Here is a 72,089-nt window from a genome sequence, read left to right as displayed (position 1 = left end):
CACGGTGAACTGACTTTTTATTAATCGAAATGTCGCGGTAAGCAAGAGTCGCCACCGACTTTTATTTTATCCAATTTAAGGAAAGGCTAAAAGAACAGAAAAGACCTTTTAAAAGATTTTGAGTTCGGGGGGTAAGTTATGCAAAGGGAAGGTGTAAGGCACCCTTTGCATCCATGGTTTTCCATGGGCTCTTAATTGCTTTGCTCGTTTTGAAACCAAAAGTTTAGAAATGTATAGAAGATGAAGAAACAAGGACTTTAGCTCGTAAATGAGCGTAGCCTTGAAAGTGTTTAGAAAAGAAAAAGTTGATAAAAGACATTTTAGCCAGAGCAAGGCAATTAGGGGCAATTACCTTATAATTTGAAAAAAAGAGTTCTTTTAGCCTTTCAGGGTGAAAGGGTCTATCCATGCCATAAAGGGCAGGAAGCCTTTCATTTGGAGTTAAATGGGTCATCGAAATATCCTTCGCCATAAGACTGACCCATACCATAGAGAGGCAGGTAGTCTAAGGGAAAGACCAGAACAGCCTTATTCGTAGGCAACCAGAGGATACCCCAGCCTTTTCCGTAGGCAACTTTCGAGGGTCGAGGTCATATAGTGTATCGAAGGCAGCATCATTAGGGTCGTATGACCTTTATTTATCGAGGCAACATGGCTGAGGTATCCTCGTATTCGAGGGACATGGCTATTCTGCAAAAAAACACAAGGCAACAGGCAACAAGGCAACAGGCAACAAGGCAACAGAGAGGTTACCCCAAAAGTGTGCGTGGGTGCAACAATCACGTGATTAATTCAGATATTTATCTTGTAAAAATTAAGTGATTCTAAATTCAATTAAGACTTGCACTCCCTAGGATTACTAACCACGCAGTAACATAACAAATACGGGGAAGGGAGATTGCAACCAGCGGAGGAGAGGGGAATTGAAACCCGCGGGATAATAAGCAATAATTAAAACATAAAACATTAGAGTTTAGGGTTTTAGGGTTACCGATACGCGTAGCTTTGGCAATTGACAAACCCTGAAAAATTGGAAAAGAAAGAATAAACAGAGGGGGTGAGTGCATTATCGGTTCAGAAGCAATCATAGTTAACCCTAATCAATAAAATAATAATAAAAGAAAAAGGGTAAAAGAAACTTAGCTTCGATTGACGAAGGTTGATAGTCGGAGGTAGCCTGAAGCATTGACTCTAACCATCTGAGAATTGACAGAAGAATAAAATACATTGAGTGTATGGCTAATTCAACGACAATTAAGGCTAACTCTAATTTGGAGGGAAAAAACAAAAATAAAATAGAATGAATATTTAAAATAAATATGAAATAGGACTTAGCTGTTAATTTAACGTGGCGCGTAGTCGGAGTGTATTTGAAGCAACTCTGAAAATTTGACACAAAGGAGAGAACTGGAAATGCAGACCCTAACAATAAACCCCTAAGGTTTGTTTATTAAGAAAACTTGTTGTGACCTGAATGCTAGAATCATGTGTAGTCGAATCCAATGCTCACGATGGTATTACCTCGCAAAACACGAAAATGTTAATACAGATATAATAAAGAAATATTAGCAAATGCTATTATGAAAGACATTTAAAAAAATATTAAATTATAAAGAAAGCACTAAAATATTTTGGTATTTTCTTAATGAAAGAAAAAAAACTAAATTCTAATATTTTTGTGATTTTTTTATCTTTGATAAGCAAATAAAGAAAAAGGTATCATTATTATTTTTTGTGTTTTTAAATATTTCTATTGTTTTTTAGTATTCTCTTTATAACTTAAAAAGGACACATGTTATCTTTCTTTGTTTATCAATGATAAATTATCTAAATAAATGGGGATCCTAATTAAAACTATACTAAGAGTGCTATAACACTAACCAAACAATCATTAACTAAAATTAAAGAAAAAAACTAAACCAAATGAATAAGAATAATGAATAAAAAGAAAAAGATACGTTCAGCAAAAACAAATAGATGGGGTGGTCTTACCCATATCCCATTAACGCTACATCCACACAAGTTACGACAAGTGGCAATAAATAAATAAAAGAGAAAAAAAAATATAAACCAACCATCCATTATGCCTACACGATCCAAACACACAAACCTCATCTTCTTCTCTTCTTCATCTATTCACCCATTTTCCAATCCAATAAAACTCAAATTTCATACAAACAACAACCAAATCTCAAACAAAAAACAAACAACCAAATGAGTTAATCAAAAGCAAGAAGTGGAAGACGAATCGAAAGAGCATTACCGCTGGAATTGATACGTTGCGATTAACCGGCGGTCGGCATCTTCGTCCCTTCTCCAATGAAATCTACGGCGCACCTTCCTCTTCCCTTCTCTTTCTCTAATCGATCTCCCTTCCTCCCTACCATGGCTTTCTCTGCAAAATCCACTCAAATCGAGCATTGAATCACAAACGAAATCGACAAGTAGGAAATTATTACCGATCGTCCTTAGAAGCTTGCGAATATTGTGTCGGTATTGTTGATGTCCGGCAAGGATTCCGACGAGGCCTGATCCGACGGCGGCAGCGACGAACATCAGTCAGTGTGGTTCCGGCGTGGGCTGATTGTTGTGGTAATCTCGCGGTTGCGCGCACACGGCAGTCCCGTCGGTCTTGTTGTGGGTTGCTGTTGAGCAGCGCAGCGACGGTTTGTGGTTGTGCTCTCGATGCCGCTTTTGTTCTGCAAACTTAAACTTAAGAAAAAAACAATATAATTTTGTTAATTGTTAGCGTTAGATTTATGAAATTATGATGATTCGTTTGGAATTCTTTGAAAGTGATTTACAAAAGTGAATGAATTTGTGTGAAACAATTATGCAGGGACTGATATTGTGTTAGGTGAAAGAGATTTGTGAGCATCTGTTGCATTATGATGATGATTCCGTATCGGTGTTGCGCAACAGCATTGAGGATAGGCCTTTGGTTCTGCGTGAGGCTGGATGGCGATTGTGTTGCCGGATCGGAGGAAGGCGGCGCGTCGACTCTTCGTTGTTAGAGGCAGACTCGCGGGTTGCTGAATCGAGCGGTTTCGTGGAGGCGGCACGGTGTTGGTTGGCTGCTTCAATGTTGATCCTCTTCCCGTTCTTCCTCTTTAATCTCTCCCTGTATTCAAAATAAATAACCAAACAGATTGTTTCAATTCATATGTCAGTGGTTCAATAATTTGTATAAACTTCTTAAATTTGCTGTTAATTTGATTGCAGGCTTGAGTGACTAGTAATGATACAATGGTTGTGTAACCATGGTTGTTTGGCAGAGGGTTAGAAAATAGGGTGCAATTGTTGGTGAGTATGTACGTGAGAAAAATTTAGGATTAGTGGTTAGTCTTATATAGAAAAGAACATTAGGTTAAATAAAAATGGAAAATATAATTTATAATTAAAATTTTATCAAGATGAAAATCAATGATTAATTTGCTTCAAATCTTTCTAGAAATAAAATAATCAAATCAAAAATACAATAAAATTAATTTGTTAGAAAAGCTAAATGAAACCTACCTTATATATTTTTTTGTGATTTTTGGATTTAAAATGCATAAAAAGTTGAGAAAAGTAAAAAATAAATATTTTCTAAAATACTTAATTAAAAAATACGAAAATAAAAATTAAATGATTAAAAAAACTTATTTTTGTGCTTTTCTTTTTTTTTTTAATATAAAATAAAAATAATAATAAACTTAAAACTAAAGTTTAGAAACGGATAAAAGGAAAAATGTCAGAAGTGAGATTTGAACCCGGGACCCCGTACTTGCAAACCTTACACTCTTACCAAATGCGCCATGTCATCTAATCGAAATAAAATGACATTTGTGATTATATGAGGGCAAATTTTGGGGTATGACACAGCGCAAATTCAGACAAGTCACAAAAGTGATCAGCATCAATCTGTAGGGGCAGTTATGATCTCCGCATCTGCACCTCAAAAAGATCAACAGCCAAAATATACGCATCGACCAGATGCACCAAGAAGAACTTTCACCAAAATCAACATGCCAATCTCTCAGGCGTTGCAGCACTTGCTTAAAGCGGATCTGATCACATTAAGGGGTCCTCCGAAGAATGTCAATACTTCTTCTCTGAATTATCGCCCTGATGCAACATGTGCCTATCATTCAAACTGTCCAGGACATGACGCAGATCACTGCTGGGCCCTGAAAAATAAAATCCAAGACATGATAGATGCTGGAGAAATTGAGTTCGATCCTCCAGAAACTCCAAATGTCATCACAGCACCTATGCCAAAGCATGACAAAACTGTCAACGCTATCCTGGACACTGTTTACATCTATGATGTGAACGAATTATCAACTCCACTCTGCAAAGTCAAAGGAAAGTTAATCCGAGCTGGTTACTTTCCAGGGTGTGACCCCGACTGCTTTTACTGCTCTTGCCTGCCCAATGGTTGTGAAAATCTGAGGATGGGAATTCAAAAATGGATGGATCGCCGTATCATTATGTTTGAGAGGCTCCCTTCTATGGACGTACTGTGCGAAGTCTTTGCAAACGGGATAAGAATAGAGGATGCCTCAGTGATCTCCAGCTTACCATTCAAAATCTCTGCCAAGGCTCCATTCAAAGTGGCATCAGTAGTCATTGCTAGACCAACTCCATTTCCATACTCCTCAGACAAAGCTGTCCCATGGGGATATGACACTAATGTTTACATTCATGGAGTTAAGCAGGATCCCTCGACTAAAGAGGACGCAACACTAACTACTTCAGCTGTAAGTAACATTGCAGGCACTAGCAAGATCACGAGAAGTGGAAGAATCTTTTCACCAGAAATTTCTCCAAATGTTGCTGCTAGTCCAGTTCGAGTCCCAGTTCCTAATCAAAATGTCAACGCTCGAGGCAAAGAGCCACTGATCGAACCAGTTCAAAATCCGGTAGAGATCACTGCTGAGGATCCATCAAAGCAAGAGATGGACGAAATATTGAAAATCATCTGCAAAAGTGATTACAATATTGTCGAACAACTGGGGCATACTGCTTCAAAAATCTCAATGTTATCTCTGCTAAAATATTCAGAAGCTCATGCTAAAGCTCTAATGAAGTTCCTTCAAGCTGCGCATGTGCCTCAAGAAATCCCAATCGACCAATTTGAGAATTGTGTCGCCAGTCTTACAGTGCCCAATGGTCTTGGTTTCTCTGATGTGGATCTAACTCCTGCTGGAAGAAATCACAACAAGGCCCTGCACATCTCTATCGAATGCAACGGCACCACTCTGTCTCATGTGCTAATAGACAATGGTTCCTCTCTAAACGTGTTACCAAAGGTAATACTGGAAAAACTTGACTTCAAAGGAGTTGTGCTACAACCAAGTAATGTGGTTGTAAGAGCCTTCGATGGGTCAACAAGAACGGTGTACGGAGAAGTTAAGCTCCCAATCAGAGTGGGCTCTCAAACTTTCGATGTTATCTTTTCCGTAATAGACGTTCTTCCAACATACTCCTGTTTACTAGGACGCCCTTGGATACATGGGGCAAACGCTGTAACTTCTACCCTGCATCAGAAGTTAAAATACCCAGTAAAAGGAAAGGTTGTCACAGTCTATGGCGAAGAAGAATATATGGTCAGTCACTTGAGCAACGACAAGTACGTTGAGATGGAGGGCGAATCCATCGAAACTCCGTATCAAGCTTTTGAGGTTGTATCTCCAGATATCTCTACCACCAAGCATATTCCTGCTACTCCAGCTACAACTATGGCTTCTCTCAAAGATGCCAAAGCCATGATTGAACAGGGTGATCGCACAGTATGGGGACAACTCCCTGATATACCCTACAAGTCCGACAAGCTAGGTCTGGGCTATAATGGTGAAAATCAAAAGAATGATCAAAATCCTCGCTCTGAAGGGTTAATATCACACTTCGCCAGCCAAGAAGTAAACGCCATTGATGATGAAGGGACATACTTGAACCACATCATTCAGCCATATCCAGACGAAATTCCACCCATTACCATGGGAATGTGGGATGCTGTGGGAGGACCAAATGACGGTTACAACTACCAGTATATCACACCTCAGAATTCTTACATTGCTCTGGAAGATCTTACTCCAACAGAAGAGGGTAATCAAAATGACGGAAGTATCACGAGTCCCGTCACTCAGCAATATCAAAATCCACCTAAAGAAGTATGGGACACGCTAGGAGAACCCAGCGGCAAATACGACTATATGGTGAAATATTCCGCTCCTCCGAGCTTTTCAACTCCCATCAAAGACATTGTCCCGACTGGATGGGACGAACAGTACGACGACAACTTCGCTCTTGAAGAAGCCAGGAAGATGCCAAACAACGAAGGTTATTTTCTGTCACAGTACACTCCTTATCAGGATGCACAAGTCTCTATTCAAAACATCATTCCTACTGCATGGGACGGCCTTATCGAGCATCTCGCTCAGCCAATAGAGGGACCTCCACCTGGATTCTCATATCCAACAAATCATCCAACTTACCTACGCATTTTCCCACTAGCGGAATCAATGCTACGGAAGACGAAAAGAACAACTGCAACTGGAACAGCTGGGTGCTCCCTGCTAACAACTGTGGATTGAACAACTGGAAAGCAGAGGATGTGATCTCCTTTGATCAGGAGTAAATGCCATTTCCTGTTTTCTTTGTGTATATTGTGCAAAGATAAAAGTGGTTCCTGAACAATCGAACCATGAGCTTGAAAGCCGTGTGCCTTAGCACAACGGTCCTTCTATAAAAAGGGTTTGTCATATCATGATTATGTGCATTCAATAAAATCATGGGATGCTTGCATGTTCAAAATTTTGTGATCCTTTTTCTTTCTTTATTCGCTTTCAAATAGCTATGTTTTTCTCTTCATACACACTCACATATCTACCCTGCAGATTCACATACACGCTGGATCCAGTCAATAACGACTCTGCTATTGCCCGTCATGACTTTGAAAATCCGATCTACCAAACTGAGGACGAAAGTGAGGAAGATTGTGAAGTGCCAAGAGAAATTGCAAGACTTCTAGAACAAGAAGAAAAAGCCATACAGCCTCATGAGGAGCCGATTGAGGTCATCAACTTGGGCAGTGACGAAGGAAAGAAAGAGGTCAGAATTGGGGCTGACTTAGAAAACAGTGTCAAGCAAAGACTGATTCAATTGTTGCAAGACTACGCCGAGATATTCGCCTGGTCTTATCAAGATATGCCTGGCCTTGACACGGACATTGTAGTTCATCGCCTGCCAATCAAAGAAGGAAGCACTCCGGTCAAACAGAGACTGCGAAGGAGTAAGCCTGATATGTCAAAAAAGATCAAAGACGAGGTTGAAAAACAATTCAATGCCGGATTCCTAAAAGTTGTAAGTTATCCTCCTTGGATAGCTAACATCGTGCCTGTACCCAAAAAAGACGGGAAAGTCAGAATGTGTGTAGACTACAGAGATCTGAACCGGGCAAGCCCTAAAGATGATTTCCCTTTACCGCACATCGATGTACTAGTTGACAATACCGCACAATGCAAGGTATTCTCCTTTATGGACGGATTCTCAGGGTACAATCAAATCAAGATGGCACCCGAAGACATGGAAAAAACAACCTTCACAACTCCCTGGGGAACCTTTTGTTACAAAGTAATGCCCTTTGGTCTGAAAAACGCCGGAGCTACCTACCAACGAGCAATGGTAACACTATTTCATGATATGATTCATCAGGAAATAGAAGTGTATGTCGATGACATGATCGCAAAATCCAACACCGAAGAAGAACATTTGAGTCATTTACACAAGCTGTTTGACAGACTCAAGAAATACAGATTGCGACTGAACCCGAACAAGTGTACCTTTGGAGTAAGATCCGGTAAACTCTTAGGTTTCATCGTCAGCAGTAAAGGTATTGAGGTTGATCCTGCCAAGGTCAAAGCCATTCAAGAAATGCCTATACCCCGTACCGAGAAACAAGTCAGAGGATTCTTGGGACGTCTAAACTACATAGCCAGATTCATTGCCCATATGACTCCTACTTGTGTGCCAATCTTCAAATTACTGAAGAAAGATCAAGTGGAAAGATGGAATGACAAATGCCAGTTAGCCTTTGATAAAATCAAAGAATACCTTCAAAAACCGCCAATCTTGTTACCTCCTGTGGAAGGCAGACCTCTGATAATGTACCTAACTGTGTTAGAAGATTCAATGGGGTGTGTACTCGGACAACACGACGATTCCGGTCGAAAGGAGCACGCAATCTACTATCTTAGCAAAAAGTTTATCGATTGTGAAACAAGATACTCACTACTCGAAAAAACTTGCTGTGCCTTAGCATGGGCGGCTCGCCGACTAAGACAGTATATGCTAAATCACACCACTTTCCTGATCTCCAAGATGGATCCAATCAAATACGTGTTCGAAAAACCTGCTCTCTCTGGAAGGATTGCAAGATGGCAAATGATCCTAACAGAATATGACATTCAATACACTTCGCAAAAAGCAATCAAAGGAAGTGTGGTAGCTGATCATTTAGCTCATCAAGCAGTAGATGATTATCAGGCATTGAACTTTGACTTCCCAGACGAAGACATTATGCTAGTCAATGACTACAAACAACCAGGATCCCGATGGACTATGGTTTTTGACGGAGCTTCTAATGCGCTCGGCAATGGCATCGGAGCTGTGATCATTTCCCCCACAGGAGGTCATACACCCTTCACCGCCAGATTGTGTTTCAATTGCACCAACAATATAGCCGAATACGAAGCATGCATTCTGGGTCTCAAAGCTGCAATTGATCTAAAAATCAAATTCCTTGAAGTCTACGGAGACTCGGCCTTGGTAATCTACCAAGTCAAAGGGGAATGGGACACAAAGCACCCAAATCTAATTCCATACAAAGAACATGTGTTGAGTTTGATTCCTTACTTCGAGGAGATCACTTTCGAACACATCCCACGCGAAGAAAATCAACTAGCTGATGCCTTAGCTACCATGTCATCCATGTTCAAAGTCAATTGGGACGACGAAGCTCCTATGATCACCATTTACAGGCAAGACGAACCAGCCTATTGCAATGAGATCGATACCAAACAAATGGAAGACAAATCATGGTTCCATGAAATACAAAGGTATCTCGAAACCCAGGAGTACCCTGAAGGGGCATCTATTAACGACAGAAAGTTTCTAAGGAGATTTGCCTCCAAATTCTTCCTAAGCAATGGAACTTTGTACAAGCGCAACCATGACTCGACTTTACTTCGTTGCGTAAACAAGAAGGAAGCAGAACAAATCATGGAAGACATACACAATGGTACCTTCGGTACTCATTCCAACGGACATACAATGGCTAAAAAGATCTTGAGAGCAGGTTACTACTGGTCTACCATGGAGACAGATTGCCATCATCATTCCAAAACTTGTCACAAATGCCAGATATATGCCGACAAAGTGCATGTACCTCCAGTTCCATTAAACGTTCTGACGGCTCCTTGGCCTTTCGCAATGTGGGGTATTGATATGATTGGAGAAATCAAACCTACTGCTTCCAACGGACATCGCTTTATCCTGGTCGCTATTGACTACTTCACAAAGTGGGTAGAGGCAGCTTCATATGCTTCTGTCACCAAGAATGTGGTAGCCAGGTTTATCAAGCACAATCTCATTTGTCGGTACGGCATCCCCGAAAGGATCATCACTGACAATGGCACGAATCTAAACAACAAAATGATTACTGAACTCTGCACGCAGTTCCAGATCAAACATCATAATTCTTCTCCATATCGACCAAAGATGAACGGCGCCGTCGAAGCCGCCAACAAAAACATCAAGAAAATCATACAAAAGATGACAGTAACCTACAAAGACTGGCATGAGATGTTACCTTTTGCTCTTCATGGTTATCGCACATCTGCGCGTACTTCAACAGGGGCAACTCCATTCTCGTTAGTCTACGGTATGGAAGCAGTTCTCCCAATCGAAATCCAGATTCCTTCCTTAAGGATCATGAAAGAAGCCGATCTAGACGAAGACGATTGGATTCAAACTCGATTCGACCAAATACACTTGATCGATGAGAAAAGACTTGCAGCTATCTGTCATGGCCAGCTATACCAAAAGCGCATGATCAAAGCATTCAACAAGAAAGTCAAAAGTCAAGCATACCAAACTGGTGGCTTGGTTATCAAACGCATCATCTTACCACAAGGTGATCCCAGAGGCAAATGGACCCCCACCTACGAGGGACCATTCATAATCAAGAAAATATTCTCCGGCGGTGCCATGTTGCTTACCACCATGGATGGCGAGGATTTCCCACACCCTGTGAACGCAGACATAGTCAAAAAGTACTTTGCTTAAAAAAAAAAAAAATATACAGCTCGCTAAGTTGAAAACCTGAAAGGGCAACTTAGGCAAAAATGAGCGTCTCGGTGGATTGAAAACCCGAAAGGGCGATCCAGGCAAAAATTAGAGACAAAACAAATACAATCCCGGTAGGCTGAAAACCTGAAAGGGCAGCCTAGGCAAAAATTAGGGAATAAAGCATACAACTATGTCCCGCTCAGCTGCCTACTCACCGACAAGGTTCAACACCTCAAAGACACCGATCAGTCCAATCACTTTCTTCCAACAAGTGAGGGATGAGATGCTCGAAGACAGATTGGCAATAGCAGAATTGAAACTTGACTGGATCGTTTCACATAGCTATTTCTTTTCATAAATACTTTTCAAAACTTTCTGACAATTTCCTACTTCTAGGATTGTTGTCTCCCTATACTAATCCGCCTATCACGGCACCTTTTCAAAAATCAATGCAGCTTATAACTAACATTTTCATTTTTTCTGTTTTGAATACGCGAGCATCCCAATGATATTTTGAGTGAACATATGCATTTGAATATGATTGATGTTTACCAGGAAAAACAGGAATAGCATTCCGGACATGTCCCGATTATTTGGACATTATCCTAAACCAGCATCAGAAGGAAGTTTCCCCAATGGAGACACATTCCTCAACAAATCCCTCAAAAAGATTTTTCTTGCGAAAGAAGTCTTATTCCCCAGCAGGGTTGTTCCAGATTACTATCTTCAGAAGGTGTGATCCCCGCACCCGGACTTGGTCAGATAGTGCATCGGAGGATTATGCATCTTCCTCATTCCCATTTGAAAGGGCATCAGAGCTTCCAGTTACCTTTGGTTCCCCAAGCAGTAGTCAAAGATCCTTCAATAGAACATCATGGTTCTCAAAGAATTTCCCCAACCCAGGGTACTCAAGCGAGACAGAAGATCATCAACAACCACGATGCCTTCACTTCCAAATGGCTAGCAGGGATTTATTTTCCCAATCACAATGCCTTCATTTCTTGACGACTAAGCTGGGATTTATTTTCCCAATCAGGAGCTTGACACGCTCTAAGCTGCATAAACCATGCATCACATTCATATTCACATTCACAATCATGCATCATACGCCTATTCATACACAACATAACTTGCATATTTCTCCTCTAAGCTCGAGGATCTCATATCATACATGCATCATAGACATCGCATATTATTAACTTGATTTTTCAGGTAGACAGATGTCTTCAGCAAAGATGTTCTCACTCACATGCAGTGTTCATCCTGAATCTTATTCAGACAAGCGGTCCTTTCAGATACAATCAAACCAAAGATTCACTCTGAAGAACTCTCATTCTCAACTCATTTATCATCTAACATTGCTAGTCTAAGGCGATACCTCCGACGGTTCCAGAACGATCTAGCATTTCAGATCTAAGGCGAAACCTCCGACGGTTCCAGAACGATCTAACATTGCTAGTCTAAGGCGATACCTCAGACGGTTCCAGAACGATCTAGCATTTCAGATCTAAGGCGATACCTCCGACGGTTCCAAAACGATCTAGCATTTCAGATCTAAGGCGAAACCTCAGACGGTTCCAGAACGATCTAGCATTTCAGATCTAAGGCGAAACCTCAGACGGTTCCAGAACGATCTAACATTGCAGATCTAAAGTGATACCTCAAACGGTTCCACAATGATCAACTTTCAAATCCTTCATCAAGATATAATCAACAGATTCACTCTGATGAACAAACCATCAACACATTGTCCAGGTGGCATCCGAAAGCCCATCTCAGGTAATGTTTCAATCTGCCAACAACATTTCACAGACAACATTCAAATGCAACTTCCAACATCTCTGCTGATCAAGGTAAGTGCAAATTTTCAGGGCATCTATTTATTCAATCATCTTCTACCCTCAGATTTCAGACAATCTCTTCAGGTTTAAGAAGATTGAATAGGGGCAACTGTTATACCCCAAAATTTGCCCACTTCTTTTTTCAGGAAAGTTTCAATATGAAAACTAAGAGTCTCATATAAACATGGATTTTTCAAAATATCCTGACATATGAAGAACTTGGTTTTCAGAATTTTTCTTACACAGTAACTTGGCTTACAGTGGAATTTATTCTTACGCAAACGCCAAATACTGTTCTTTACCTCACAAATACTATTTATTTATTTTACAGATAAATAGTACTAACACAGTTCATGCAGGGTTAAATCTTTTTGCAGGCGCAAAAGCAGGAAACTCACACTGTACTGGTAACAATTGTTTTTGTTTTCCCACTAACTTTTGTGCTATATTCCATTATTTTCAAAATCTTTTCAAATCTATCCTTTCAAATTCAAATCTCAACTTTATTCTATCCATCTCTCTTTTCCCAACAATACCTTACACTTTCTTTCAAATCTCACTACCACTCAAATTTCCTTTTGTACGGAATCACATCATTCCCCAACGTCTCTATCATCTTTCCATTCTATAAATACCTCTCATTCTTCCCACAAATCTCACATCAAATTCTAAATCATCTTTCAAATTTCTACTTCATCATCCATTTTCTTTCTTCTTTCCTAGCAAGAATGGCAAAATGGATAGAGACACTGTTTCTTACAGTCATCACCATTGCTACGGTGATCATGACTTTCTTCTGCCTGCATAGTCCTGAGGAGTGTGGACCTGCAATGGTTATGCTCCCAATCATCTACATGTTATTGATCATAGCATGGTTCATCAACCGTCATTTTTAAAGTTTGCCGTGTTTCTTATTTTCTTAAACGTACCGTCTATTCGTCGTACTGTTCAATAGTATGTAATATTTATACTGTCAGTATTAAATATTGTACTATTTGTCATAATATTGCTTAATTACTAAGATAATATTTTGTGTGTTTCTGCCAGTCAAATATTTCTATTTCTGTGCAGTAAACAATTTTCAGGTTATTATCGGTAATTTTGCCCGCATACTGTAAATATCTGTTATTATGTTTCTGTTTCTAACAAGTCATGTAAATAAATTTTTCATGCTTCACATATAACAAAAACAAAAATAAAAACAAAAAAAAAGAAAATTAACTTTGACTGTTGATTTTTCACTTTAACTGCTGCTTCAGTACACGAACAGTCGGTTGACAGACAAACTGCAGACGGTACAATTCACAGTGATTTGTACAATCAATCAAATCAATCATTCACAATTCAAATTTCCAAGATTTTTGTGTTAGAAGTCTTCTGAATATCACATGATTAGCAGAAACTCAACACTGCACAAAAATCAGGTACGCTTAACTGCCTCCTACACAAACAGTCCCTAATCAGGGTTTTTCTTGTTTTAACAGGAGCAACAAGTTTTGAGAGCTCAAATGGATTTCATATACATCCATACATCTCAAAGTACCATCATACAAATTTTCAAACTTCAATTCACTCAGACGCACCGTCAGCAGCTCAAACAGTCAACAGACGACCCGTTTGACCAAAAAAGTCAACTGACAGTCAAAAATGAAATTTTTTGTCAAAGTCCATATTTTGTCAAAGGATTCAACATTTGATCATTGGATGATCATAATTCATCAAGGAAAGATCAAAAATCAACAAAACCCTAAGATTCAAAATTAGGGTTTTTGCCTGAAAAGTCAACTCAACTTTGACTGATCATAACTCTCTCATCCTTCATCCAAAAAATTCAAACCAAAGCTTGTTTTGAAGGAAATTCAATTATCTTTCAAATGCCATTGATCCCATGGTCATTGGATTCACCATTTGAAAAATATGACCAAAGACATTACAGGTCATTTTCAAAGTCAACAAAAAGACACTTTTTTCAAATGGACACACAAGGAGAACCAAAAATCATTTTGATATGAGACCAAAGACATTGGTTAGAGGACTCTTTGAGGTTTCCAAAAAGTGCAAGATCTCCTTCATATGACAAAAATTGAAGGATTTACACCTTGTTGAAGTTGGCTAAATTTTGGGAAAATGCATGAAATCAACATTGCTCAAAAATGTTTTTTTTCCAAATGAGTCCAAGTTTTTGTGGTCCAAACATCTTTGCCATGTTACTATGGGCCTCCCACGACCAAGACAAAGCCCACATCTATATTATCCATTTTTGACATAATTTTATCTTATTTTAAGATTAAAATTAAAGGAAATTGCATGGATAATTGATGGCTTGATCTCCAAGTATGACACACCTCCAAAGTCTTCATTTTTCTGCAGAAAATTGATGCCCAAGGCAAGAGCATTGAATGGAGTCAAGGATTGGTCAAAAATTCAAGGTTTTTAATATTTTAAAAAACCAAACTTTCAACAAAGGCAACAAGGCTTCTTGCTTCACTTCCAAGCAGCCTTTGGGCTATAAAAGGAGTAGCATACTTCAGCAACAAGAGGACACACGAATTAGAACAAGAGCATAGCCATCTTTATCATAAAATTCTCTCAAAATTCCATAACTTTGTAATTTTCAAATTCTACTTTCTAATCACTATCAATACAAATAAAGCTTTCCAATCATCTTCTCAAACATCATAGAGTAAGATTGAACTCTTAACACAGGCCCATGAGAGTCGTATAAAGCATATAATGTTCTTCATGTACATATGCACTTAACTTTCATTTTCTTACTTGCAACTAATTTCCATGTAAACTAACCATATTAACATGTCTATAAGGTCTTATATGAGTGATCTGGGCTTTAACATGAGAGTTCCCACGTGAGAATAACCTTATACCATTAACACATGCATATGAGTGTTCATACTTGAATCTCTTCGAACCCACGGCTACAGGCCTCAAATTGCAAAACTAATACCACCATCGTGTTCAGGAGGTGATTTTAAGGGGATCTGGGTCACTTTCATTCATTGCTAACGCTTGTTTTTTGCAGGTTCATAAGTTGCCAAAAACTGCATTTTTTATCGTCCAAATAGGGGAGGTTAAAAACCCCCGCTATTTGAATCAAAAAACTACACTTCTGGAGGTTGAAGACGACCACGCGTCCAAGCGTGGTTCGTCAGCTCCAGCTTTGACCCTTTGACTGCATGCGTGGCCCTTTCCATGTTTCTCATTCGCTGGTCAACCAGCGTGGGCCCTAGTCAGAGAATTTGAATTCTCCTTGAATTCAGTGTGTGCTCCCTACCATCATATCATGCGCCATGAAATCTGAACCACATGATTCAATTTCCAGTTCAATCCAACGCATCACAACATGCAGCACACCATGGAACCTCAGCTCCTCACCACACAGGATTAGTATCCTTTCATATTTTCTATTTTTATTTTATTTTTATTGCAAAATTATTTAAAAATAGTTTTAAAATCAAAAAAAATTCACAAAAAATATTTTAGACTTCTAAAAATATATATTATTTTCTGAAATAAAAATATTTTATTTTTCTTCAAAATTTCAATATTTTTCATAATTAATTAGTATGTATTTATATATTTGCTTATTAATTATTTTAATTAGTCAAAAAATCATAAAAAAATTGTTCTTTGTGTTAAATATTGTTTATATATCATAAACTAATTTTGTACATATTTAGGATAATTTTATCATTAAGTTGTAATTATTGGTGTAGTTATTTGCATAATTATGTTTTTAATTAACTTAAAATATCCAAAAACAAATTTCAAAAATTCCAAAAAATTAGTTTTGTTCTAAAATCAATTAACAAACATTTTGTACATATTTTTAAACTTATTTGCTAGGTTTAATCATATTTCCATCTTTTCTTTATTTTAAATTAATTAATAATGCATTAATTATATTTAAAATAAATCACAAAAAATACAAAAATATGCCTTTTATTTCTTGCAATTTAAAATTCCTAGATAAATGTATAGGATGTCAAATTCATGTAAATAGGCTAGTTTACATTTCCCGCACAATCGATGTAATAGCGTAGATTTACTTTCTGCACTTTACATTTCCGCATTTTAATTTCCAGCACCCATATAAACTGCGTGTATGTCAAAGATAAAACTGAACCGTCAGATCACTAACTTCAAAGATAAATATCTGAATTCAATCACAATCACATTTGCACCTCCTAGGGTAACCCCTTTTCACTCTTTTCAAAATCAAAGTTACATTTCTACTGTTTCGAGTACAAAATCGAACCTTTTGTTTATATCCGACGAATGGATAGATTTTTAAAGGGAACAAGGATAAAGACCTCCTAACTCAGGGTAGACCTCCTAGTTTGCTTGCTCAAAATCAAAACAAACAAAATTCTCATATACTGTTGTTTTTCAAAATAAACTTTCCAAAAGACAATATTTTGTATACATCCAGACACGGATCATTACAAAATTAACGTTCTTTTCAAAACATCTGTCGAAAGATAAACAAGCATTTGTATATATCCGCACAAGGATCATTACAAATTCTATTTGCAAAGGTATTTCAAAAACACAGGTAAAGCATTCCGAATCAATTGAAAAGTAAAGCAAATGAGCTAAGCAAACTAAAGAGCCCATGGATAACCATGGATACAAAGGGTGCTAACACCTTCCCTTTGTATAACCTACCCCCTTACCCAGAATCTCTCAAAGGTCTTTTTTCTGTTTCTTTTATAAACCTTTCCTTCATTGGATAAAATAAAAGGTCGGTGGCGACTCTGTAAACTTTTTCAAAAGTGACGCGAAAGCGTCCGATCGACAAAAAAGGAGTCAGTTCACGTATCCCACCCACGGAGGGGTATGGCCCGAAAGGACGGTCCACAGATGGGACTGGCGGAAAAATGAGGAGAACGAAATTAGTTGTCAGGTGCATTAGGTACAAGCAATTAGGGCACAACGAATCAACTTGTAAGGTGACACCAAAAACTCAAGCTTCTCAACACCCTACTCAAGCTTCTCAACAGGCATCTCAAGCTTTTCAACATGTTGTTCAACCTTCTCAAAAGGTACTCAAACACCAAGAATTATAGGAACATAAGGAGCTTAATATACTCAAACACCAAGAACTAGAGGAACTCGAGGAAGTCAAGGTACTCATGCACCAAGAACTAGAGGAAGTCAAGGTAGTCAAGGTACTCAAGAACAGAGAACTAGAGGAACACAAGATACTCAGGGAACTCAAGGAAGACATGCTTCACATGCTAGTCAACAATCAACACTAGAAAAGCCAAAGAATTTGGGTGTTATGAGGGCTTCAACACTATTTGTACCACTTAGAGCTACAACTAGATTAAGTGCAATTGGATGACCAACTAACTTTTCACTCAAATCATGGTTATGTAAACCATATATCACATTAAAATTCCATTTGCTATTTGTCAACCGATAATCACGCTACTTAAAAGAACACTCACTTTTTTTGAACCAGTTTCATCTCGTTTGAAATTCCATAGAGAAGGTATATATTTCCCACTTCTTTCACATGTCAATGTCACAAATGCACCTCTTTTATCCGAACCATTATCGGACCTTCCGATTACAACACCAAACCCTACTTTGAATGCCTCTGTACGAATCCATTGAAGCATGTGATCACAAAATTCAAACTCTTTTTCTTTTTAAAATTGATTGCTAATTATCTACCTCTTTCACAACTACACGTGAGACATCCATAGACACAATAAGTTTAGAGAAAACATTGAGATGTAACATTTCAAATGAAAACAAAAATATAAAATACTCAACAAAATCTAAAATAGAAAATAGATGGCTGAAAAATGAGAACAAACAACTTCCGATAATACATCTCTGGATGAGTCCATAGAGAATTCAGGGATATATTTCTAGATATGACGTAACTTTTTTCAGCTTAAAAGCATGATTAATGTGAGTGAACTTTTTCTTGAAATGAATGAACTTTTTCTTGAAATCTAACTTCTTTTGCTCCTTTTGATTTGGTGAAATACAATAAATTTTGGAGTGAAAAAAATCTTAATTGAAAATAAGGTTAATAGTAATTCACCCCCCTGTAATGTTAGCAAATTTTGTTTTTCCCCCCTCCCTACCTTTTGGCAACGGTGGGGGGGGGGGGGGGGGGGTGTAAACCGAAACACTATTAACCCTTGAAAATAAAAGAGCTGTTGGAAAGGATTAATTGAAAAAAATGGATAAAGGGTCTGGTCATGCAAGGGTTCCTATAAATTTATATATTTCATCATACCTCTTCAATCTTGAATCCCCTAAATATGTATACCCAAAGTTTTCCCACAGTCAAAATAATAATGTCATAGAGATGCAAATGTGCAAGAGGACATAACATCCCCGTGTTACACATCAATACATACCAGATGTATCAGAATTGAAGAAAACGAGAAAAGAACCACAAAAAGGAAAAGAACAAAGCATCTTTAAAAGAAACAAAACAGAACTCATACCTTTTTAGCTACAAAATCAAACAAATAAACCACTAAAACCCTAACTACAAATTCAAAACCATAAATTTATAGGAGCCCTAACTACAAAATCAAAATCCTAAGTTTATAATAAAACCAAACAGAACCCATACCTCGTTAGCTTCATAACTCAGCAGTAAAACTCGATCCAGTCTATATCCTGAAAAACAAACCACAAAATCATCAAATAAACCACTAAAACCCTAACTACAAATTCAAAACCATAACTTTCTAACCGATTCACACAGTTTGAAACCCTAAAATCTCAATCCATCTGATTCGCACACCATAAATCGATTCAGACACCATTATTGTTTCGGATAACAAAAGAGAAAGAAGGGAGAAGAAGAAGAAGAAGAAGAAGAAGAGTAAAAGGAAGAGGGAGGTGGAAGCAAGAGAGGAAGAAAGAGAAAAAAGAGAGACAGAAAGAGAGATTGAGATATAGGACGAGAGAGAAAAATAGAGGATGATGTGCCAATGTTTGAAAAGTTGTATAACGGGTAAAGTTTGACAGCAAACTAACTCGGTTTGTAGAAGAAGTTTACATATAACCAATGTACCTGTAAAATGAAGATGAAGTAATGTATTTACAGCAAATGAATTAGTTGCAGCCTACGGCAACGTTAGATAGTTACCATGAGGGCACAAAAAGACCAAGAAAAGTAAAAAAGTGCTAACCGTAGAAAGATTTAAGGGAAGGGCAAAATTATATTATCCAGAACCATTAATGTTTTTATATGGTAGATAAGGTGACAATATCTTTATCCATGCTATGTAATACAACCGATACGTCCAAAAAATATATTTCTAAAATTTGGAGGGCATTTTTTATTTTTCATAAAATTCTTTTCACCTCATAGAATGTACTAAAGAAATTCCCTTCCTCATTTATTATAGACTTACTAGTTGGGCTAACTTTTCAATTGGGCAGAAAGAGCCTTTTCCAATTTAAAATTTTATTTTGTCATCCAATATAGGGCCCGTTTGTTTTGGCTTTTTTTAAAAATGATTTTTATAGTGTTACTAAATTTTGTGAAAAAATTTTTTATAAAGAGACTTTTTATAAAAGCTTCAAATGAAAATTTTGTTTGAACAGTTATTCTTAAAATGTGATTTTAGGTATTTCATCTATTTATGGGGAAAAAATTGGGATATCAAAATTTCAAAAAATCACTTAATTTTGAAGCTATTTCAAATAGATTTTCATAAAAATCATTTTTGAAATACAACTTTTTGAAAAAATTATTATTTTGACTAAGTTTTGGTCTTCAATTATGTATGTTTATGTTATAAGATGTCAAATTAAGTGTTTCATTTTAGAAAAAACGAATATAAAAAACTTAATATTTTGAAAAACTATTTTAGAAAATCTATTTTCAAAAATAGAAAGAAAAAATCAATTTTTTTAAAGCTGAAACAAACTGGCCCATAGACTTATTTTGCCAAATTTTATCAAATTATGGCACTATTTTTTCTTTGACTCAAAATTATTCCACTAAAAAAAATTAAAATATAGGTTGCTTATAGAAAACGGTAGGTGTAGATTCGTCGTTTAGCTATATATATAGAAGCGAAAACCCGAAAATAAAATTTAGTGAGGGTAAGGTCTTTCTTTGTCGCGTGCTGTTATTTTCATTTTTCTCTCGTTTTCGCTTTCTGACCGAAACCCTAACTCTGCACCGTAACCATGTCGACCAAACAAGGTAACCCTTCTTTCTTCCGAAATTCTCAATTCATGAGATTTTATAGATTTTTTATACATCAAGTTCTTCAATTTTTGTGTTTATTATTTTTTTTTGTGAAGAACCCTAAAATATAGATCTGTTGATTATGATTAAAATTTTTGATTTTTTTGAGTTTTCGATTTGTGTTATTGATTGTTTTCTGTTTGTTTTTGTGATTTCAGGTGGAAAAGCTAAGCCTTTGAAGAAGCCAAAGTCTGATAAGAAGGATTACGATGAGGTATTTCGATTTTGTTGATTTTTTTTATACATATTATATTGTTTTTTAGTAGTTCTTTATATTCTATTTGAATTGTGTTGGTGTGAAAGTTTGAAGTTTGGTGCAGTTTTGTTTTAGATTGGGTGATTTTGTTGTAGAACTCATATTCCTTTATGTTCATTCAAGACTAATAAATTTATAATTTTGATTGATCTTAATTAAATTGAATTCAATCATAATGATAATGGTAATACCTCTTTAATTTATCTCTACTTTGTATGATTGGGGAGGATTGGGAAAAAGAAGGGATATATAACTTTATGTTGTTTGAAGTAATGAAATTCGTCTATTTTGTTATGTAATCTATTTTATGATAGTGAGTTCAAATTTGAAACATGGTTCTGGATTGATGGTTTTGGATAGAACATTATGGCGAAAGTTGAACCATGTAGCCGATTCTACTTAGTGGGTGAACCCCAAATTTAATAGGTTTGATTAGAAATGATTAGCGGAGCATTAGGGGACAAATACCGTGTTTTGTAAATGACTTGCAATGGCATATTCAGATTTGCATAAGTAGGAAGCAAGAATACGATATATAATTAGGAAACAATTATGTATATATGAATGTTCAGAGCTTATGTGAAATCAATTACGATGTTTGAGTCTAGAGAAAGGTGGATTATTGATTGTTATTTGGAAATACTTTTTAGTTTTTCTTTGATTGGTAAACCATTATTCTAGGATGCTGAGTTCAATGTGAATATCAATTAAAACTTCATTACTTTTCATCCTTTTCTTCAATCCTTGAAGGCAAATACAATACCTAGAATAGGAGAGGCAACAGGGTGGGTATTACGTATACGAGAGTATGTGGAAAATTTTGTTAAAAGACTTTTCAAGAACCTATTTTATCTTCTCTTTTGGTGTTTTATTGAGATTTTTGTTGTTTTTTATGAAATTTTAGTTTCATAAATTTTGTTTCTTGTGAATTGTGTAATGATCTTGTATTTTAAATTTTTATTGGTGTTTTGTAGGTTGACATGGCTAACATCCAGAAGAAAAAGGATGAGGAGAAGGTGAGATAGCTATTTATCATTATGTTCAAATTTTCTGTTACAATAATATAATCCTTTATTTATCTGATTTTGTTGTATGCATTGAACAGGCACTAAAGGAGTTGAAAGCTAAAGCCTCACAGAAGGGATCTTTTGGAGGATCTGGCCTCAAGAAAAGTGGAAAGAAATAGAAGAGCTCTTTGTCATGATTTCATATTTTCATTATTGAGCTCTGTAATTACGATCATAAAAACTTCTCTTATTGTGTGACCTGTTTTATTGCTGATGTTAGTTCTTAATCAAAAGCATGTTATGATGATGTAATAAGTTACTGTTTTGTAGCTCTATTGTGTCTCCCTTTAGGGTTATGATAATTACATCTGTTTACTTGCTGATGTTTAGTGTTGTGGCTTTATGATACCTTTCTTGGTGATAAATGCTCTTGGTCATGGTTTAATCAACGCCGAAAAAAAGTATTGCATTGAACTGAACGAAACTTGAATCAAATTGAAATTAATGTTTTGATGTGATTAACTCCAATTCTGAAACCCCACCATATCTTAGTGAGTGAAATGTTATTGTCATTTAAAAGCAATGGTATTTAAAGCTAAAGCATCGAAAATAGGGTTTAATATACTCTTTGTCACTTTGTTTTCCCGAACTTCTGGGTTGTGATTCTAGTCAAAATAAATCGTCCAAGAAATAAATCGTCCAAGCATCTTATTAGTCTGAAATAAGATAGAGTTTATGAATTTAATTTGAAGTGGATGATTGTTGTACAATATAATTTAGGGGAAACGACACTCCTTTGAGATCTATCAAAATGACACTCAAACCTTTTAATTCTATCAATATGTACTAACATTCCATTGACATCCTCTATAGTTTTTAGCTAAAAGTCGTAAGTATAGATCATATTAACCTATGATTTTTCATCTTTCACTAAAAAAGTTTTGTTGGCATGTATAAGCTTAGTAGAGGATAGTGCATAATTCAAAATTAGGAGTGTAATATTAAGGGAGACGATTGTAATTGGTCATATAATTTAATTATAACAAAAGTGGTTTGAAAAAATACATTAGGTAAAATTATGAAATATATGGGTGTGGGTAGGTGCTCTCATTTTGAATACCTTGTTAGTTTTATAATTAAATTGTACAAAATGTAAACATCATTGAAATCCAAATGGAAAATACACAATGCTAAGTAAATCTTTGGAAATTTTAGGTTGTGCAACTGCCTAATGATCCTAATGATTCAAGTTGTTGTTCTGAGAAGCAAAATAAGGATTTATAGTCTCGAGTTCCTGATCCTAATGATTCAAGTTGTTGCTCTGAGAAGCAAAATAAGGATTTTTAGTCTCGAGTTGGAACTGAGTCACATGACTAAGTTTTTTTTCTTTTCATAATCCGACTTAATTGATCCGAAAAGGTCACCGGATTTAGATATGATTCATTGTGCTATTATGAGAGTTATATGTAATACTTGAAAAAGTATTTATTCATTTACCTCTGATCATGACAAGGTACCCTTGTTCAATGATATATAAAAGTAATACTTGAAAAAGTATTCATTCATTTACCTCTGATCATGACAAGGTACCCTTGTTCAATGATATATAAGAGTGTAATACCCCGTATATTAAAATGTAAGCATTGTTCATTTTAACCTGCACTTGTCATTTAAATATTGAAAATTTCATTTCAAGCACTTATTGCCACTGCAATCCCCCAACCACCAAGGAAAGGAGCTAAAACCCAATAATGACAAGCCACACCACTTTTTATAATTTAAAACCGGTTTATAACTTACAAACAGGTTCAAAACCAGTTTTTATATACAAATTGATTCCAAACTAATTTAAAACTGAACTTAAACTGTTTTAATAATCAACTGATTTTTTTTGTTAAAGTGATATTATAAAACTGAAGTGAACCATGAACCATTAACATCCTTATATAGTCAATTGAGTCAAACTGTCTAAGTGGTAAAGACAGGACAGTTGCATTTCAAGTAATTGACTATAAACTAGTTTTTAATCAATTAACCAACTGATTTAACCAGTTACAGTAATTTATATAATTTACCACTACACTGCCTTCTGGCAGGACTAAATTTCCCTCCTTAAGAGGAGGAGGTCCATCTCTCTGTAAATCCAAAATGAATACTCAAATACTCGAATCAACATCAAAGGTGGATCTTAAAACTTTCAATCAAGGTCCATCAAACTGCAGGAAAAAATAGCCTGAAAAAAATATACTTTGGTATACTACCCCAACCAAATATCAGTAGCACTTAAACAATTTATCATTTTTTGCAGGGTAAATTAAACTCATGGTATACAATGCAAACGGCTGGTCGAAAAAATTGAAGAAAGCTCGAACATCATTTCTTATTCATATAATGGCCTAATATTACATTAAGTTCAGCAAGCAAGCAGGACTACCCTAGTGACATATCAAGATAACTGCAAAACTCAAGACAAGTCATTTACTAAAAGCTATTACTGTTCTGGCTCCTCAGGATCTTCCTCTTCCTCTTTCTTTTCTTCCTCTTCTTCATCCTCTTCCGGAGGATCTGCAGGCATTGGAGGTGGCAAAGGTGTCTTCATCGGACTAAACTGAGGAAAAATATCCGGTCTTCGTCCTGGCCTAGGCTTATCCCACTCCTGTCAGTAAACATATTAAAAAATATATCAGCTTGAGTACTTGAATGACAACAAGTTAACAAGAAAAAGAATTCAAAGCCTCACAAAAACCTAATATCGCCCAAACCGAATTTGAATATTACAATCAGAGCCAATACATAATTATAGATGAGTAGTGCGGTTAATTGGACAAACCATCAGGCCAGAATCAATAATAAAATATTATCCAAGCCCGAATCTGGTTATTACTATCAAAGTTGCCTGATTATCTACACAAAATAATAGTTGAAATTTCTCTCATAAATCTCATCGAATTAAAAACCCTATCACAAACCGCCAAACACAAACAATTCAAAGACTGGAATTCAATGAAACTGAAATTGAAATCGAAAAGAAGAAATGGAAAATCTTACGGCTGGGAATTCGAGAGGCGAACGACGAGTCATCTTCTCTTCATCAGGAGCCATACGAACGACATGCCTCGAAGAACGCGAACGGGGAATGGTAGAGATGATAAACGGTAATCGACAGTTACAAGAAGAAGAAGAAGAAGGAGGATTAGGTTTAAGCGAAGAAGAAGAGAGAGGAGTGAGAATGGGGTTTAGGGTGAAGAAAGCCATTGTTGTGTTTTCCTCAACTCTTGCCGCACCCAATCCAAATCCCTACCTTTCGTTCCCTTTTCTTATGTTATGTTATGCTATGTAGTTATTTCTTCCACTTTAAATATAAAAAAAAAAAATGTTAAAATATTTTTTTTATTGTTTAACTTGTTTTTTTATGTCAAATTATATTTCTTATAGGTTAGTTTAATCCAACCGACTCAAATATAAAAAATTTGATTTTGGAAATTGTGTTTTGATTTTGTATTTGATGAAAGTATATTCCAGAAGGTATTTGACATCCTTTTTAGAGACACCTCCAAGTCATGTTTGGAAGTGGATGATTAGCATTGAACTTGATTCAGACAATTCAATCTCAATTCGGGCGGTCAATGTTTTAATTGATGTAAGTCGCATTGTAAAATCCGTCTTAGTGGATTGGATTAGTAGTTCTTCGTCGATTCTATAAAACTAGACTCGGAAATGAGGAGTACTAGTAGACGGTGGACGTTCGTTATGCTAACCACCTCCTGAGTTCTACATGGCTTGTGGAACTAGGGTATCAACATTCACATATTGTGTGAAGCTGGATGAGCTTCGTTTTCTCTTTGTTTTACTTATCTGATACGCGAATATAGTGTTAGTAGAACTAGGATATTTTAGAAACCTTTTGACCCAGTAGACTTATCGTTTAGTTAGGACTCTGCTGAGATGATTGTATCTCACCACATGTTTAATATTTCATATATTCAGACGCAAGACAAAGGAAAAGGCAAGGTGTCATGAAGGGTTTGAAGACTATGTTATCTCTTTTGTGTTTTTTCGCTGTTGTTGCAACGCAAAAAATACCCAAGCGTAATAAACGCTCAAAATACAACAAAGTCGCAACCAAAGTTTATTTATTCCAAAAGGAAAGGAAAAATATTGATAAAACCCTAAAAGAACAAAAATATGGTATTCACAACTAAATTCAAGTTCGGGAATCAGTTATACAGGGGAAAAGTATTAACACGCATCACATCCATTGTACTCAATGGGAATCGTTTAGTTAATTTTGGAAAAGGTGTTGGCATTCGTTAATTTGCTTTCTTCTAATTATGGTGGGATATTTACATAAATAAAGAAAGGGGAAAACTAAGGTTTTTATTAGGATTTCTAACAAGATGTTGAATCTCGCTCCTACTTATTCTCAAGTGCGATAGGGAACTCAAAACTATGTAGTTCTGGGTAGCAAATATTTGTGGGTTTGTCGATTTTGGCGAAAGATTCTCATATCACATTCAAGCGAAAAACATTGCTTGTAACCCAGTCATGGGAATAAGGAACATTGTGTGTCTCTCGCATCTAGAATGGATAAAACATAATTTGGATTCTCGCAGATTATGCCTAATCACATTCAAGCAGACAACATTTCTTTCTACTTGCACATAGGAGGAATTAAGCGTTAATTCGAGCTTAGCATCAAAATTGATGAAGTGTCATTCATCGAGCTAAGGCGGAAAAAGAGTTTCATTAGTTGAGATTGTTTGTATATGAAATACGAGTAATCGGCACAAGCAAAGTGTACACTAAGCCTCTGATATTCGAGATTTCAAAAGGATGCTGATCGGTCGCCATTTTAACCTAATTTTCATCATGTATTCGGTCTAAATATTTCAATTCGGTAACACTTTGATCAGAGTTTTATTGTTTTTGTTTAGGTATCTCATGTTTGATTGCTTTTATATTTTCTTTGCATTATGTTTTAATTTGAGTTATCTAGATGCTTTTAATGCCGTTTGGTTAGTTTTGTTCACTTTCAGTTTTGGTTGAATGGTCTAAGGCGCGAACACAATAATGAATGAAGATAGGAGAGATCGAAAGTTGAAATAATGAAGAAAACTGGAGCTAACACGGCCCGTGTCTCCTGACACGGCCCGTGCTAGAAGATGGAGTCCTCCCATACAAAAACTAGGGGGCTGACACGGGTGGTCGTGTGGCTTGGCACGGCCCGTGTCAGCAGTGCTGAGCAATTAAAGAATTTCAAGTGGAAGCCAACACGGCCGGCCGTGTTGCTTGGCACGACCCGTGTTGGCAGGCGCTTCAAGTTTCATATTTTTGGGTTTTTGTCATTCAATTTAAGTGTAAGGGTACTTTAGACATTCTAGGAGGCTGAGATTTGTTCTAAAACTATTTAGGTTAGTTTTTGAAAATGATTTGAGACTTTTGCATCATACGATAGAAAATCACACAAGAGAGAAGATCGCTTCATCAAGAGTTTTAGAGACGGGGAGATTCAAGGGTTTCCACCATTGAAGATTAAAGTCACCATTATTTTTTAGTAATGTCTAAATTCTTGATTATGTCTTTCTTGAATATTATGAGAGGCTAAACCCCCCAATGCCAGGGGGTGGTCCTTATTTGATTTTGTAATAACTATGAAGTTGTAATTTCTTCAATACATTGGTTTATATTATTCAGTTAAATTATGCAATGTTCTTCGTGTTTTCTTTATCGGTCAAATAAGGATTAATTGACGGCTAACAATGCAGGACTGTAGTTGTTAGGGATTGTGCATAATTTGATTATAGTAGATATCAGCTAGGACTAGGGATACCCTTTAATTGCTACATAATCTTGATAAAATAAAAGCTTGGTTTCAATTTAGGTTCCTAAGGACTTAGGATTTAGGTTGAAAGACCAAAGGTTTTCTCACTAAGGGCTTAGGAGAGAACATACTAAGGATGTGGTAATTGAATGTTATGAACGTGTTAAAGAGATCTCAATTCAGAGTGTTGCAAGCCAAATCATCCACTCACCCTAGCATGTCATATATTTGATAGTAAAAATCAATTTTCGTATTTCTTTTTCTTGTTCAGGATTTTATCCAACCAAATCAAAACCTTAGTTTTTGTTCAATTGAATCAATTTTATAAATTGTATTTCCATGTAGTCCTCGAGATCGATATTTGGGTTAAAACCCACTATTACTACATCGGTAAAAATAGTACACTTGCTATTTTTCATATCAGATGCGCATCCAATTGTCCTTTTTCATCCATGTTGGTGTTTACAGTGATTTCTGGTAAAACAATCGTTAGTCTTCCAAATTGAATATTTTGGTAACTTACAGGATCGACTAGGTTGATCCTAGGACATGTGTCTAAATTCAATTATCCCTATAGTTGGTTTCATGTTCTAGTGTTACTTTGTTTCTATGAAAATGAAAAGACTTTCCCAAATATTATGACTATTTGAAAATGTAAATAAACACAACTTCGACTATAAATTCTAGATGACTGGAATTTAATGGTTTAGACTGGAAAACTTAAAGGAAGGTATAAAATGCATAAACAAACTCTAAACGTAAAGATTTCGACTGAAAAGTAAAAGGAATCGAAAGGTAGATTATAAACTTGTGTTGATAAAGTAAAAACAAACTTTGAAAGACAATGATGGTGTTTCTTATACGCACATTCTCAGCAAAAACTCGTTTTTCTACGCTGGTACTTTGAGTGTATTTGAGTGATTTTTGTACACAATGAACACCCCGAATCCTAACATTAAGATCCATATTTATACTAATTCGACCATAACAGTCTTTCTTTAACGAAATGCCACGTTGTCCTTTTGCATGCGCTTCGATTCTCTGAGACTTCCACGTGTCCCTCTGGCTAAAATGAATCACTTTGAAGTTCAAAACCTTCCCGCTCGAAGTTCTGAAGTGAGAACAACGTGAATGTCGAAACGTATCTTTAAAATATCTCGAAATATTCTAAGTCTTTCACTTCTTCGACTTCGAAGACATTTTAACTTGGGCCCCACTTCGACATAGAAAAAATCTTCCTCATGAAGAAGCTCGAAATAGCCTTACAAAGCGACTCTCCCCACCTACTCCTTCGAAGCATAATAATTAGAATATCTTGTTTCTACCTGTCGAAATCTCCAGCTAACAGTTGGATTTATGAAAATTATCTTTGTGAAATACGAGTAACCGTTTGGAACAAAGTGTACACTTTACACTCGTTTACTCGGGGTTTCAAAAGGATGTGAATCCAACTATCCTTTTTAATCCAAGTTGTATTCAAAGAGATTTGAAGATTTCTGAAGTTTGGAAAATTGACTTAATGTTGATCAAGCGTTTGATTTTTGAATCGATAAAAATTTTGATTGCGAAATGGTTAGGAAAAATGGCTTGATGTTAATCAAGCATTTTTTATTTTTAAAAAGATTGATTTTATTTACAAATGGATGTTAAGCAATTGATTTTCATTTGGAAAGGTTTTTGTGTGATTTTGAAAAATGTACTTGGTTCCAGGGGCGGATCCACTTATATTGTGTTGGGAGCTCATGCCCCCACAACAACAAAATTTTCTATAGTCAATTAGTATTAATTATTTTTCCAGCCCCCATATAATAACTACCCCCATTAACTTATATTTATCCACCACTACAATTTTAACTCTTCAATTTCTTTTTTAATTAATACAATTTATTTGTTCTATATATATTTTTTAGTTATTTTGACTTTTCAAATCCAATTACAATCTCCATTCGTTCTCTCTCTTAACTCTACTCACATTTTCTCACAATTTTTACGGAGAGTTCAACTTTTGTTTCTTCTTCCACCATTATTTTCTTTCAAGAGTTCAAATTCAACATCGATTTGATTTTGTGGCTTTGTCTACTACCACTACCATTTGAGTCATTTACAACTAATATTTAGAGGTATGTTTTTTCTTAATTAATTTTATTTTTTTCTTTTATTTCTCTTGAACATTGTAAAATTATAGAAATAGTTTTTTATTTGGTGTTTATTAAGAAAAACTTAACCTTGTTAACCAGGAGAGAGGAAACAAATTTTATGTTATCATCCAAATAACCGAGATAACATTCGAAAAGCTTATTTGCAAAAAGGATCTTGTCAACCAAGAGATCGTGATTTTCCAAAAAAAAATTGGACCTCTTTTTCGGAAGTTTAAACCTAATTGATTTTCAGATTTCGGTAATTGGTTAGAATATAGTGTGTCAAAAGATGCTCTATTTTGTTTATGTTATCTTACGAGATTCGATATTAGAGAACAAAAAAATGGTGATGCTTTTTCAATTGACGGTTTTTCAAATTGGAAGAAAAAGGAAAGGTTGGATATACATGTTGGAAACTTTAATAGTGCTCACAATCAAGCTTGGAGAAGTTGTGAGGCCTTAATGAATAAAAAACAACATATTGAAGTTGCTATTAGTAAACAAATCAGACTTAATGATAAGAGAATATATGATTGATTTGACTTCAACAATTGATTGTATTCGATGCCTATTGAAGCAAATATAATCATTCCGCGGACATGATGAGTAAGTTAATTCCAAAAATCAAGGTAATTTTCTTGAGCTTATACATTTAGTTTCAAAACATGATAAAGAGTTTGATATGATTCAAAAAAATGCATGTGGAAATATCGAACTAGAAAGCATATTGTGTATTCAATGATATATTTACTTTTGATGCTAGCTTTGATTTTACTTGGTGCATTTGCAACTGTTATAAGATCTTTTTCTACCATGAATTTTGGGAAGAATGATTTGCGCAATCGTATGGGATATGAGTGGTTGAATGATTTTTTAGTTACATATATAGAGAGTGACATATTTGATAATGTGGACAATGAAAAAATCATTGAACATTTTAAAAATATGGAAACTCGTAAAGGACAATGATAAGCTCTTGTGTATTATAATTTTTTTGTCGTTATAGTATGTATTTTGAAATAATTTGAAGTATTTTTCTTTATTCAAAATATATCTATCACTTTTAGCCCTCACTACAGGAAATCTCCAGACACCTAATTTTTGAACTAAACAATTGATGTATCTACTTAAAACAAATTTGGTGCGAAACAAGCTTGTTGTGCCAAATTTCATCCTTCAAGGAAGTTAGTCGCATAATTATAAAATTCGTAGCTTAAGTCCAAAACTCAGTTCTGTAAATATGTTATTTCACGGCTCTAAAAATATTTTCAATGAGAGAATAAATTGTCGAAAATTATCTGTTAAGTTGTTACAACACATAGGACACCACAAATATATTGTTGTTTTGTATGATTTTCTCTATGTAGCACTACTCATATTGTGTTTGAAATGTGATTTAATTGGTCATGATATAAATGTTTTTTGAGGATATAGAATTGAAGATATTGTAATCAATAGTATTTTGAAACAATAAATTAGGTATATCAATATGACAAAAATAATTTAGGAGTAACATGATAAGAAGTTCAACGACAAATCCTAAGAAAACTACTACTGATTATTAGTCTCGCCATATCTAAAAAGATATGATACAAATAATAGAATTTTCTTAAAATGATAGAAGAAAAAGAATGAGTTTATTAATATTTTAATGCGAGATTGTTGTGGGAACATAAAATATTACTTGAAAAAATAATTTTTCAATCGACATCTCTATAAGGAAACAAAAAAACAATGAAGAAACAAATGTTATCTTAAATGAATCTTACTTTCCTTCCGTGTATTTATACTATTACGGATGGTATCAACTGTCAATAAAGAAACAATATCTTAATGTAACTATATCTATCATCTTTCCTATTGTAAGTTATACAAATTAAAAACAAATAAGGAACGATTTTATTGAATATAGTTATCATCTTTCCTAGAATATGTTAGACAAAATTAGGAATTCATTTATTCCCCTTAATCTGTGATTATTAGCCTTAAATATTGTAACAACTTTGTATTTATTGAAAATGAATGGAAAAGAATGAAACGAAAGTTGCTGACATGGTATCAAAACTTATTTTTTATTCTCCTTGAACGACTCGTCACTTCCAGAGTCGATATCCCAAAAGTTTTGGAGATTGTTTTAATTTTTAACTTTTCGTTTTGTTGAAGAAATAATTTCTTTCGATGGATGGCTAATTTTCTCTCTGCTTGTCGTTTCTCATTCTGTGTGCTTGAATATCGAGATTGGATCATATTCTACTTTGGTTGATTCTCTCGTTGTTGGTTGGGGTATTGGGCACATATACGCTTCCTTTTCCTCTCTCTTTGTTATGACTTGGATTTCTCGAATGTTTGATAAAATGGTTCAATTAAACTTGTGAAATCTTGTTATTTGGGACTTGTTAAGCAACACCCCATTTGTTTGCTCTTGAAATTCCCTCTTTCGATTCATGTCCATGTTCGTTTCGAAATCGTTTTTTATAATTAAAGCATGAACTGCTTGATTTTCTATGTTGTCTATTGATTTTTGTCTTTACGATTCTCAATTTTTAAAACGATAGATAATTTGTTTTGTCACTTAAATCACATGTTATAAAAAATGTCAAAAGTGGGATTTGAACCCACGCCCTCTCACGAAGACCAGAACTTGAGTCTGGCGCCTTAGACCACTCGGCCATCCTGACTTGAATGTTAATTTATCGAACTATGTTAATATATCACTAAACACTAATTTCGTAAGAATGAATCAACATGCATGAAAATATTTTGTATCTACATTGTTTACTTAGTAGTGATTATGTGACATTTTATCTCTATATTACAAATTTGATATTTAATAGTTGAACTTACACATGGTAATAAGATTTTACCTTAACTCCACTACTATCACCTTTTATTTTTCCATTTTTAGAAATATGTACTGACCTCTTAAGTTTTTGTCCTAAAGTAACTGAGTTATGTACTCTTACCAAAATATTTTTTTGAATAAAACATGTTTATTCAATTTCATTAATAAGAATATTTTGGATACATGTAGGATTACTAATCAAAATTTGAAAACTATGTTGAAATTTTCCTAGTCTTGTAAGAGAATATGGTAACTCGTAGGCATGCTTCATAAGAAACTCTACCTTAGTGTTTTCTGCATAAATTATTCATAAGACAATGATAACTATAGAAATAATACCAAAGTCAATATTTTCTTTTTTTCTTATGAGACCGTTCAACAGCCCTTATGGAATATAATTCAAATCCAAGCATACCCAAATGCATTTATTAATTCTATTTTAATGTTGATAACAAACTCAGAACTTTATCACATGTCTACATCATTGAGACTAGCTATTTATTCATTTTTTCCCACACACAATGACCTAAATCGTTTGGAATACACATACCGTTTCATAGTCAATGATAATTTGGCGAAAAAGGATGAATTAATATATAATTATAGATGACCCGACGCCTAGTTTTTGAACTAAACAGTCGATGTATCTACTTAAATCAAATTTGGTGCGTCACTAGCTTGTTGTGCCAAATTTTATCCTTCGAGGAAGTTAATCGCATAATTATAAAATTAGTAGCTTAAGTCCAAAACTCAGTTCTAAAATATGTTATTTTACAGCTCTAAATATATTTTCAACGAGAGAATAAATTATAGAAAATTATCTTTGTCAAGTTGTTACAACACATAGGACACCATAAATATATTGTTGTTTTGTATGATTTTCTCTATGTAGAAATACTCGTATTGTGTTTGAAATGTGATTTAGTTGGTCATGATATAAATGTTCTTTGAGGATATAGAGTTGAAGATATTGTAATCAATAATAATTTGAAACAATAAATTAGGTATATAAATATGACAAAAATAATTTAGGAGTAAAATGATAAGAACTTCAACAACAAATCCTAAGAATACTACTGATTGTTAGTCTAGCCATATCCTAAAAGGTATTATACAAATAATAGAATTTTCTTAAAATGATAGAAGAAAAAGAATGAGTTTATCTATATTTTAATGCGAGATTCTTGTGGGAACACATGATATTACTTGAAAAAATAACTTTTCAATCGACATCTCTATCAACTATAAAGTATGTTGTGTATTCCCCATTATAATAAGGAAACAAGAAAACAATGAAGAAACAAATGTTATCTTAAATGAATCTTTCTTTCCTTCAGTGTATTTGTACTATTACTGATGGTATCAACTGTCAATCAAGAAACAATATCATAATGTAACTATATTTATCATCTTTCCTATTGTAAGTTATACAAATTAAAAACAAATAAGGAACTGCTTTATTGAATATAGTTATCATCTTTCCTAGAATATGTTAGACAAAACTAGGAGTTCATTTATTCCCCTTAATCTATGAATATTAGCCTTAAATATTGTAACAAATTTGTATTTATTGAAAATGAATGGAAAAGAATGAAACGAAAGTTGCTGACATGGTATCAGAACTTAATTTTTATTCTCCTTGAACGACTCGTCACTTCCAGAGTCGATTTCCCAAAAGTTTTGGAGATTGTTTTAATTTTTAACTTTTCGTTTTGTTGAAGAAATAATTTCTTTCGATGGATGGCTAATTTTCTCTCTGCTTGTCGTTTCTCATTCTGTGTGCTTGAATATCGAGATTGGATCATATTCTACTTTGGTTGATTCTCTCGTTGTTGGTTGGGGTATTGGGCACATATACGCTTCCTTTTCCTCTCTCTTTGTTATGACTTGGATTTCTCGAATGTTTGATAAAATGGTTCAATTAAACTTGTGAAATCTTGTTATTTGGGACTTGTTAAGCAACACCCCATTTGTTTGCTCTTGAAATTCCCTCTTTCGATTCATGTCCATGTTCGTTTCGAAATCGTTTTTTATAATTAAAGCATGAACTGCTTGATTTTCTATGTTGTCTATTGATTTTTGTCTTTACGATTCTCGATTTTTAAAACTCTTGAAATTCCCTCTTTCGATTCATGTCCATGTTCGTTTCGAAATCGTTTTTTATAATTAAAGCATGAACTGCTTGATTTTCTATGTTGTCTATTGATTTTTGTCTTTACGATTCTCGATTTTTAAAACGATAGATAATTTGTTTTGTCACTTAAATCACATGTTATAAAAAATGTCAGAAGTGGGATTTGAACCCACGCCCTCTCACGAAGACCAGAACTTGAGTCTGGCGCCTTAGACCACTCGGCCATCCTGACTTGAATGTTAATTTATCGAACTATGTTAATATATCACTAAACACTAATTTCGTAAGAATGAATCAACATGCATGAAAATATTTTGTATCTACATTGTTTACTTAGTAGTGATTATGTGACATTTTATCTCTATATTACAAATTTGATATTTAATAGTTGAACTTACACATGGTAATAAGATTTTACCTTAACTCCACTACTATCACCTTTTATTTTTCCATTTTTAGAAATATGTACTGACCTCTTAAGTTTTTGTCCTAAAGTAACTGAGTTATGTACTCTTACCAAAATATTTTTTTGAATAAAACATGTTTATTCAATTTCATTAATAAGAATATTTTGGATACATGTAGGATTACTAATCAAAATTTGAAAACTATGTTGAAATTTTCCTAGTCTTGTAAGAGAATATGGTAACTCGTAGGCATGCTTCATAAGAAACTCTACCTTAGTGTTTTCTGCATAAATTATTCATAAGACAATGATAACTATAGAAATAATACCAAAGTCAATATTTTCTTTTTTTCTTATGAGACCGTTCAACAGCCCTTATGGAATATAATTCAAATCCAAGCATACCCAAATGCATTTATTAATTCTATTTTAATGTTGATAACAAACTTAGAACTTTATCACATGTCTACATCATTGAGACTAGCTATTTATTCATTTTTTCCCACACACAATGACCTAAATCGTTTGGAATACACATACCGTTTCATAGTCAATGATAATTTGGCGAAAAAGGATGAATTAATATATAATTATAGATGACCCGACGCCTAGTTTTTGAACTAAACAGTCGATGTATCTACTTAAATCAAATTTGGTGCGTCACTAGCTTGTTGTGCCAAATTTTATCCTTCGAGGAAGTTAATCGCATAATTATAAAATTAGTAGCTTAAGTCCAAAACTCAGTTCTAAAATATGTTATTTTACAGCTCTAAATATATTTTCAACGAGAGAATAAATTATAGAAAATTATCTTTGTCAAGTTGTTACAACACATAGGACACCATAAATATATTGTTGTTTTGTATGATTTTCTCTATGTAGAAATACTCGTATTGTGTTTGAAATGTGATTTAGTTGGTCATGATATAAATGTTCTTTGAGGATATAGAGTTGAAGATATTGTAATCAATAATAATTTGAAACAATAAATTAGGTATATAAATATGACAAAAATAATTTAGGAGTAAAATGATAAGAACTTCAACAACAAATCCTAAGAATACTACTACTGATTGTTAGTCTAGCCATATCCTAAAAGGTATTATACAAATAATAGAATTTTCTTAAAATGATAGAAGAAAAAGAATGAGTTTATCTATATTTTAATGCGAGATTCTTGTGGGAACACATGATATTACTTGAAAAAATAACTTTTCAATCGACATCTCTATCAACTATAAAGTATGTTGTGTATTCCCCATTATAATAAGGAAACAAGAAAACAATGAAGAAACAAATGTTATCTTAAATGAATCTTTCTTTCCTTCATGTCGCGGGGAAAAATCGTTGTCTTTTTTGGATGAGACACCTGATGCCTTCTTTGGGCTCGAGTGCTCAAAAAATGATTTTTCTTTTGTACGGACCAAACTTTTTATTGTTTCCAAAAGAGGAAAAGGAAAAAAGTTGCAATAAACTTAAAAGTGGGGGAGAGATCTTGGGTAAGAGGGTTGGTTATACGAAGGGAAGGTATTAGCACCCAACGTATCTATAGTACTCTATAGGTTTCTTTGTTTTATTTATTCCATTCTTGAGAGGTTCTTGTGAAATAGGTGGAACCTAAGGTGTTTGTTTGATTATGCTCGCAAAGATCATCGCGATCCTCTGCATACATATCCCTTAGAGGGAATCAGAGCATCTGTAGCTCGGGGTCTACGGGTGCTAAGGTTTCAATGGTTTTTTTTGTTTTATTTTGCTCGCCAAGGATCGACCTTGTGCCTACGTATTCTCAAAGGGATGTTGAGAAAGTCAGAGCAATCGTAGTTCCCACTTATGCTAGTGGAAGCAAAGGAAAATAGACAAATGTCGTCTAAATGCTAGATGTATCTAATCTATATCATCACATACATCTGTTTGTTTTTGTTTGAAAATCTTTTCATTATAAGCCCGGGGCCATGCCACTTAGGGTGCTTAGAATGATAAAGATGTTTTTGTTTAACTAGCCTTGTGGCAAAAGTTTCAATGAAGTCAGCCTTGTGACAAAAACTTTGATTAATCAGCCAGCCTTGTGGCAAAAGTTTCAATGAAGTCAGCCTTGTGACAAAAACTTTGATTAATCATCCAGTACGGTGGTAAAACAGTTTGATTGATTAGCCAGCCTTGTGGCAAAAAAGTTTGATTGATTGATTAGCCAGCCTTGTGGCAAAAAAGTTTGATTGATTAGCCAGCCTTGTGGCAAAAAAGTTTGATTGATTGTTTGTGATGATATATAAGAGATACTCCTAGCATAGAGATGAAAAATGTCTAATCTCCTAGGGTATTTGATTTGGATATTGGGGATGCTTATAAGAAGCCCGTGGGTCCTTGTACGAAGCCCAAGAGGAGGCTATCCAAGGGTCCTTGCATTGTAAGCCCAAGAGGAGGCTATGGGAGGGACAATCCAGGGTCCTTGCATTGTAAGCCCAAGAGGAGGCTATGGGAGGGTCACTCGTTTGTACAAAGCCCAAGGGGAGGCATGGTATAGTTGGTCTGAGCTCTTAGAGCGATTTCACCGGGAAACCATACTCTATGTCCTAACCTAAACTAGTGGAGATTCTTTGCACGAAGCCCAATAGGAGGCTATGGGGAACCTAGTGTTATACTAAGTTGAACAAGCACACATATCACACATATGAACAAACATGAACAAGTATGAACAAACATGAACAGGTATGAACAATTATATATATATGACAAAGTGTGTGTATATAATGGAGTTTATGAAGGAAATATACCTGTAAGCATGATCCATTTGTATACACAGGGGTTCGGGACTCACACTCGGGGAGAGGTCCACTTGAGTTTATTCAAAGCTATGTAAACAGGTTTTTACAAAAGGGCTTGGGACTTATACCTACATGGAGGCCCATGGTATTTTTGGGAAGATTTAAAGAAAACCTTCATTTTTGGTTTGTTATTCAAAGTTAAAAATCAAACTGATCGAGATATGTACAAAAGGCGCACAATGAAATACCTAATTTCATGTACTAGAGTGGGTATGTACAAAAGGGCTTGGGACTTATACCTACGTGGAGGCCCGTGTTTTATTTACAAAACATGGTTGATTGTTTATTTACAGGACGCGAGGTTTCGCTTTTGTAAAACTGTTTGAAAGTTTGTTTTGAAAGTTTATTCTGTTTGAAGAAAAACTGTACAAAAAAGAAAAGAAATGGGACTTACACTCTCTAATATTCGAGAGGCCCCTGTTTTATTTTCATAAAACAGGGTGGATGGTTTTAAAAAAAGAGTTGAAAGATTTGGCGTTAAAAACTGTGAAGGTTTTGGAAAAAGTTTTCTGTACAAAGAAAGACGAAAGGGACTTATACTCTCTAATATTCGAGAGGCCCCACATCGTTTTGAAAATCAATTGATCAATTAAAAAGATTTAATCAATAGTTTCAAAAAGAAATGGTTTATTGTTTTGAAAAGAATCGCGATCGCTCGTTTTAAAACGATTTGAATTTTGAAAGAAGTCAAATTAATCAAGATAAACAAAAAGATTGTCTTCAATTAACATTTAGATGATTAGGATTGCTTCAAAAAGTATTTACAAATGATTAACTTTGAAAATCAAATGAAAAATAATATTTAAAAGTATTAAAATTACTTAAAAGCAAGTCATTTTAAAACTATTAAAAAATGTATCAAATAAATATTTTTTGATGATTTTTTTTGATATTCTCAAAATATATATATTAAGTGAGAGGTATGCAAAAAATGAATAAAAAATGAGTTAATTTGGTTAGTTAAATAATTAATTGAAGTTTGTTAAAAAAAGAAAGAAAAATAGTTGTAAAAAAATGGTTTTGGTCCCTAGAGGTGTTGAACCCACGACCTCACGCTCACCACTCAAAAACATGACCAACTGGACCACGCGCGTGGTCTGTTTAGTATTTGCAACGAATCAATTATATTTTTGAATCAATTTCTAATTTCAGTTTCAAAATCTGGCGCCAAGAACACATACCCAATTCAAATTTGAAAATTCTGAAAACTGAATTGTTTGGATCGAGTGAATAGCCTATCTTGCTCGATTTTTCACCAGGAACATGATGGTATCATTTAATTGCATTTATTTTATCTCTAAGGCTATCAATTTTCTGATGAACACGAAGAACCCTAATTTTGAGTTTCAATCTGAAATCGTGTGTGTGCATGATAAGTTGCAATTGATTGAGGGTTAATGATCCATACATATGCAGAAACAAGATGGCATGGCAGTTTTTCATTTAGGATGCATGTATGATAGAGTTTGAAGTTCATGAGCACTTACCTCAAAAACGGCCAAACTGGAAATTGAAATCGTGCCTGGAGGTGTTACAGATGCTTTGTATCAATCTGGATAGCTTCAATGGACCTTATGTGATGTGTTTGAATGCCTGGAATGAACTGGAAACCTCTTGATCACCTTGTGGTACCCGAACTGCAGTTTAGCTCAAGTGAGGATCAAGCTAGTTGATTTTGATGTTTCAGATCATGTATGATGGTTGGAACAGTTCATGTGAAGTATATGGAGTGTGTTTAGATGATTAACTTGGACAGATATGGCCTGGTATGAGAATTGATATGTTAAGGCTCATTTTATGCAAATATGGTGGTTGAAGAGTGATTCTGAGATTTAGGGTGATTTGGGGTGTATGGATGGATCAAACACATCCCATATGATGTTTGTGGTTTGTGGGAAGCATCACTTTGGTCAGAACTTGCAAGAGATGGAGGTTGAGTTTTCTACCTCACTTTGAAACACATGACTTGTAATTCAAGAAAGAAGAGAGAAAACCTATAATTGTGAGGTTTTGGTGTGATTTGCAATGAAGTTTGGACCTCTATTTATAGGCCAAGGTTTCTGAATACAAAGCTTTGCAAGTTGATCAAGAATTGGTGATTTGGCATTTGAAGATAAAATGGAATCTTTACATTTAATGCACATGGTTAAAAGTTACTAAACCATGGTTAAATCCCAAGCTTCCTATCCTCTTCCATTCTGATCTCATATCAGAAAATATCTCTTTAATTATTGCCTCTTTGCATCATTGCTTGGATTATAGGTCATGTAGTCTTGAAACTTAGTGAAAAATGGTGAAAATTCAAATGAAAATGATCACTAAATGCATAATTCAAAACCATACCTACACTCCATATTTTTTCATGCTCTTTGACATTTTGGAAAGCTCATATTACACACTTCAAAAGCCTAGTTGAAAGTTTCTTCAAGTCTCTTAAGGAAATGGGTGAAAAAGTTCCATGAACTTTGAAGAAAATGAAGTTTTAAGTGAAGTTTTCAAAAAGTACCAACTTTGAAGCTCCATATCTCTTAAATGGTTGATCTTATGGAAAAAATTTATATGTGTCAAAGTTGTTTATTGGATCAAAATCTACAACTTTCATGTTGGAAGTTTTTTTCAGTTTGTAGGTGAAATTTTGAGTTATTCCCCTCCAAAGTTTGGAAAAAACCATTGAAAAACACTTAGAAATTTTTCTAAGTATGAAAAGTCAAACTTTTGACTTTTGATTCTTGATTGATTTTCTTGATTTTTCTTGATCAAATGACTTCATACTTCATATATTGATGATTCAAAACTTCAAAAGTCATGGTTGACCAAAATTCCCCAAAAGTCAATGGTGATCTTGTACAGTTGACTTTTTCAGACGAATCGCGTTTCTTGAGATTTCAAGTGAAACAGGCTATCCTCATCAAATGAATAGTATGAATGGATCATATTGAAGCATTAGAGGATATTGAGCCATGGTTTGAGTTGTGACACCATGTCCTGATTAAAAAGTCAGTTGCTCAGTGAATTAGGTCAAAAACCCTAATTGTCGACCTGATGAAATTGATGCCTGTAGGTCTTGAATTGAGATGTAATTTCCATTGTATATTGTCATAGGGATTATTTGAGGATGATTGAAACCTTTGATTGACTTCCTGGGGATTTTTAGGGTTTCCCAAATGTGATCCCTGATTTCAGTCCCTGATAGTTCAAAACCCTGATCTGAGGATTTGTCTGATCAATCTTTGTATAGGAGATGTTATGAGCCAATGGATTAGGTCAAAATGATGCACTTGAGGTCTTGAGGTCATGTCCCAAGTCATTAGGTCAAATCCTGAGCAAAAGTCAGGAGTATGCTGTCTTCAGTCAAAACCCTAATTCAGTCGATTCAAAGCTGTTGAGTTTGTTGAAATGAATCTCTGAGGACCAAATGTTGATTATTGATGAAGATGATTCATTTGAAATGAAGGGAGAACAAAACCCTAATTAATTGTTACTTGTACTGATGAGTGATTTCTTGATTAAACCCTGCTGAGTCACAAGTAGCAAACACAAGCTATGCAATTTGTTAGAGATGCAAATGATGCATATGCAAATGATATGAGGTGGTATCTTAGGTCAAAAATTGGGGTATGACAGATGCCCCTATTTAAGTTTCTTCAACCTGAGATATGAAGATTGAAAATCTTCGTTTTGATAGGGTGGAAGAGACTTAAATATCAGAAGACGCAAATTTTGGACCTAAGATACCAAAATTGCGAATGATGCAAGGATATCTTTACCGAGGGATATCAAAACTGACTCCGCTGGGGAAAAGAGATTGGGAAGGATGTCTCAATCCGTTTTAGGAAGAGAATCCGTTTTTTCGGGAAAGCAAGTGTATGCTTCACCGGGGAATGATAGCTTTGTAAGAAAAGCTTACCTATCGGCATTATCGACTATCAGCATGGGGATAGACTTGTTTAATAATGCGAAGGTGAAAGGTATGAAACGGTGTTACCGACTACCAGCATGGTGATAGACTTGACAAGGTAAAAAGAGTTTCAAAGGTTTGGTCAATATTACCGACTATCAGCATTGTGATAGACATGTTTAATAATATAACCAGAACAAAAGGTTACCGACTACCAGCCTTGTGATAGTGGTTTTGAAGACATGATCAATTATCAGCCGAGTGATAAAATGATTCTGGAGACTTTGTTAGGGAAATTACTGGTTATTCAGCCTTGTGAATAGTAATAAGACCCTGATCGTCAAATGATCTTCATGATTGATTTCCTTGAGAGGAAAAGAAAACTTTCGGAAGAGACCTGAGCTGCTCAGATGATGAGGCTATTGCTTATTGTCTGTTTTTCACGACTCTATTTGGAGAATCGGAATTTGAATCTTTGGTAAAGACAAAGTTCTAACCATGAATGAATTGGAAAGAAATAGTCAAACAAGACTTTGCACCCATGAGGAATGAACTCAACTGGGGATCTCCTCCTTTGTTTTGAAAGGAGAAACTAAAGCAACCTTCTTCCACGAGGAATGATCTCAGTGGGGAACTGGAAAAAGAAGATGTTCTTTTCTGCTTATGGGTGACAACCTACTTGGAGAGATGACACGCCCATACTTGTTTCTTTTCTTCTTTTTTCCTTCTTTTTTTCTTTTTTTCTTTTTTTTTTTTTTGAGGATAAATATATCCTAAACAAGTGATTTTAAAGCAAACATTGAAAAATGCAAGAATGCATAAATGATGCAAATATGTATGAATGATGAATGTCATGAATGTAGCATGCATGCTGACGATACTGACAGACAAAGAAGTATATACTGGAGATGGACCAACGTCGCAATACAACCAGATACTTGGCAAATGTTCTTCAATACGGTGTAGATAACACGGGTGATGAATGGTGTTGCTTGTTTTAAACTTCTCTGGGGAAGATAAGCATTTTTACTGGGATGGAAGAGCTTCTTCACTGGAGATGGAAAATCTTTGTCACTGGGGATAAAAGACCTTCTTTACTGGGGATAGAAGAGCTTCTTCACTGGGGATAGAAGAGCTTTTCCTATCATAATCTTTGATTCATCCTATGGAGATAGCTGTTGATATTCCTTCGGTTGTTCAACACTCAAAGGAAAGTTTCGCTTTTATTTTGAAAAAGAAAAGTGAAGTAAATTCATTTAAAACTTTTTTCTTTTTTCAAAAGTGAATAACACAATTAAAGCGTCATTTTGCAAGCTGAAAGAAATTAAAGATTGCAAACAAATGGGCACAAGGCTCAAATTTATTTAATAGGATGGTAATCAGCTAAAGGCATGATTCCATAGAGTATTTACAAAAGTTGGAGATGGTAATTATGCGGAAAAGGCTACATTGAAAGCAATAACCACTATTCCCTTAACAACTTTGAGTTCCAACTGTGCTTGTTGCTTCAGATTGGCGATGATTTGATTGAAGATCCTTTGATGAAAAAGACTCCTCAGGTGACGAAGTACGGACTGATGCAGTTACTTTGTCATAAATCCCTAATTTTTGCCTAGATTGCCCTTTCAGGTTTTCAATCTACCAGGATGAATTCTTTTCTGTTTATTGTCTCTAATTTTTGCCTGGATTGCCCTTTCGGGTTTTCAGTCCACCGAGACGCTCATTTTTGCCTAAGTCGCCCTTTGCGGGTTTTCAACTTACCGAGCTGTTCTTTTGTATTTTTTAGACAAAGTATTTCTTGACTGCATCAACATTCACAGGATATGGGAGTTCATCACCATCCATGGTTGCAAGAGTCATGGCGCCGCCAGAAAATGTTCTTTGGACAACATACGGGCCTTCGTAATTAGGAGACCATTTGCCCCTAGAATCTGGTTGAAAAGACAAGATCTTTTTAAGCACGAGGTCGCCTTCTCGAAATTCACGAGGTCGAACCTTTTTGTTGAAGGCTTGTTTCATCCTTGCTTGGTATAACTGTCCATGGCATAGAGCAGTCATACGTTTTTCTTCGATTAAGTTCAACTGATCGTATCTGCTTTGACACCATTCAGCCTCTGATAACTTAGTCTCCATGAGGACTCTCATTGATGGGATTTCAACTTCTACGGGGAGCACAGCTTCCATGCCGTATACTAGAGAAAAGGGAGTTGCCCCTGTTGAAGTACGCACTGAAGTACGGTACCCATGTAAAGCAAATGGCAGCATTTCATGCCAGTCTTTGTAAGTGACGACCATTTTCTGGACGATCTTCTTAATGTTTTTGTTGGCAGCTTCGACGGCGCCGTTCATTTTTGGCCTGTAAGGAGAAGAGTTATGATGCTCAATCTTGAATTCCTCACACAGTTCTTTCATCATTTTGTTATTCAAGTTTGAACCATTGTCAGTAATGATCTTGCTGGGAATACCATATCGGCAAATGATGTTATTCTTGATAAACCTCACAACCACTTGTCTTGTAACATTGGCGTAAGATGCTGCTTCGACCCATTTGGTGAAGTAATCAATTGCTACCAAGATGAAACGATGACCGTTTGAAGCTTTTGGTTCGATCATTCCAATCATATCGATACCCCACATGGAGAAAGGCCACGGAGATGAGAGAATGTTGAGTAGAGTCGGCGGTACATGGATCTTATCTGCGTAGATCTGGCACTTGTGACATCTCTTCACGTGTTTGTAACAGTCAGATTCCATTGTCAACCAATAGTATCCTGCTCTTAAGATCTTTTTGGACATTGCATGCCCATTTGAATGAGTTCCAAAGGACCCTTCATGCACTTCATGCATTAACATGTCTGCTTCGTGTCTATCCACGCATCTGAGCAAAACCATGTCGAAATTTCTTTTGTATAGCACGTCTCCGTTCAGGAAGAAACTGCCAGAAAGTCTCCTTAGAGTCTTCTTGTCTTTGTTTGATGCCCCAAGCGGGTACTCTTGAGTTTGAAGGAAGCGTTTGATGTCGTGGAACCACGGTTTATCATCGATGACTGCTTCAGTTGCAAACACATAGGCGGGCCTTTCAAGGCGTGTAATTCTGACTTTAGGCATATCGTTCCAATGATTGACTTTGAACATGGAAGATAGAGTAGCCAAGGCGTCTGCCATTCGATTCTGATCTCGAGGTATATGATGCAATTCAACCTTGTTGAAGAAAGTCAACAGACGTCTTGCATAATCTCTGTAAGGGATCAAGCCAGGGTGGAAAGTTTCCCATTTGTCTTTGATTTGGTTGATCACAAGGGCTGAATCTCCATATATGTCTAGGATTTTGATCCTTAAGTCAATGGCTTCTTCGAGACCCATGATACAAGCTTCATATTCTGCGATGTTGTTGGTGCACTCAAATAACAATCTGGCGGAGAACGGGATATGAGTACCCTTGGGAGTGATGATGATTGCCCCAATTCCATTGCCAAAAGCGTTTACTGCTCCATCAAAAATTAGGCCCCATCTTGATCCAGGCTCAGGACCTTCTTCTGGTAACGGTTCGTCACAATCTTTCATCTTCAAGTACAAGACATCTTCATCAGGAAAGTCCAACTTGAGAGATTGATATTCATTAATTGGTTGATGCGCCAAATGATCGGCGAGAATGCTTCCTTTAACCGCTTTTTGAGCATGGTACTCAATGTCATATTCGGATAACAGCATTTGCCATCGGGCAATCCTTCCTGTTAAGGCAGGCTTTTCAAAGACATACTTGATCGGATCCATTTTGGAGATTAACCAAGTAGTATTGTTGATCATGTATTGGCGGAGACGTTTTGAAGCCCAAGCCAAAGCACAACATGTTTTTTCGAGCATGGAGTAACGAGACTCACAGTCTGTGAATTTCTTACTCAGGTAATAGATGGCATGCTCCTTCTTACCAGTTTCATCTTGTTGCCCAAGCATACAACCCATGGATTCTTCTAACACAGTAAGGTACATGATTAATGGTCTTCCTTCAACTGGAGGAATCAATATTGGTGGTTCTAACAGGTACTCTTTGATACTGTCGAACGCTTTCTGGCAATCTTCAGTCCATACAACCCCTTGATCTTTGCGGAGAAGCTTGAAAATCGGCCCACAAGTAGCAGTCATTTGAGAGATAAATCTGGAGATATAGTTCAATCGTCCAAGAAATCCTCTTACTTGCTTTTCAGTTTTTGGTGCAGGCATCTCTTGAATAGCTCTGACTTTGTCGGGATCTACTTCAATACCTCTTTGGCTGACAATGAAACCCAAGAGTTTTACAGATCTAACCCCAAAAGTACATTTGTTAGGATTCAAGCGAAGCTGATATTTCCTTAGTCGTTGAAACAACTTCAAAAGGTATTCAATATGTTCTTCTTCTGTGCTGGACTTGGCTATCATGTCGTCCACATAAACTTCAATTTCTTTATGCATCATGTCATGAAAGAGAGTAGTCATTGCTCTTTGGTAAGTTGCGCCTGCATTCTTTAATCCAAACGGCATCACTTTATAGCAAAAAGTACCCCATGGGGTGATGAAAGATGTCTTCTCCATGTCTTCAGGAGCCATCTTGATCTGATTATAACCGGAGAACCCGTCCATAAAGGAAAAGACGTTGAACTTAGCGGTGTTATCGACCAGCATGTCGATATGTGGTAATGGAAAATCATCTTTTGGACTGGCTTTGTTCAAGTCACGGTAGTCAACACACATTCTGACTTTGCCATCTTTCTTTGGAACTGGCACTATGTTGGCTAACCATTGAGGATACTCAGAGGTGACAAGAAAACCTGCGTCGAGTTGCTTTTGAACTTCCACTTTGATCTTATTAGCCATATCAGGGTGAGTCCTTCGCAATTTCTGCTTAACCGGCGGACATTCTGGCTTCAATGGCAAGTAATGCTGAACAATATTGGTATCCAACCCAGGCATGTCTTGGTAGGACCAGGCAAACACGTCAACATATTCTTTGAGAAGGTCTGTCAACTTACTCTTGACATCAGCATCAAGCAGCGATCCAACGGTCACTTCTTTTTTGTCTTCTTCAGAACCCAAGTTGATCTTTTCTAAAGGCTCTTTGTGAGGCAGAATGGCTCTTTCCTCGTGCTTAAGTAATCGAGAGATCTCGTCCGGGATCTCCTCTTCTTCCTCTTCTTCGGCTTCGAACACAGGAAACTCAAAGTTGGGAGAGGGCATAGGGTTATTGCATTCAATGGGTTTATCAATAGTTAATCTGCACATGTGATTTATATCTATTTCAGAAAATTTATGAATGCAAGAGTGTATGCAGATTTTTTTGAAAAGTTTTTTTTTTATTTTGGTTTTTTAGGATTACCATTTCCAGAAAAAGCAAAAATAAAAAACACATAATGTAGGGAATTCAAAATGACACTTTATTTATGATTCATTTTTGAAACAAAGCCCTAAACACAAACTCATTTGTCTTGGGCGGGACAAAGAGGGAAACTTTTAAAACAAAGCCCTATACACAAAGTTATTTGGGCGGAACATTTAAAAGCAAAGCCCTATAAAACATCTCTCTGCTTTGGGCAAGGCAGGAGGTCAAAATAACAACGAAGTGATTACTTTGAGCGGCGAACAACATTCGGAACGTCGACAGCTTTCCAGTAGCAACGAACTCCTCTGTGTATTATGTATTCAGGAAAATTCTCCCCAGAGTGATCTTCAGTATTGACATTGACCGCTGGTCGAGCAGGATTTGAAGGTCCTGGTTTGTCAACCTTGTTCTTTGTAGAGTTGAAACGGTCTTCTTCTACTTCTTGAAGAGCATAAGATGAGTCACAATCTTCAGAATTTTCAGGATGTATTTCCCAGTCTTCAGGATGAAGAGACTCATTGTCAGCAACACTTTCTGAGTCAGCTGCGGGATCATCTTCCCCTTCATCTTCAAAAATGGCATTTATGTGATAATAACCATCTTCAGGATTATCAATCTTGGCAGATGCGTTGAAGCCGAAATCTTCAGTAACTTCAGGCTGCTGAGAAAATTGAGAGCATTGGTAAGCCTCTTCTGGTTGACTATTATATTCAAAGGAATCTCCCCATCCAGTTGGTTGGATATCCTCAATCGCAATCTTGTAACTTTCAGGTGCAGTGTATTTCACCATGTAATCAAATTTTCCACTTGGTTGTCCCAAGGTGTCCCAGATTTCTGCAGGAACAGGTTCAGTTTCATTGCCTTTGGGTTTCTCCGAAGGAGGATATGGTTCTTCCTGAGATATGTATCCCGAGTCATTGAGATAACATTTCCATTCTTCTTCAGGATCAGGTAGACCTTCTTCGACGCATTCTTCAATAAGGACATTAACCTCTTGAGGAATTGGGTTAAGGAATCCTCCACTAATGAATGTTTCTTTGATCGGTCGAAGGGTTTCATCCTTCTTGGTGCAGTTTGAGAATGTTGGTGAACATCCGAGACCTGCTCTAGTTTCATTCTTGGTCGGAATCACAACTTGCCCCCAGCCAGTGGTAGTTCCATCTTTCACTACTTTTACCGCCTCTTTGTAAGAAGAGATCGATGCTTTCTTCTTGGAAGATTCGTCTTCTAAAGAGAGACCTTGGAACTGAGTTCCTTCCACATCATCAGCACCAATGAAAGAGAAATTGGATAAATGGCTCACCATCAAGGCTTGTTCTCCATTTATTGTTACCAATTTTCCATTTGTTACAAACTTTAACTTTTGATGGAGCGTAGAAGTTACTGCCCCTGCTTCATGGATCCATGGTCGTCCTAACAGGCAGCTATAAGCAGCTTGAATGTCCATGACCTGGAAGGTGATTTGAAATGTATGTGGACCAATTGTCATGGGAAGGTTAACTTCGCCGATAACAGATTTTCGCGATCCATCAAATGCTTTGACTACCACACCACTGAACTTCATAGGCATTCCTTGATAAGACAAACGAGCAAGAGTCGTCTTCGGCATCACATTCAAGGAAGATCCGGTGTCTACCAACACATTGGACAAAGAGTCTGACTGACAGTTCATAGAAATGTGTAAAGCAAGATTGTGATTTCTACCCTCCTCGGGGAGTTCTTCATCACAAAAGCTTAAATTGTTGCAAGCTGTTATGTTGGCTATTATCCCATCAAAGTGATCAACAGTCACATCATGATCTACAAAAGCCTGATCCAAAACTCTCATAAGGGCTTCCTTGTGGGCTTCAGAATTCAACAGCAATGAAAGTATTGAGATCTTTGAAGGAGTCTGCATAAGCTGATCCACAATCTTGTATTCACTTCTTTTGATAAGTTTCAAAATTTCATCAAAGTTAGGATTGACATTGGTTCCACTGGATTGACCAACATCAGTGTTTGTATTACTGACAGGAGTTTCCACAGGATTTCCTGCTGGTGTACTGATAGAATTTTGTCCGGTCGCAGGAGCAACAGGTTGCTTCGGAGGTAATGGAGTATACACACGTCCACTTCTTGTTACTCGACTCACATCAGCGATGTTCACGACAGATGAAAGAGTAGGTAAAGGAACTTCTTGTCCATTCTTTATCATTGTGGCATTGTAATTGTATGGAACTGCCTTGTCAGAGTCATAGGGAACAGGTCCAGGTAGACAAATGATCAAAGGAGCACCAGGAACCTTCGGCTTGTTATAAGTAACTTCCATGCGCTCAGGCATGTTGAAATGAGGAACGATGACGTTAACTGTAGGCATTTCCGAGTTGATATCTGAGACTAAAAGCTCATGCGGATAGCATCCTATCATGTTAACTTCATTTTCATTCCTATTTCTGTAGATCTGAATAGTACCATTATCCAACAGTACTTGGAGATCTCTTCTCACAATCGTACATCCATGAGAATCTACACAACATATGCTACAGGAACCATAGTGATGCTGGCGAAAATTCTGCCCTCGACAGAGAGTGGCGTGCATTTGTACCAAATCGGCTCTTGAGAAGTTGATATTATAGACTCGATATGGACCAGGACATCCATACACCATGTTTACAACATGCCCTCCATGATTGGGCAGCGGATTTGCTTGCACATTTGGATTCAAATTTCTGAAAGAGAGGAGATTAGATCTTACCAACCTCTGAACTTCATGTTTCAAAGCTATGCAATGCTCAAGATCATGGCCAGGCGCTCCTTGATGATAAGGGCATGAGACCTCGGCTTTGTACCACCATGGGAGTTTCTCAGGTACTGGTGGTGGTGCTTTAGTCTGAACAAGACCTCTTTCAATCAAAGCAGGGTACAATTCTGTGTAGGTCATCGGAATCGGATCAAACTGTGGAGCTCTTTGTACACGATTCTGATTATTGTTAAACTGCTGAGCCTGTTGTCGAGGCTGTTGTTGTTGAAACTGCGGAGTAAATCCCGGATTCGGTGTTGTATTAACATTAACGGCTGGTGCGATAGCAGCTACCTGTTGTTGACGATTGACATTTCCTCTTGGATTTCCTTGGGATACCATGTCAACACTTTGTTCTTTCTTCTTTGGGAAACCACTTCCAAACTTTTTGGTTCCGCTTGAAGATCCACCTTCTTTAGTTAGACGTCCGGTTCGGACTCCTTCTTCTAGACGCATCCCCATGTTTACCATTTCGGTGAAATCACTTGGAGCACTAGCAATCATGCGTTCAGAGTAAAACGGACTGAGAGTATTCAAGAAGATCTTTGTCATCTCTTTTTCTTTTAACGGTGGATTAATCTGAGCAGCAGTTTCTCTCCATCGTTGGGCATACTCTTTGAAAGTTTCATGGTCTTTCTGAGCCATGGATCGAAGCTGATCTCTGTCCGGAGCCATATCCGAGTTATACTTGTATTGTCGGACAAAGGCCTCACCTAGGTCGTTGAATGTTCGAATATTAGTGCTATCCAAGCCTGTGTACCACTTCAGTGCGGCACCAGTCAAACTGTCTTGAAAGTAATGGATAAGCAACTGATGATTATCTGCATAAGTAGACATCTTCCTGGCATACATCACAAGATGACTTTGTGGGCAAGAACTTCCTTTGTATTTCTCAAAGTCTGGGACCTTGAACTTGGCTGGTATTTGTACACTGGGAACCAAACATAGCTCCTGGGCATTCTTTCCAAACAAATCTTTTCCCCGAATAGCTTTGACTTCCAGCTGAATCTTGTTGAACTGCTCTTGGAGATCTCCTACAAGATTACGCTGATTTGTGCTATCACCTTGATCATGATAAATCTCATTGCCATCATAAGGAACAGTGTGGACCGTAGGAGTCGGAACTGTCATAGTGGGCTGAGAAAGTGCCATAGTGACTTGAGAAAAAGTTACCCCCTGATTTGGAGTAAACTGTGAACTTTGTGCAGCAGGCGCTTCAGTTGTAGCTGTTTGAACCCTAGAGAAATTATGGCGAAATCCTGTACCAAAGCTGAAAGGCGTGCCCCAACCTTCTGGCATGGAGAAAGATGGAATACCGAATGCAACTGTAGAAACTGGAGTAGTGACTTCAGATGTTACCGTTGCTCGACTGTTGGGTGGCGGCGGCTGATTTTGTGCGGTCATTAAGGAGTCAACCAGAGTAGTGAGACTTTCCAACTTTTCCTGAAGGGTGGTCACCGTACCACGAAGCTCAATATTCTCTTGTTCAGAGTGTTCCATTACTCTTCTTCTGTTTGAACGAGTATTGTATCTGTGATCTGATTGCGAGCGTGGTCGAGACACTTTGAGACGCGACAGCTTGACGATCTATTGGAGAAAGATCCAAAAGATAAGACTCTATACAACAGACTCGATATGCAGAATGATGCATGCAAAAAGAAATTTATGATTTTTCCAAACATTTTAAAGATTATTTCCTTTGCAAACATTTGAACACAAACTATTCTTTATTCATTCATTTTTTATTACAATAATGGGAAATGTTACAACATTGGAGCGTAGCTCCTTACAGAATCAAATGATACATGAAATTTTAAATAAATCCTAAGCATCTTCATCAGACGAAGAACCAAATGCATTGTGCAACTTGAGCTTCATGATTTCTTTCCCATAGCGAGCTTTCAACTCGGCCTTTTCAGCTCTCAGCTTGTCAACCACATTCTTCCAATTGTCAGGTATCGGAGCGTTGCTTGTTGAGCCTTCAAGCTTTTTCTTGCTCTCTTTGATGTATCTTCTGATTGCGGCATCTTTCCGACGGATCTTCTCATCTTTGTTCATGAGCCATCCATCCTGATAATAGAGAGTTTCTTCGTGTTCTTTCACTTGTTTCTTCAACTTTCTATTTTCCACATCAGTTCTTCGAAACTTTTCTTTCCAAGCGTCTTTCTCTATCCTCATCTTGGTCAAAGTGTCTTGGTATTCCTCCATAGTGGGAATGTTGGGTCGTTGAGGCACCACAGGGAACATGGGTTTTTCATAATCATAAGGCATTTGAAACTCCCTTGCTCTTTTCCTTACCCAACAGGTGTAGGCGCTCGTAGCGATACAGTTCTTTGTCTCACCTTTTTCTTTCCATCGGATGTCGTACCAGGCTTTCACCATTTTTGTTTTCAACCCCTGAGGATCATTTCCTTCCTGATAAAAGTAACTTTCCACTGTAGGTCCAATGGGTTTAGTTGAATTTGCATACCCGAGTTGTCGTCGGGCTAGGACTGGATTGTAGTTAATTCCTCCTTGTGTACCAATGAGGGGTACGTTGGCGAATTCTCCACAGCTTTCAATGGTTTCTGTACCGCAGCGAGCCAAGGTATACCACTGAATATCATTATTAGTAAGAGACATAAGTCTTTGAGACCATCGCAAACCTTCCCGGTTTTCCGTGAAAATGGGAGACTTAGGTAAGTGTGAAACAATCCATTTAAACAACAGAGGTGCACAACATACAATAATTCCACCACCTTGGTGATTCCTATGATGGACGGAGAAATACATGTCACCAAGCAGAGTCGGAACGGGATTTCCATTCAAAAAGACCTTTATGGCATTGATATCAACAAAGTCGTCGATATTGGGAAACAAAACCAACCCATAGATGAGCAAGGCTAGTACAGCTTCAAAAGCTATCATGCTACCAGTCTCGATGAAGTCAAAGGCTTTCTTTATTAGAAACTGTGAAGGCAAACCTGGAAGGTTTCCTTTGGTAGTCCAATTACTCTCTACTTCAGATTTCTTCAAGTGAGTTCCTGTTGCAATGACTGGTGACTTAGGAATGGCTTCCAAACCATTGAAAGGTATTTTGTCAGACACAGGAATACCCAAAAGATTGGCATATTCTTCCAAGGTTGGTACCAACTGATAGTCTGGAAAGGTAAAACACCGGTAGACGGGGTCATAAAACTGAACCAGAGTTTTGAGAAGCCCTTCATCAACATGAGTGTTCAAAATAGGCAAAAGCTTTCCATGGCTTTTCCTAAAATCAGAGGGATCTTGTACAAAAGATGCTAACTCTTTCAGTCTTTCCACATTAGGCTCTTTGAAACCGTACCTCTTGGTATACCTTTTTTCCATAACTTAACCCTATAATGTTTGCAAAGAAAATTCTCTAATTGTTTGGAAAAATCATGTTTTTATGGAAAAAGATTTTTTTATTTTTTATGGATGTATGAATGCGTGGATGCATGGATGCCACATATTCAAACATGGTAAAGCAAACATGGTAGTTCAAACATGGTAACACATACATGGTAATACAGACATGGCAACACAAACATGGTACACACAGGTTCAAAGGTCCAGCGTCACGAGCATGAGGTCAGAGAACCAAAAATGGGATAGTTCTAGTTAATCACCTGCACAACATGTTCTACTGATACGTCAGAGTCTACATTTTTCTTTCGGATATTACCGGCTTTCCACAATTAAACTCATGAGCCAGTAATATTCTCAAGAAAAACTCGTCTGAGTGTGGTTCTCCGCATGACAACTAATCCAAGTCTTCACCTGAATAGTTTCTGCACCACAACCTAATAAGGCCAGGATGGGTTGGGGTTCTACGGTCTCTCAGCTTCTACAGTTCAATGAAAGCAACAATGTCTTCGCAATTAACTCGCTAAACATATATTACAAACAAGGAACCTCCACTGAGCGGAAGGATTCTCACGTGCGCCTGCACATGACTATACCCTCCACCTAATTTCTTATGTGTACTTAATCCGGGTTAGGATTTGTCCATAATGTATCACTTGTAACAGAATCCACACAAGTAACAGAACCAAAGAACCAAACAATAACATAATAAAAATAAAACAAATAGAAATAACCCTTTCTTTGGAAACAATAAAAAGATGGTCCCCAGTGAAGTCGCCATTTTTCTGTCGCGGGGAAAAATCGTTGTCTTTTTTGGATGAGACACCTGATGCCTTCTTTGGGCTCGAGTGCTCAAAAAATGATTTTTCTTTTGTACGGACCAAACTTTTTATTGTTTCCAAAAGAGGAAAAGGAAAAAAGTTGCAATAACCTTAAAAGTGGGGGAGAGATCTTGGGTAAGAGGGTTGGTTATACGAAGGGAAGGTATTAGCACCCAACGTATCTATAGTACTCTATAGGTTTCTTTGTTTTATTTATTCCATTCTTGAGAGGTTCTTGTGAAATAGGTGGGACCTAAGGTGTTTGTTTGATTATGCTCGCAAAGATCATCGCGATCCTCTGCATACATATCCCTTAGAGGGAATCAGAGCATCTGTAGCTCGGGGTCTACGGGTGCTAAGGTTTCAATGGTTTTTTTTGTTTTATTTTGCTCGCCAAGGATCGACCTTGTGCCTACGTATTCTCAAAGGGATGTTGAGAAAGTCAGAGCAATCGTAGTTCCCACTTATGCTAGTGGAAGCAAAGGAAAATAGACAAATGTCGTCTAAATGCTAGATGTATCTAATCTATATCATCACATACATCTGTTTGTTTTTGTTTGAAAATCTTTTCATTATAAGCCCGGGGCCATGCCACTTAGGGTGCTTAGAATGATAAAGATGTTTTTGTTTAACCAGCCTTGTGGCAAAAGTTTCAATGAAGTCAGCCTTGTGACAAAAACTTTGATTAATCAGCCAGCCTTGTGGCAAAAGTTTCAATGAAGTCAGCCTTGTGACAAAAACTTTGATTAATCATCCAGTACGGTGGTAAAACAGTTTGATTGATTAGCCAGCCTTGTGGCAAAAAAGTTTGATTGATTGATTAGCCAGCCTTGTGGCAAAAAAGTTTGATTGATTAGCCAGCCTTGTGGCAAAAAAGTTTGATTGATTGTTTGTGATGATATATAAGAGATACTCCTAGCATAGAGATGAAAAATGTCTAATCTCCTAGGGTATTTGATTTGGATATTGGGGATGCTTATAAGAAGCCCGTGGGTCCTTGTACGAAGCCCAAGAGGAGGCTATCCAAGGGTCCTTGCATTGTAAGCCCAAGAGGAGGCTATGGGAGGGACAATCCAGGGTCCTTGCATTGTAAGCCCAAGAGGAGGCTATGGGAGGGTCACTCGTTTGTACAAAGCCCAAGGGGAGGCATGGTATAGTTGGTCTGAGCTCTTAGAGCGATTTCACCGGGAAACCATACTCTATGTCCTAACCTAAACTAGTGGAGATTCTTTGCACGAAGCCCAATAGGAGGCTATGGGGAACCTAGTGTTATACTAAGTTGAACAAGCACACATATCACACATATGAACAAACATGAACAAGTATGAACAAACATGAACAGGTATGAACAATTATATATATATGACAAAGTGTGTGTATATAATGGAGTTTATGAAGGAAATATACCTGTAAGCATGATCCATTTGTATACACAGGGGTTCGGGACTCACACTCGGGGAGAGGTCCACTTGAGTTTATTCAAAGCTATGTAAACAGGTTTTTACAAAAGGGCTTGGGACTTATACCTACATGGAGGCCCATGGTATTTTTGGGAAGATTTAAAGAAAACCTTCATTTTTGGTTTGTTATTCAAAGTTAAAAATCAAACTGATCGAGATATGTACAAAAGGCGCACAATGAAATACCTAATTTCATGTACTAGAGTGGGTATGTACAAAAGGGCTTGGGACTTATACCTACGTGGAGGCCCGTGTTTTATTTACAAAACATGGTTGATTGTTTATTTACAGGACGCGAGGTTTCGCTTTTGTAAAACTGTTTGAAAGTTTGTTTTGAAAGTTTATTCTGTTTGAAGAAAAACTGTACAAAAAAGAAAAGAAATGGGACTTACACTCTCTAATATTCGAGAGGCCCCTGTTTTATTTTCATAAAACAGGGTGGATGGTTTTAAAAAAAGAGTTGAAAGATTTGGCGTTAAAAACTGTGAAGGTTTTGGAAAAAGTTTTCTGTACAAAGAAAGACGAAAGGGACTTATACTCTCTAATATTCGAGAGGCCCCACATCGTTTTGAAAATCAATTGATCAATTAAAAAGATTTAATCAATAGTTTCAAAAAGAAATGGTTTATTGTTTTGAAAAGAATCGCGATCGCTCGTTTTAAAACGATTTGAATTTTGAAAGAAGTCAAATTAATCAAGATAAACAAAAAGATTGTCTTCAATTAACATTTAGATGATTAGGGTTTGCTTCAAAAAGTATTTACAAATGATTAACTTTGAAAATCAAATGAAAAATAATATTTAAAAGTATTAAAATTACTTAAAAGCAAGTCATTTTAAAACTATTAAAAAATGTATCAAATAAATATTTTTTGATGATTTTTTTTGATATTCTCAAAATATATATATTAAGTGAGAGGTATGCAAAAAATGAATAAAAAATGAGTTAATTTGGTTAGTTAAATAATTAATTGAAGTTTGTTAAAAAAAGAAAGAAAAATAGTTGTAAAAAAATGGTTTTGGTCCCTAGAGGTGTTGAACCCACGACCTCACGCTCACCACTCAAAAACATGACCAACTGGACCACGCGCGTGGTCTGTTTAGTATTTGCAACGAATCAATTATATTTTTGAATCAATTTCTAATTTCAGTTTCAAAATCTGGCGCCAAGAACACATACCCAATTCAAATTTGAAAATTCTGAAAACTGAATTGTTTGGATCGAGTGAATAGCCTATCTTGCTCGATTTTTCACCAGGAACATGATGGTATCATTTAATTGCATTTATTTTATCTCTAAGGCTATCAATTTTCTGATGAACACGAAGAACCCTAATTTTGAGTTTCAATCTGAAATCGTGTGTGTGCATGATAAGTTGCAATTGATTGAGGGTTAATGATCCATACATATGCAGAAACAAGATGGCATGGCAGTTTTTCATTTAGGATGCATGTATGATAGAGTTTGAAGTTCATGAGCACTTACCTCAAAAACGGCCAAACTGGAAATTGAAATCGTGCCTGGAGGTGTTACAGATGCTTTGTATCAATCTGGATAGCTTCAATGGACCTTATGTGATGTGTTTGAATGCCTGGAATGAACTGGAAACCTCTTGATCACCTTGTGGTACCCGAACTGCAGTTTAGCTCAAGTGAGGATCAAGCTAGTTGATTTTGATGTTTCAGATCATGTATGATGGTTGGAACAGTTCATGTGAAGTATATGGAGTGTGTTTAGATGATTAACTTGGACAGATATGGCCTGGTATGAGAATTGATATGTTAAGGCTCATTTTATGCAAATATGGTGGTTGAAGAGTGATTCTGAGATTTAGGGTGATTTGGGGTGTATGGATGGATCAAACACATCCCATATGATGTTTGTGGTTTGTGGGAAGCATCACTTTGGTCAGAACTTGCAAGAGATGGAGGTTGAGTTTTCTACCTCACTTTGAAACACATGACTTGTAATTCAAGAAAGAAGAGAGAAAACCTATAATTGTGAGGTTTTGGTGTGATTTGCAATGAAGTTTGGACCTCTATTTATAGGCCAAGGTTTCTGAATACAAAGCTTTGCAAGTTGATCAAGAATTGGTGATTTGGCATTTGAAGATAAAATGGAATCTTTACATTTAATGCACATGGTTAAAAGTTACTAAACCATGGTTAAATCCCAAGCTTCCTATCCTCTTCCATTCTGATCTCATATCAGAAAATATCTCTTCAATTATTGCCTCTTTGCATCATTGCTTGGATTATAGGTCATGTAGTCTTGAAACTTAGTGAAAAATGGTGAAAATTCAAATGAAAATGATCACTAAATGCATAATTCAAAACCATACCTACACTCCATATTTTTTCATGCTCTTTGACATTTTGGAAAGCTCATATTACACACTTCAAAAGCCTAGTTGAAAGTTTCTTCAAGTCTCTTAAGGAAATGGGTGAAAAAGTTCCATGAACTTTGAAGAAAATGAAGTTTTAAGTGAAGTTTTCAAAAAGTACCAACTTTGAAGCTCCATATCTCTTAAATGGTTGATCTTATGGAAAAAATTTATATGTGTCAAAGTTGTTTATTGGATCAAAATCTACAACTTTCATGTTGGAAGTTTTTTTCAGTTTGTAGGTGAAATTTTGAGTTATTCCCCTCCAAAGTTTGGAAAAAACCATTGAAAAACACTTAGAAATTTTTCTAAGTATGAAAAGTCAAACTTTTGACTTTTGATTCTTGATTGATTTTCTTGATTTTTCTTGATCAAATGACTTCATACTTCATATATTGATGATTCAAAACTTCAAAAGTCATGGTTGACCAAAATTCCCCAAAAGTCAATGGTGATCTTGTACAGTTGACTTTTTCAGACGAATCGCGTTTCTTGAGATTTCAAGTGAAACAGGCTATCCTCATCAAATGAATAGTATGAATGGATCATATTGAAGCATTAGAGGATATTGAGCCATGGTTTGAGTTGTGACACCATGTCCTGATTAAAAAGTCAGTTGCTCAGTGAATTAGGTCAAAAACCCTAATTGTCGACCTGATGAAATTGATGCCTGTAGGTCTTGAATTGAGATGTAATTTCCATTGTATATTGTCATAGGGATTATTTGAGGATGATTGAAACCTTTGATTGACTTCCTGGGGATTTTTAGGGTTTCCCAAATGTGATCCCTGATTTCAGTCCCTGATAGTTCAAAACCCTGATCTGAGGATTTGTCTGATCAATCTTTGTATAGGAGATGTTATGAGCCAATGGATTAGGTCAAAATGATGCACTTGAGGTCTTGAGGTCATGTCCCAAGTCATTAGGTCAAATCCTGAGCAAAAGTCAGGAGTATGCTGTCTTCAGTCAAAACCCTAATTCAGTCGATTCAAAGCTGTTGAGTTTGTTGAAATGAATCTCTGAGGACCAAATGTTGATTATTGATGAAGATGATTCATTTGAAATGAAGGGAGAACAAAACCCTAATTGATTGTTACTTGTACTGATGAGTGATTTCTTGATTAAACCCTGCTGAGTCACAAGTAGCAAACACAAGCTATGCAATTTGTTAGAGATGCAAATGATGCATATGCAAATGATATGAGGTGGTATCTTAGGTCAAAAATTGGGGTATGACACTTCAGTGTATTTGTACTATTACTGATGGTATCAACTGTCAATCAAGAAACAATATCATAATGTAACTATATTTATCATCTTTCCTATTGTAAGTTATACAAATTAAAAACAAATAAGGAACTGCTTTATTGAATATAGTTATCATCTTTCCTAGAATATGTTAGACAAAACTAGGAGTTCATTTATTCCCCTTAATCTATGAATATTAGCCTTAAATATTGTAACAAATTTGTATTTATTGAAAATGAATGGAAAAGAATGAAACGAAAGTTGCTGACATGGTATCAGAACTTAATTTTTATTCTCCTTGAACGACTCGTCACTTCCAGAGTCGATTTCCCAAAAGTTTTGGAGATTGTTTTAATTTTTAACTTTTCGTTTTGTTGAAGAAATAATTTCTTTCGATGGATGGCTAATTTTCTCTCTGCTTGTCGTTTCTCATTCTGTGTGCTTGAATATCGAGATTGGATCATATTCTACTTTGGTTGATTCTCTCGTTGTTGGTTGGGGTATTGGGCACATATACGCTTCCTTTTCCTCTCTCTTTGTTATGACTTGGATTTCTCGAATGTTTGATAAAATGGTTCAATTAAACTTGTGAAATCTTGTTATTTGGGACTTGTTAAGCATCACCCCATTTGTTTGCTCTTGAAATTCCCTCTTTCGATTCATGTCCATGTTCGTTTCGAAATCGTTTTTTATAATTAAAGCATGAACTGCTTGATTTTCTATGTTGTCTATTGATTTTTGTCTTTACGATTCTCGATTTTTAAAACTCTTGAAATTCCCTCTTTCGATTCATGTCCATGTTCGTTTCGAAATCGTTTTTTATAATTAAAGCATGAACTGCTTGATTTTCTATGTTGTCTATTGATTTTTGTCTTTACGATTCTCGATTTTTAAAACGATAGATAATTTGTTTTGTCACTTAAATCACATGTTATAAAAAATGTCAGAAGTGGGATTTGAACCCACGCCCTCTCACGAAGACCAGAACTTGAGTCTGGCGCCTTAGACCACTCGGCCATCCTGACTTGAATGTTAATTTATCGAACTATGTTAATATATCACTAAACACTAATTTCGTAAGAATGAATCAACATGCATGAAAATATTTTGTATCTACATTGTTTACTTAGTAGTGATTATGTGACATTTTATCTCTATATTACAAATTTGATATTTAATAGTTGAACTTACACATGGTAATAAGATTTTACCTTAACTCCACTACTATCACCTTTTATTTTTCCATTTTTAGAAATATGTACTGACCTCTTAAGTTTTTGTCCTAAAGTAACTGAGTTATGTACTCTTACCAAAATATTTTTTTGAATAAAACATGTTTATTCAATTTCATTAATAAGAATATTTTGGATACATGTAGGATTACTAATCAAAATTTGAAAACTATGTTGAAATTTTCCTAGTCTTGTAAGAGAATATGGTAACTCGTAGGCATGCTTCATAAGAAACTCTACCTTAGTGTTTTCTGCATAAATTATTCATAAGACAATGATAACTATAGAAATAATACCAAAGTCAATATTTTCTTTTTTTCTTATGAGACCGTTCAACAGCCCTTATGGAATATAATTCAAATCCAAGCATACCCAAATGCATTTATTAATTCTATTTTAATGTTGATAACAAACTCAGAACTTTATCACATGTCTACATCATTGAGACTAGCTATTTATTCATTTTTTCCCACACACAATGACCTAAATCGTTTGGAATACACATACCGTTTCATAGTCAATGATAATTTGGCGAAAAAGGATGAATTAATATATAATTATAGATGACCCGACGCCTAGTTTTTGAACTAAACAGTCGATGTATCTACTTAAATCAAATTTGGTGCGTCACTAGCTTGTTGTGCCAAATTTTATCCTTCGAGGAAGTTAATCGCATAATTATAAAATTAGTAGCTTAAGTCCAAAACTCAGTTCTAAAATATGTTATTTTACAGCTCTAAATATATTTTCAACGAGAGAATAAATTATAGAAAATTATCTTTGTCAAGTTGTTACAACACATAGGACACCATAAATATATTGTTGTTTTGTATGATTTTCTCTATGTAGAAATACTCGTATTGTGTTTGAAATGTGATTTAGTTGGTCATGATATAAATGTTCTTTGAGGATATAGAGTTGAAGATATTGTAATCAATAATAATTTGAAACAATAAATTAGGTATATAAATATGACAAAAATAATTTAGGAGTAAAATGATAAGAACTTCAACAACAAATCCTAAGAATACTACTACTGATTGTTAGTCTAGCCATATCCTAAAAGGTATTATACAAATAATAGAATTTTCTTAAAATGATAGAAGAAAAAGAATGAGTTTATCTATATTTTAATGCGAGATTCTTGTGGGAACACATGATATTACTTGAAAAAATAACTTTTCAATCGACATCTCTATCAACTATAAAGTATGTTGTGTATTCCCCATTATAATAAGGAAACAAGAAAACAATGAAGAAACAAATGTTATCTTAAATGAATCTTTCTTTCCTTCAGTGTATTTGTACTATTACTGATGGTATCAACTGTCAATCAAGAAACAATATCATAATGTAACTATATTTATCATCTTTCCTATTGTAAGTTATACAAATTAAAAACAAATAAGGAACTGCTTTATTGAATATAGTTATCATCTTTCCTAGAATATGTTAGACAAAACTAGGAGTTCATTTATTCCCCTTAATCTATGAATATTAGCCTTAAATATTGTAACAAATTTGTATTTATTGAAAATGAATGGAAAAGAATGAAACGAAAGTTGCTGACATGGTATCAGAACTTAATTTTTATTCTCCTTGAACGACTCGTCACTTCCAGAGTCGATTTCCCAAAAGTTTTGGAGATTGTTTTAATTTTTAACTTTTCGTTTTGTTGAAGAAATAATTTCTTTCGATGGATGGCTAATTTTCTCTCTGCTTGTCGTTTCTCATTCTGTGTGCTTGAATATCGAGATTGGATCATATTCTACTTTGGTTGATTCTCTCGTTGTTGGTTGGGGTATTGGGCACATATACGCTTCCTTTTCCTCTCTCTTTGTTATGACTTGGATTTCTCGAATGTTTGATAAAATGGTTCAATTAAACTTGTGAAATCTTGTTATTTGGGACTTGTTAAGCATCACCCCATTTGTTTGCTCTTGAAATTCCCTCTTTCGATTCATGTCCATGTTCGTTTCGAAATCGTTTTTTATAATTAAAGCATGAACTGCTTGATTTTCTATGTTGTCTATTGATTTTTGTCTTTACGATTCTCGATTTTTAAAACTCTTGAAATTCCCTCTTTCGATTCATGTCCATGTTCGTTTCGAAATCGTTTTTTATAATTAAAGCATGAACTGCTTGATTTTCTATGTTGTCTATTGATTTTTGTCTTTACGATTCTCGATTTTTAAAACGATAGATAATTTGTTTTGTCACTTAAATCACATGTTATAAAAAATGTCAGAAGTGGGATTTGAACCCACGCCCTCTCACGAAGACCAGAACTTGAGTCTGGCGCCTTAGACCACTCGGCCATCCTGACTTGAATGTTAATTTATCGAACTATGTTAATATATCACTAAACACTAATTTCGTAAGAATGAATCAACATGCATGAAAATATTTTGTATCTACATTGTTTACTTAGTAGTGATTATGTGACATTTTATCTCTATATTACAAATTTGATATTTAATAGTTGAACTTACACATGGTAATAAGATTTTACCTTAACTCCACTACTATCACCTTTTATTTTTCCATTTTTAGAAATATGTACTGACCTCTTAAGTTTTTGTCCTAAAGTAACTGAGTTATGTACTCTTACCAAAATATTTTTTTGAATAAAACATGTTTATTCAATTTCATTAATAAGAATATTTTGGATACATGTAGGATTACTAATCAAAATTTGAAAACTATGTTGAAATTTTCCTAGTCTTGTAAGAGAATATGGTAACTCGTAGGCATGCTTCATAAGAAACTCTACCTTAGTGTTTTCTGCATAAATTATTCATAAGACAATGATAACTATAGAAATAATACCAAAGTCAATATTTTCTTTTTTTCTTATGAGACCGTTCAACAGCCCTTATGGAATATAATTCAAATCCAAGCATACCCAAATGCATTTATTAATTCTATTTTAATGTTGATAACAAACTCAGAACTTTATCACATGTCTACATCATTGAGACTAGCTATTTATTCATTTTTTCCCACACACAATGACCTAAATCGTTTGGAATACACATACCGTTTCATAGTCAATGATAATTTGGCGAAAAAGGATGAATTAATATATAATTATAGATGACCCGACGCCTAGTTTTTGAACTAAACAGTCGATGTATCTACTTAAATCAAATTTGGTGCGTCACTAGTGTAGCGGTAAAAATGTGACTCGAACGTTATCGCGCGCTCGAAGTACAACAGAGTCGCCACCGAACTTTATTTATTCCAAGAAGGAAAGGGAAAATATCGATAAAACCCACAGATAAAAAGAAAACGGATAAGATGGTCATTGCAACCAAATTTAGGTTCGGGAGTCGGTTAAGCAAGGGGAAGGTATTAGCACCCCTCACCTCCATCGTACTCGATGGGACCCATTTAGTTATTCTTGTAATCGATTGTTAGCTTATATCTACTTGCGTTATTTATTAGGTTGGAAAGAAGGAAGAAACAAAAAAAGGTTTTTTATTATTGTGCTCGCCAAGACATTCGTATCTTGTGCCTACGTATTCCCTAGTGCAATGGGAAAGTCAGAGCAATCGTAGTTCGGGCTAAAACGCCGAATTTGTTGGTTGATTTTAGCGAGAGGTACTCGATCGCATTCAAACAATACTATGCGCACATGGATAATAGATTGTTTGCATCACTACAAGAATGGATGACTAAATCGCAGTTAAAACAAGATTTTGGCCATCATCGCATTCGAGTGGGAAACATTCGTTCTTCACATGTGGAAGTATAATTGCATTTGAATTTTGACTAAGTGTCTCATTTTATGAAAAAAAGTGTTTTAGGATGTAAAAGGGTGTGAATGAATTGAAAGTTTGTTTGTTAAGAGAAATCAAACATTTAAACAAAAGCTTAACGGCCATCGCCCAAACGTTTGAAAGAGAAAATTGTACAAGTACGTACAACCTCCTCGTAGGTGATGAAGATGATTTGATGAGTTTGAAATTGTTTTGTAAAAGAAATGGATTGAGTTTGAAGTACTTTTAAATTGGATTCAAGTATTTAAACAAAAGCTTAACGGCCATCGCTTAAAATACTTGAAAGAGTATTTGCTAAATCGGGTTTTTAGAAGTCTTTAATGGAGTTTAAACATCCAAACAAAGGCTTAACGGCCATCGCCTAAATGTTTAAAGAACAAATTGTACAAGTACGTACAAACTCTTCTTTCCATTATAGATAAAATGATTTGATTAAAAGAAGGTGTTTTTTTTGTTAAAAAAAAAGGGTGAATTAAATCGAGTTTTATGGAGCGTTTAATGGAATCAAAGTATTCGAATAAAAGCTTAACGGCCATCACCCAAATACTTTTAGGACAAATCGTACAAGTACGTACGAACCCTCCCTTTCCATTAGAACTCAAAACTCGATTCGATTAAAAAAGCAATTTTTGGATCATTTTTAAAATATTTAGAAAGAAATTCTATAAAAAAATACAAATAAAAGAAGATATTTTTTGGTCTTTTAATAAATCTAATAAATAAAATAAACAGTAAATATTTTTTTTAGTTTATTTGTTTAAAAGACTAAAACTAAAGTTACAATTAAAATTAAACAAAAAAAAATGATGAAATTGTGAAATAGGGGTGTAAACTCCCAAAATGATAATAAAAAAAACTGAATTAAAAAAATGTTTGGGTCGGACCGGGTCGGGTCAGTGTGACCCGGATCCGCCCTTCTTTCAGTTCCTCCACGCTTTCCGCAGAGACCTAATCAAAACACAAGAGGCAACAGCGCCTCTTCTCTCAATCATTCACGCTCATCTCTCAGTTCTCACTCTGATCTCTCTCGTTGAAACACAACACAGCTATAACAACAATCTGTTCCTCGCTCTCTCAACAATCTCACTCAATCTCGTTCGGTTACACAAATGACAACAACAACAAAGTTCTTAATCTCACCTCTCTCTTTCTCTCGATTCAACTCTCAGAACAAACACAAAAAAAAACTTAATCTCTCTTCTTCTCTGTTTCTCACCATTCCCGATTCCGGTTACCAACAATCAAACAAACACAACACAATCATAAACCCTAACCCCAAATCAAACCCTAAAGCCCCAATTTCATTAGATTCGAAGAAGTTACAGGTTACATCAATACATCATCATGAACAATAGAAATGGAAAAAGAAAGTTATAACATAGCCAGGAACACCAACCAAAGACCGAATCGATTTCAGGATCCCTCAGGTATGCTCTTCTTTGATCTTCTCCGTTTCGCAATGCCACTTCTCTTAGTTTCGTGTGAGTGTGGCTCTATGTCGCTTGTTGTTGAGTGACTCGGTTGAGGGTGAGCTGCGAGGTTGTGAGTATGATCTTGGTTTAGCAGAGCTGTATGTAAGGTTTAATATTGGTAGTTGAGTGTTGATTTTGGTGCGACGAAGGTGAGTTGTTGTGTTTACAGTAAAGTGGGTTGATGGAAGTGTGTTGAAGGTTTAAGTTTTCTGCAGAAAGTTTGTGGATTTCTTTTGCAGGTTGAGAGTGAAAAGAGATTTGAGGGTGGGTTTCTGAGTTTGTGAATGGAGAGTGGTGAGCGTGTTTTTGAAAGAGGTTTTAGAGATAAATTTGCAGAGGTTTTTGTTGTGAATTTCGTGGCTGGTTTTCCTCTGAATCGTCCCCCCTTTTTTGTGGCTGATATCCCCAATATATAACGTAGAGAAAAGTGACAATTGGGGGGAAAATGTTGTTGAAATTTGAACACTTATGGAAACTGATTTCTTGCTTTTGTTTATGCAGATTTGTTGTTCCATTTTGATGCAATATTTGGCATGGCATGGGGAGCAGCAAGTTGGTGGGATAGTGATATAGCATGGCAGAAGAAACAGGGCGTGGGATAGGGTGCAAGCAGAAGAAGACAAACTCTTTTTTTTTTTTGTTAAAATTGTATCATTTTTGTTTGTTTTTGTTTACTGTAAAAAAAAATGATAAGTGGACTTTATAAAACCAATTTGGGCCTAAACAACAAAAAGCCTTCTTATTTTTTATCTAAACTAATAATAAACAATCAAAAGTAATAAATAAACAAAATAAACAAAAGTAATCAAAATTTAAACTAAAACTCTAAAACTAATTATTTTTTAATACTTTTTAATAAGAAAGGTAATGATAAGAAAAACTAAACTCTATGGAAAGTAAAAAGTAAAAAAAAGTTCGATAACAAAGTAACTTGACTAAAAATATGTGAAATATAAGTTGTTTTTGTTGACTTTGATGAAAGTCGATATGCAACGATGCGATGAATGAATGATGAATGCGCATGAAACATGAATGTGATTTGACAAAATGAATGAAATATTGTAGGTCAAAAATTGGGGTGCGACAGATGCCCCTATTTAAGTTTCTTCTATTGAAGATATGAAGAGACTTAAATACAAAGTACACAATTTTTGTCCTTCATATGCAAATGGAATGTAATGCATGGACTCTTTTTTTGTTATTTTGAATGCAATATGATATGGGACACTCTGAATTCTGTGGGGAATATAGTGTCATAGGAGACAAACTGTTGATGGAGAAACTTGGAAACGAGAGATAAAACTTTGGGTAAAAAGATAGTGGGAATGTCTAAGAGTAGCTTTAGGCGGCGGAAATCATCAGAGACATTCAAGAGTAGATTTAAATGAATCTGAAAAACAAAAGTTCCAAACTCTGGGGAAACATCGGAGACATCCGACAGTAGCTTCGGATGGAAGGAAACCAACAAGACTCAACAGTGGCTTTGAATGCAAGAGGAAACCTCCAAACTCAGAGATATAACAGAGGCGTCCAACAGTAGCTTTGAACGAATGGAATCCAAACTCTGAAAAATATCGGGGACAATCCAACAGTAGCTTTGGATAATACGGAAACCAAAGAGATTCAACAGTGGCTTTGAATGCAAAAAAGGAAACCTGAACCAGAAAATATATCAGAGTCATCCTGAGGAGCAATAGATGACATGGATGCCAATTTTGGAAAATATGAGCGAACATCCAATAGTAGCATTGGATGAGAAAACAAACTCAAGAACATCCAATAGTGGCTTTGGATGAGAAAAGAATTGTATTTCAGCTCAGAGATGTAAAGATCATTCAACAGTAGCTTTGAATAACACTTTACTAAGGATTGTGGTATCCAACAGTAGCTTTGGATAAAAGGTGAGAAACATCATGTCCAACAGTAGCTTTAGACAGAGAGAAACAAATACAAATCCAATAGTAGCCTTAGAGGAAGAGGAAGAGGAACAAAAGACATCCAATAGTAGCATTGGACGGGGAGAAACAAGAAGACATCCAATAGTAGCATTGGAAGAAAAGAGACAAATATAAATCCAACAGTAGCTTTGGATGAAGAGACAAGCATTGTTTTGGTAGATGCCAAGTAAGTTGGGCTTTGATAACCAGATAAAGTGTTGATAACAATGTGGCATTGAAAGAATGCAGATGAGTATGAATTTTGTTTTGATGCATGATATTGAATTTTCTATGCGTGATGAATGATCAATGTGATGCAATTGGTTATGACAACTGAGGTAGACTCTTTTGTGAAGTAAGATTGGAACTCTGATTCCTCAACACAAGAACATTGTCAACTCTGTTATGTCACACTGACGATCCTTTTGGGAAGGACTGCTAAACTGCTCGGGATCGCTGAAGAAGAATGCCCCTGACTGGCTGATTGTTACCTGATCGTTGCTTCATTCCTTGAAATGAAAGTTGGGAATGCTTGCCCCAACATAAATTTTGAACAACAGGATCTTGAAGTAACGTGCCCCTGATAGGATCACTTATCAAGTTTCTCGACTGTTTGAACTTCCTTGAAGATGAGTACTTACTTGCAAATAAAATGTTCATTCAAAAATGGTAATTTTAATATAACACTCAAAACATATTTTGAAATCAAAGTCATTTATTGAAAAGGTGTTACTGATGTATAGCAAATGAATCAAAGATCCAAACATAGTTGTCTAGACATTTAAAGTGATGGACAAAGCAAAGGTATGGTAAAACAAACAGTTTGCAAAAATCTTTAGGAGTCAGGTTAACGCACCCTTGTTATAGTATGCTTTCAAAATAAACCTTGCTTCAATTAGGTCTTTTGAAGGTTGTAACGCGGCTTGGTTCACGGTTTTCAGAAACAAAGGATATAGGCTCAAAATTCATTTGCACCCACCCCATTCTTCGTGATGAACTTCAATCCTACGCTCAGTTAATTCAAATTATGCATTCAGGCACCAAGAGGCTTTCGGATTTGCACCTATGATAACGATGATGGTTTAAAGACCAAGGGAATATTCGAGATGGCAGTCACTTCTTCCTTTTGATAGTCACAACATTTTATGGTTGTTCAAGGAATTTATGACATTTTTTTTTTATTTTTATATATCCCTAATTTTTGCCTGAACTGTTTCTTTTGAAGTTACAGCTAGCGGGATGCCCCAGTTTTGCCTAAGTCTCCTTCGTAGGTTTTGACTTAGCGGGTTTTTTCTATGAATTTTTTTTTTGGAAAGACAGTGACTGCCTCGGTAATGATTAATGATAACCATCTTGGTCACTTTTAGTTGAAACCCTTATTGAAAGGTGTACTTAATGATTATCTTGAATTTGAATGCACAGGTAAATTAACTGAGAACTACCCTGCCCCAGGTTAAAATTGCGGGTTTTTTCGTTTAAAAAAGAAACTCCAACTTCGAAGGCTCAAAGGGGTTGACTAGGGATTAACTTCCTTATTTCTCCAGTGTTTGGGGATTGAAACAATGCCTTTACATCATCAGCAAAGTATTATTTAAAAGCATACAGTTCAACAATTTGGGTATTTCGTTGTCATCATCCTCCCTCCAATCTTTGCATAAAACAAAAGTTTGATAAAGAAAGTGAGCAAGGTATATATTTTTGTTTTTTTTTTTGAAAGATAAAGTATAAAGATAAACACAATGGATGTAAATGGATTGATTCAAATATGTAATGCTCATTTCATTAAAATTAACATTCAGGAACAAACAGAGTTCAATGCAGTACACAAAATAAAATAAGGACATTGCAAACAGAAGGAAACAAGGCCTAGTGACTAATCAATGACGAGGAGGAGCTATCCTGTCTGAAACACTTGGCTTTAGGAAATAACACAGCTTGCTCGGTCTTCAGCCACTCAGTTTTGGCAAAGGATTGTTGACAACATTGGGATTGATGTCCTTGAAAGTGAGCATCTTCGCATTAATCAACTCTTGTACTCTAGTCTTCAGTGCATAGCAACCTTCCAAGTCATGTCCTATACCACCTTGATGAAACTCACAATGAAGGTCAGATCGGAATCCTCTTGGAGGAGGATCTCGAAGCGGAGGTGGAGACCTAGTCGTAATCAACCCTTTATGAACCAACGCGGGATACAATTCAGTGTATGACATAGGAATAGGATCAAAGCGGGTGTCAGCACGATTCTGATTCTGATTAGCAGCTTGAGGTTGAGGAGCTTGAACTTGTGGAGCCTTGGTCACAGGAGCAACTGTAACTACAATTGGTTGATCATAGTTATTAGTCCTTTGACGAGGTCTTCTTCCTTCATCACTCACAGCATTTGTTTCTCCTACCTTTTTCTTATGGAAGTTTCCAAAAGACTTTCTTGCACCATTAAAGGATTCAGCAGCATTGGCAACCTTGCCGTTCTTAATTCCTTCCTCTAGCCTTTGACCAATAGTCACCAAGTCAGTAAAGTTGGAGGACACGCTTCCAATCATCTTTTCCCAATAGAAAGGTGAGAGAGTATCCATGAACATTCCAGTTAATTCTTTCTCGGCCAACGGAGGTTCCACTTGAGAAGCTAGCTCTCTCCAGCGTTGAGCATACTCCTTGAAGGGTTCCCTTTCTTTCTGAGACATGTTTTGTAGTTGACGGCGATCAGGTGCCATATCCAGATTGTACTTGTATTGTTTCATGAAAGCATCATTCAGATCTTGGAAACAATGAATATGACTCTTCTCCAGTCCCATATACCACTTCAGGGAAGCACCAGTCAGGCTATCTTGAAAACAATGAATCAGCAATTTGTCGTTCTTGGTGTAGGCAGCCATCTTGCGGTAGTACATGGTCAAATGACTTCTTGGACAAGTGTACCCTTTGTACTTTTCAAACTCAGGAGTTTTAAACTTTGCAGGTATAACCAGGTCAGAAACCAAACACATATTCTCAGCAGCAACCCCAAAATAACCAGCACCTTCCATGGCTCTTAGTCTTTTCTCCAGGATTTGATACTGTTCTCTGACTTCATCGATGTCACCAGCTTCTTTTTGACTTTCACTTTGATGATCTCCAGCATGGTACTCAAAGAGAGGATTCCCATAAGTAGTTTGGGCAGCAGCGTGCACAATTGGCTGAGACTCGGTCATGATCGGAGCTTGGAACATTGGTCGCAAAGGTTGGCCCAACATAGCAGTAGTAGCGTGAGGTGGAGAATAATCAGGAGGTAAACCAAACTCAGGCCATGTAGTGGCGGGCCTCTGAACAGGAATAGGGTCTTCAACATCGTCGGCGACCTCTTGAATGACAGTCCTTTGAGGTGGTTCTCCTCTAGCAATCAGAACTTGCAACATCTCGGTGAGCTTAGTCATTCCTGACTTCAAATCCTCAATCTCCATTCTAACTTCAGCATTATGTTGTTCTTGGTCCGCCATTCTTCGTCTGACGTTGGCTCTAGTCTCGTACTCGTGTGGAGGAACCAGTTTGACAGTTGATAGATAACTGAATGAAAGAGACAGTTGGAATGAGGTACTGGCGTGATGCAAATGATATGCAATGTCATGCAATGTTGGATCCAAAGCGTGATAACAAAAACAACCTATTGAGGAAGGCTCCCTAAGTTAGGACAGTTCTAAATTCTTTACCCAAGAATCCCCTCACAAGGTTAGCTCTAGAGTTTTTGGATATAACATAACCTCTACAGATGGAACGGGTTCTAAAGGTCCTTGGAGTTAGCGACGAAATCAGATTTCTGCCATGCGATGGGTGAACCATCTTATGACAAATTTCATGACTAAGTCTCCTCCAAGTGGGGTTTTCGTATTAGCCATTCAAGGTGTGCACTTTGGGGGCTAACACTACACAACCACCTCCTAACTTTTGTGTTTCTCTTGTTTTTCAAAAGCTCGGGTTGAGAGCTTCACTCAAATATCATTCCCATACCCACAATTAAGTATATACAGAAATAAATAAAAAGCGGTAAAGCAAGAGTAAAGAAACATAAATAATTCAAGAATAAATATAAAGAACATAAACATAAAAAACACAAGAATAAACAAACAAAAACAAACACTCAAACATAAAACAAACTAAACTAGGGTTGACTCTCTTAGGATATTCCCCAGCAGAGTCGCCACTTTCTGTAGCGGTAAAAATGTGACTCGAACGTTATCGCGCGCTCGAAGTACAACAGAGTCGCCACCGAACTTTATTTATTCCAAGAAGGAAAGGGAAAATATCGATAAAACCCACAGATAAAAAGAAAACGGATAAGATGGTCATTGCAACCAAATTTAGGTTCGGGAGTCGGTTAAGCAAGGGGAAGGTATTAGCACCCCTCACCTCCATCGTACTCGATGGGACCCATTTAGTTATTCTTGTAATCGATTGTTAGCTTATATCTACTTGCGTTATTTATTAGGTTGGAAAGAAGGAAGAAACAAAAAAAGGTTTTTTATTATTGTGC

At 36.0% G+C, this 72,089-nt stretch overlaps 1 protein-coding gene, 2 long non-coding RNA genes and 4 other non-coding genes across 7 annotated transcripts; 2 read left to right on the top strand and 5 right to left on the bottom strand.

The window, feature by feature from the left end:
* Positions 1-2,090: 2,090 nt before the first annotated feature.
* LOC131606169 (uncharacterized) lies at positions 2,091-3,200 on the top strand. Its single transcript, XR_009284747.1, has 2 exons — positions 2,091-2,673; positions 2,840-3,200. It is a non-coding gene; the product is annotated as an uncharacterized LOC131606169 (long non-coding RNA).
* Positions 3,201-20,338: 17,138 nt separating this feature from the next.
* Positions 20,339-21,700, top strand: LOC131601217 (uncharacterized). The gene is made up of 3 exons (XR_009283594.1): positions 20,339-20,382; positions 20,586-20,641; positions 21,658-21,700. It is a non-coding gene; the product is annotated as an uncharacterized LOC131601217 (long non-coding RNA).
* Positions 21,701-24,045: 2,345 nt separating this feature from the next.
* Positions 24,046-25,030, bottom strand: LOC131601216 (uncharacterized). The gene is made up of 2 exons (XM_058872991.1): positions 24,739-25,030; positions 24,046-24,346 (listed from the first exon to the last, which is right to left on the bottom strand). Exons 1-2 carry the CDS (start codon positions 24,943-24,945, stop codon positions 24,182-24,184), a joined length of 372 nt encoding a protein of 123 aa, XP_058728974.1. The 5' UTR covers positions 24,946-25,030; the 3' UTR covers positions 24,046-24,181.
* Positions 25,031-32,243: 7,213 nt separating this feature from the next.
* On the bottom strand, positions 32,244-32,327 carry TRNAL-CAA (transfer RNA leucine (anticodon CAA)). The gene has a single exon. It is a non-coding gene; the product is annotated as a tRNA-Leu (tRNA).
* A 2,446-nt stretch (positions 32,328-34,773) lies between these two features.
* Positions 34,774-34,857, bottom strand: TRNAL-CAA (transfer RNA leucine (anticodon CAA)). The gene has a single exon. It is a non-coding gene; the product is annotated as a tRNA-Leu (tRNA).
* A 25,246-nt stretch (positions 34,858-60,103) lies between these two features.
* Positions 60,104-60,187, bottom strand: TRNAL-CAA (transfer RNA leucine (anticodon CAA)). Its single transcript has one exon. It is a non-coding gene; the product is annotated as a tRNA-Leu (tRNA).
* A 2,449-nt stretch (positions 60,188-62,636) lies between these two features.
* Positions 62,637-62,720, bottom strand: TRNAL-CAA (transfer RNA leucine (anticodon CAA)). The gene has a single exon. It is a non-coding gene; the product is annotated as a tRNA-Leu (tRNA).
* Positions 62,721-72,089: the final 9,369 nt, after the last annotated feature.

The sequence above is a fragment of the Vicia villosa genome, linkage group LG5, assembly GCF_029867415.1.
Source record: "Vicia villosa cultivar HV-30 ecotype Madison, WI linkage group LG5, Vvil1.0, whole genome shotgun sequence".
NCBI lineage: Eukaryota > Viridiplantae > Streptophyta > Magnoliopsida > Fabales > Fabaceae > Vicia > Vicia villosa.
Note: the sequence above shows the minus strand (reverse complement) of the source record. Positions and strands in the feature narration are given on the sequence as shown.

What these genes read in the sequence shown, in the direction of transcription:
- LOC131601216 (XM_058872991.1), bottom strand. Translation starts at nt 24,945, where the DNA reads ATGGCTTTCTTCACCCTAAACCCCATTCTCACTCCTCTCTCTTCTTCT. An exon ending in CGCCTCTCGAATTCCCAGCC is followed by an intron (nt 24,347 to 24,738) that starts GTAAGATTTTCC and finishes GTTTACTGACAG; the next exon opens with GAGTGGGATAAGCCTAGGCC.